The following is a 62197-nucleotide window of genomic DNA, read 5'->3' on the forward strand; positions in this document are numbered from 1 at the left end:
TGGTGGTTAATGTAGTAAAAATGGGGCTTAAAGGCAATCGTTCAAATTTTTCCTCCTTTTACCCATTTTGTTATCATCAGCACTGAATACTGTTAAGATCTTATTGCCAGAGTTTGCTAGAATTCGGATGAGATCAGGGAAACCAGGTCGATTTGAGGGGCGGATTGTAAATACCATTTTATTTAAGCAGCTTTTATTATATATCTACCTTTATGACAATTTAATACTTAAAAATAATTATTTTACAGAGGTTGATAGTGACGACAATAGTAAGGATGTTGTTAAAGATGACACCGAATCCTTAACCAGTGAGAAAAAAGGAACAAAAAGGAAGGCAGATGATGATATGCAAACAGAACCAGCCATTGATGGTGATAACAAAACACAAGGGAAAAAGAAGAAACGAAGAAACAGGGTAAGTATCCATAGATATGACTTTATTTAAAAGCATATATTTGTAACGTTGTTTTCATTTTTTTTTTTTTGTTTGCCTGGGGTTATTTTTTTTTTCAGGGGATCACTTTTTTTTTTACAGTTGATCACTTGAAATTTTCTTGGGTTGACTTTACCCTGAATTTCATTACTACCCAACTCAAATATAACAAAGGCTCGTGTTAACAAATTTTTAAGTCTCTTACTATTTTTTTCCCTTATCAATCTTTGCATCTGATCCATTCCTTTAACTTTAATGAACCATCTATATAATTTCCAATTAGTTCTCTAAGCACAACTGTATATTATAGCACTAGGTGGCAAAAAATAAAAAATGCTAAATAAAGGTGTATTAAGAGGAAGGATTAATTATATCTCAGGGATGCCACTTTTCCGGTTTTAGCCGGAAATCCGGGTTTTTTACCACCAGCCTGTTTTAATCCGGAACCTCCGGTTTTTGTCCGTCGTCACTATTCCAAAAAAAAAAAAATTTTTTTAAAGAAGAGAAAAAAAATCGCGATCGAGATTTGAGCCGGAACTTTTTCACCGGGTGAATAATTTGGGCTGTCACCGCCGGTCGAATATTTGGGCACCTAAATGGTAGTTTATCTACGCCAATCCCCATCACAATTCCTCCTTTTTAAATTTGCCGTGTCAAACATTTCCCTCAAAACCACAAAATCACCATTATGTCTTATGTCATATTTTGACACCTGTGCATTAGTCTCGTGAAATTTAGTGACGGTCCCGTTTTTATGACGTCGGGCCAGACTATATGGCACCAGATGTCACGATTGACACAGACGACAGTGGTGTTCGTTGATGGTTGAAGGGGAAGGGGAGGGACAAATCTCTCTCTCTCTCTCTCTCTCTCTCTCTCTCTCTTCTCTCTCTCTCTCTCTCTCTCTCTCTCTCTCTCCTCCCCCTCTCTCTCTCTCTCTCTCTCTCTCTCTCTCTCTCTCTCTCTCTCTCTCACACTTTTCCTCTTTCCCTTTGCCTTTCTTTCCATTTCTCTTTTCTTCTTTTTTTTTTTTTTGATATAGAATTCCTAAGATCAATTCATAAATTATTCTGGTAGATAAGTCTCTCTCTCTCTCTCTCTCTCTCTCTCTCTCTCTCTCTCTCTCTCTCTCTCTCTCTCTCTCTCTCTCTCTCTCTCTCCTCACTCTCTCTCTTCTCTCTCTCTCCTCTCTCTCTCTCTCTACCACTACTACAACCACCACCACACCATCATCCCTAGCACCACTACTACTACAAATAATACCACATCATCCCTACCACCACTACTACTACAACTACCACTACATCATCATTCCTACCACAGCTACTACAACCACCACCACACAATCATCCATACGACCAGTACTACTATAATCACTACCACATCATCCCTAACACCACTACTACTACAACCACCACCACATCATCATCCCTACTACAACCACCAAATGTAATTATACTTTCAACTTTTGAAATTCTCCGAGTCGTGTCAGAAATTGCTGCGAGACAAATTTTGGATTACATCTCAGTGAATTTGAGTGAAGTTTAAATTTTTAGGTTATGGTTGCATGGGTGGGTCATGAACTTCACAATGAAAAATTTTCTCCTTTTATGTGACCAGTCATTCTCACCCCTGATAGCTATTGATATTGATTTGTCTATATTTTGTTTTCAGCACCTTATTTTATCAATTTGAAAACTGTTAACTCTCCTTTCTTTTGTGTGTTATTTGCTCTCAATTGCAATAATAAGTACTGAAACAATATTCCAAATTTGATATTTTACAAAGCCCTTGACGTTGATTTGTATCTCGTCCGCGCAAATTTTCAGGCTTTTTTAAATATGCCTGGTGGCATCCCTGATATCTTTCTTCAAGACTTTGCTTAATTTTGTTTTAATCTCCCAAGGAAAATTATCTTATAACGTTTGCTTATCTCATTTAACATTCGTTGTTCTCAGGATTTTGTGGTCAAATTTATTGGGACATTTTTTTTCTCATTTCCTAATAAATCAATAAAACAGGTTTGAACTGACTGGTCAAATTTGACTATAACATACAATAGGTTATATTGCAATGGCAAATATCATATTTGATTCATGTGTTTTACCACATTTTATATAACTTTCTTCATTACTGCCATCTCAAAAAGAAAGATTGTATGTTTACTTGTAATATGTAGCCACCTGCATTGTTTGTCCTGTGTTGCATGTCACGTGTCTGATTTATTTATTTTGTTTATTTGACAACCCATCCTCACCACCGTCGACTTTCAGAGGAGAATAACAGAAGCATCCAAGGAGGAATTATCTAAACAAGGCACCAACAAAGATGTCAGGACTATGATGCTTAAGTCTGTTGAGGAAAAATTGCATGCTGATGTCCTCAAAGAAATTTTACCAGATCCTGGTACTGTTATTTTCTGTTTATTGACCTTTTAATGGCCTTTAGGATTATTGATTTCAAATCTGATTGGACAGTGACTTGATTAAAATTATACTATTGAATTATTTTGGGGTCAAATTCTGTTTTAGCATCATCCATTATAGGAATTTCTTTCACTTCACAGTTGCTTTGTTTAATTTTAACAGTGCAGCCCCTCTCATAAAGCATTGGTTAATTTTAACAGAAAGTGAAAGTCTATGACATTAGCATCTGATTCTATCATTCGGGCACAAATCCAGTTATCCAGTTTCATATTTATTTTTATTACTAATAAAATATAACGTAAGTTATAGCAATAGATAAAATAAAATTAAATAAGATAAAATAAAAAACGAGGAGGTATTAAAAGAAATTGGAGTATGACCAACTTTGGTAAACACCATTAGAAAAAAACAGTTAAAATTTCTCGGACATATTTACAGAAAAAACGGAATTGAAAAGATTGTACTTACGGGTAAAGTTGCTGGGAAGAAAAGAAGAGAGAGACAGGGGATAGATTACATTGACAATCTGAACAGATGGATTGGTGGAGGAAGAACAGGAATCGAGCTATTAAGATCTGAGGACAGATAAGGTTGGAGAGACATGATCGCCAATGTCTGCAACAGGCCTGGCACTTGATGATGATGATGATGATAGCAATAGCAGTTGGAGGTAGATTAATGTTGATATCCAACTTAAAATTAGTTTCCGATGAATGACAATGATTGGAAAGCTATGGCTCCATCATTTTGTCCATAGGTAAAGTAATTTACACATATCACCCCACTTACCTCAAGTGTAAATTAGTAGCAAGCAGTAATGAATATTGTAGGAGTGCTAGCACTGAATTGACGCTAAACAGGCATTTGTCCTTTCTGCTTGGGGCGGGTAGGTGGGGGAAATAATAAAAATCTGTGGAAATGTGCTAATTTTATGCTCATATTTTTATTCTTAATCATTATTTTTAATATAATTTTCTTGACATTCATTTGTGTGGCATTATTTTACTTGATTTTTTTTTTTTATAATGATCGTAATCTGAGGATATTTCACTCTTTTTTCTTTTATTTTCAAGCCACAGACTTCTTCATTTGTAACTCAGGTGCTTTGTCACCAAGTGAATATTTCACCTCCATTCTACCAAATTGGAGGGAGCTGGTCAAGAAGAATATTCATGTTGGCAAGAATGGATCCCCTTGTGTCTTGGTGGTGACCAGTTCAGCCATCAGAGCTGTTAATCTTATTAGGTATATCCGTATCCTCACTGTGGTTAAATTCCTTTCTTTTTCTCAGACTTAAAACAGAAGCATTAGAAAAACTAAGAGCAGTCTTTCAGAACCTAACGGAATTGGAGTGAATCTCTGTCGTTATATTAATACTAAAGACTTGATCCAGCTCCCTAATCATTGTAAAAAACTGAACAACATCCATGACTGATACCAGTTCCGTTTTTGTTTTTTTGTTGGGTTTTTTTTTTGGGAGGACTGCTCTATCAGAACACAAAAACGATTTTGGAATAAATTCACCATGAGCGTTATTTTTAATCATTAACTTAATCCGATAAGATTAATGTCACCAGCAAATTACTTTTTTTCACAAACTCAATTTGGAAAGGTACTTATTTAATATAATAGTGAAGTGGTCACACATTAGGAAAAAAGTTGATGTTCCTTTGGATGCTGCAATTTCCACAATAAATGCCACATGAAAATTGCAACAAATATATCCGTCGTTTTCCTTTTTTTAAATATATATATATATATATATATATATATATATATATATATATATATATATATATATTATATATATATATATATATATATATATATATATATATATATATAATTACATTTAAATCGTAATGCATATAGATGTGAGATGGTTATTTCCTTTTAAGAATGAAATGTTCATGGTATATATTATGCATTTTTGGAAATATTTCTTTCATCAGAGATCTGAAAGCCTTCACGGGGGACAAATGCAAAGTTGGAAAGTTATTTTCAAAGCACATGAAGGTAAATTAAGACAGTCTCGTGGGTTTAGAATTGAGTTCCTATATCAGTCTCCTTAATTGTATTGTCCTTTAGAGCAATAAAACTGATTTTTTTTCTTCTGATTTCTGTTTTGTGGAAAAGACAACAAAATGTGTAAAAGTAAATGATGAAGGAAGAAAGAAATAACACTATCAAGGGCTTGCCACCATTGCTGGTCAATCAGTAAAATACTCTCAGTCAGATCTAATGACTGGTTACGCAGGAGGAGCTTGAATTTTTTTTATTTTCAAATGAATGATTGGATAAAAGCAGATTTGAATCATGTCACTGTGTGTCCATTGAGGGTAAAATTGTGAAATATCTGAGATAAAGGGAGTTAGCCTCATTTAGCCTTATTCACGTGGTTCTGGATTTGATTTCTCTAGCAATTTACATTGCCTATATTGCCCTTTCAAGTTCTGATTGATGACAATGAACTGATACAGCCATGCGATCTGTGGCAGATCTGCAACCTCTCTTACCTCTGCTCCCATCGTCCTTTTCCATGTGCCAAACAATGTGCTCATTTCTTATATCCCAATGTGGGATCTCATTGCTGATTTAGCAATAACTATTTTTTAAAAAACAGTTCTTATCTTTTCTTAAGGGAAGATTTGTGCTACAATAACAGTCTTGTCTCTTCTAAGTGAATTGCTTTTTGAATTGTGATAATCCATCCATAAATAAAAAAGTTATGCAGTTTCAAAGATGTTGTTTATTTGGATGACCAGCAAAGCAAAGAGGGGTGAAAATTATGAACATTTTTTCAGCTTTTTAAAAACTAATTTTTGTCATGGCTGCATGTTGCTTAAAAAGTGTTTTTCAAAATTAAAAAAAAACTGGCAATCTCATGGCATATTTTTCAGAGATTGTTGAATATCACTGCCGTCTTTGTCAGTGAAATGTTGTTACGGTTAATGTGTTTTGAATTTGATTCCAGGAACTTGTTTTTTATTTTTAGACCTTTAGTTTAGGGGCACTTTATATTTTTCAATATTTGAATGATAAAGTCATTCATTTTGTAGACATGTCTCTCTAAATCTAAATTATATTTGTTACAGATTGAGGATCAGAAGAAGTTTTTGACAAAGTTCAAATGCCAGCTCGGTGTCGGAACCCCAAACAGACTTCTGGCCTTGATCAAACAAGGTGTGTAGAACTTGACATATATACAGTACCAGCTATAATAATAATAAATGTACATTTATATAGCGCTTATGCCGAAGCTTCGAAGCGCTTCACATTGACCATCAGTAAAAAACATTACACACTACAGATTCGGTATATTTATATACAATACACAAAATCATACACATACACACACACAAACACATCATATACACGTACACACTAAATATACATACATGCATACAACATATATACACACACACACAATTAACTAAATGTATACACGCGTGCACACACACTCACGTACATACACGCACACGCACGTACGCACACACATAATTCCTGGCATAATCTAATTTAAATACTTCCCAAAGAGATAGGTTTTCAGTTTATTTTTGAATTTATCGACGCTGCTTTCAAGGCTGACTGACAGTGGGAGTGAATTCCAAGTGATGGGACCTACTTTACTGAATGATCTGTCACTCCTTTTTCATAGTTATATTTAATCCATATTTTTGTCCTTTACACCTCTCTGTTTACTATTTCCTTTCACACTATTTTACACATCTTCAGACACATTACACTTAATTACTGGCTGAGGAGGGATTTTAACCCAAAACGTTTCTTATGTTTAATATTTTGTTGTTTTGTTTTGTTTTTCATGCTGTAATATGTTTCTAGTACTTTTTTTCTCTAGATGGGACTTTTTGTAATACACATTATAAAATATTCCATCTGTATATAATCAACTTTCTCTGTACTTGACAGTTTAAAAACTATTTTTTAACAATCTTTCAATTTGCAGGTGTTCTTCAGACAGAAAGCCTAGTGGCCATCGTGCTAGACTGGAACTGGCGCAATCCAAAAATGAAGAGGTTGCCAGATGTACCAGAGATACAAAGCGATCTGACACATTTACTCATGGACCATTTAATGGGAGTTGTTAAGGGATCTTCATCCTCTTGCAAACTGGCATTATTGTGACGATTGCGTACTCAGCCTGGGATAGCATGAATGGGAAAGATGTACGAATGAATGGATGAATGTGGTACAGAAAGGGAAAGGAGTCTGTAGAAATGCCGGACAGTATGCAAAGTTGCGTGTGTCCTATTATATTTCATTTGAGGATGCCGTTCTTAATACACAAATCAAAGTGTATGTATATATTTTTATCACATGTCACCAATTTGATTTTTAAAACACTGATTGGCATTATCATGACGTTATGCCTTTGGTAAAGGTATTTTGCTCATAATTTCTTCTGTCCTTCCAGCTGTATTTAAGTCGCAGAGCCTGATTGTTCTGGTGTAAAATATATTTTGATAGATTGGTGTGCTATGCAAAGGGTATTGAGCAAATGTCACACTCCTTTTAATGCTTCAGAAATCAAGATAAATTCCAGCTCCATGGCCAACATTCTTTGAAGGGTTACCTTTTTTACGAGAATGCTCCCACATTGGCGATTTATTTATGTTTTTAATAAATGTAGAGTTGTTTTGAAAAATATATTTTAGCCAGGGTTTAAAAGAAAACTAATACCTAGTAGACTAGATTGCTCAATTTGGTACTTAGAGTCACTCTCATCCTAAGGCGTCAACACCAAAAAATGCTCTCCTACGCCGAAAATAAAACCAATGTTGCACAATAATGACATCATTTGTACTAGATGAAGCTCATGAGAGACCTGTTTGCCAGCTTTTACTTGTACAATCTAAAAGTTTTTTATATTGAATAGACATCAATTTCTCTCTGTCAGGTATTTACCCCATATCGACACCTCGAAATTCTGTCCCAAACCGACCCGTCAGTATCGTATATATAGACACCCTCTTTCGACTGTCCCCGCGGAAAAATTCCAATTTTCATCCCAAATTATGCCCAAAAATGCGACTGATCGGTATGCCTCTTAATGACATCCCCAGTCAAACTGCCTCGTGTGTTCCAATGTATAAACCACTACTACACACTTGTCAGACTGCTACATAATGCTAATAATTAATAAACCAGTCATGACTTTGTTTTGCTGAAAAAAGCTTATTTGATTAGTCAATTGATTATCCTGCTGGCGATGAGGAAAGTAGATTTCTCTTACCTTTGTGAAAAAAGTTTTCAGCTCTTGGAAAACAAAAGGTTTTCTCGGCTGTACACTGAAAGATGGAAACAAAACAAAGGGGATTGTGCATGGACTAAGCCTCATCATCGGAATTAACTCTTGATTCAAGATTTTTAAAACATTTTTGGACACAACTCACATAGGAGTCGTATGACCAAGGTGACAGTAAGGGGCAGAGTGACTTTACACACCATTAAAACTGGATGGAAAACAGTGAAATAGTATAATTGAATGTATCAAGATTTTTTTTTGTATGTTGGTTTTAAATGGCTGTTCATTCCTTTGTGGAAACAATGAAAAAAAAATTAGAATAGTTATCAAAATTGAATAGAGCTTTGAGGATATGAAATCAGATGAAATATCTGCCATGGATATCAGACTCTCGATACTCCCCTTTAATTTCTTTCCCCCTTCTTGCATGAAAAACAGGAGTAGCTTCCCAAAGTTTCGAAAAAGTATCAACAAAGTTTTAACACCCTTTTTGATTACTTCGAGATGTTATTCCTGTGATGCCAGCTTTATTTTTTAACCAAAATAAACTGAAGAAATCTAGATCATTTCTATAATTCTTCAAGTTAATTATTTTTTCCTGTCAAAACATAAACACCTTTTGTCACCGCTTTTTTTTACATATTTGTCACTTAGATTAGTTTAAAAATGGTGCTTCAAAAACAATGTTATAAATAACACATATTACAAGAATGTGTCTTGGGTTTATGAATGTGGATGCCTAAAAGTGTTAGAGACTAGTGTCCCTTTTAAAAAATCGTCTCTAATTTGTTATGCCATTGGTTTTCTTGATTATATGAAACCATAAAAGATAAACGTAGTTTATTTATGACATTGTAATCCCTATTCCTTTGTGTACAACATGCCCCAAAATTATGAGGAGATTAAAGCTTGAAATACCTAAAAAAAACATCCGAGTTTTAGTTGTTGTTTTTTTGGTTTGTTTGTTTTTGTTGATTTGTTGTTGTTCTTGTTTGGGGTAGGAGGGTCTTTTTTTGTTCTGTATTTTATTTTTTTTTTTTTTTGTTTTTTGTTGTGTTTTTTTCTTTTTTTTTTCTATTACTATTACCGGCCAGGTATTCATTTTACTCCAAAGTGTGGTTAGAGAATAGGAATGAGTACCAAGCCTTTTTCTAGAACTAAACCGCGCCACCACGGTGGAACTAGAACATCTGCCGAACAGGTCAGAAACTGAATATCAGGCCACAAAGCTGCAGAAGTGAAGTGAACCTTCCCATTGCCAAGGCAAACGAAAAGCAGCTTTCTCCATTTTGTACTATTTGACGTCACTGTGTTCAATAATCGTCTTTAAATTTCCTTTCGCTTTTCAATTGTATTGTGATGCCTTGACTGCTTTCAACAATACTTCGTCTTTAGATGTCCTCTATTGTTATTGTTATGTATTGTTATTAGAACTGTTTGAAGGAAACCTGTTTCTAATGAGGTTGGTAATGGGTTGAGATTCTTCTTCTTCTTCTAGGTTCCATGCCTGGTCTAGGCTTCGGATACTGCATGAATTGAGTGCATGGGTTGAGATAAACATGTTAAAATACCCCAAAAAATCAAAACAAACTCGTCAGTTATAGCAGCATGTAATGGCGTGTGGTACCTATTTATGTACCTACTTTTTTTTTCTATTTTTTTCACATTCTTAATCTTCAACCCGATTCCTTGATATAACTGTGGTTGGCAGAATTCCCCTTGGGAGGGGGAGTGTGGCCGCTCCCTGTTCGGTGGATTCTTTATCATTACCATCGCTTCTATCCCCCTTTTCATCTGTTATTTCCATGTTGCTTTGTACCCTTGATCTGGGGTGAGACCATAATTTGTCGCTTTTTATTTTTTTATTTTTTTGCTTTGTTTTAATTTTGTTTTTGTTTTCTGAGGTGGGGGGGGGGGGGGGGGGAGAGGTTTTGTTGTTTGTTTTTTTTGTTTTTAAGAGAAGCAGTCAAATTGGTTATCTTTTTATGAGTTATTTTAATCCTTGTAAATAGTCATTCTGTTCAACATTCACCTACGTAATAAGTGGGGTCTTTTGTTTTGCTTTTCCTCCTGTAGTGAGCAGGGAGGTCACTTTCCGTGTACCAATATCGATCATTCGTATTTTTATGGAAATGGAAATCCGTGCTTTCTGCACATTTGATTTGCGGGGGGGGAGCTGCAGCCAAAAATGTTCAGACTTTGACTTCCACTGTTAAAAGTGCAGATGTAACTTGGTCTGTTTTTTGGGGGGTTTGTTTTTTTTTAGTTGCTTTGATGTCTACATATATTTTGTCAAAAAAAATTCTGAATTTTGTCTTTATGTATCATGTTTTTAGTGTATCTAAATGAAGTTTGATTAAAAAAGACATGACTTTGTTATTGTCTGCAAGTTCTTGAAACATACTCCCATGACATATAATTTTTGACTCTAACAAAGCGTTATTTTCAAGATTCATCGGGGTCTCTTGAGCCCCCAACGGGTCTCTGGACAGTTTTCCCTACTTTATGGATTTGGGCGTTGGAAGCACTGCCTGTACAGTATATTATTTTATGTTTTCCAGCTTGCTCTACGCCATTATCTTGGAATGAGGTTACTTGGTTTTGACCTGGATACTGGGTGGGGATCCTAACCTCCCATAGTGGACAGGAAGGTACTTGCTGTGTCTTCTATCACCCTGTCTCTGTTTTCTAACTTGTTTTCTGCCTTTGTCTTGGAATGAGATTACTTGGTTTTGTCCTGACCCAGACCAGAGTCCTTGCCTGGGAGGGAAACAGTCGAATGTATAGTTATAGTTTTGGGAAATGATATTTTTTCCTTGTAAATCATCTCTCCGTTATGTACTGTTTTTTGGGGGTTTTTTAACATATGATTTGTAAACATTTAAGTGTATTCCTTTTAGTGGAGACCTGTGCTGGTATCTGGTTGAGACTTAGGTGATCTCAAACTAAGTACACTGACAGTGTGCTCTTGGAATCTAAATCTGTTCCTTATTTGAACCGATTCCCCATTTTCTTACTTTTTCTTCAAGCCCTTTTAATTGTACATCAAGAATGTCTTTACTATCCAATTTTCTTCCTTTTTACTGGCGCTGATATGACCTAAATGTGTTGCAAGAGCCGTAAAACCCTTAAAACATAAACGCAAACATTGACCGGGATCTAGCTAGTGTCCTTGGCTAGGAGTAAAACTGTCAAGTGTATAATTTTGGAAGGTGATTTGTTTTCCTTGTAAATCATCACCTGTTATATAGGTACTGTTATATTTTTTGTTTTGTTTTGAAGATCATGATTTGTAACCATTATTTGACTGCAGGCTGTCCCTTTTGACGAAGATCCTGTAGCAATGTGACTTTAAAATAAAATTCCCTTTATTCATCCCATAGGGGAAATTTGTATCCAGGATCTATCCCAAGGGAAGACTGGAGTAACCCAGGCGTGAGCCGCACATTGAACTAAGGCGAAGTGACTTGCTCAAGGCCACAAGCTCAGCGCGGGTGATCGAACTCGGTATCTTTCGGGTACGAAGGCACGCTGCCCTGGCCTCCAATAGTGGGCAGAGTGGCACTAACTCTGTCCTCTATCCCCTTATAGCTGTTTTCCAATTTGTGTTCTGTCTTTGTCTTGGAATGAGATTATTTGGTTTTGTCTTGGCCCTGGTCGTAGTACTTGGCTGGGAGGGAAACAAAGGCATAGTTGTTTTTGGCGATATTTTTTTCCTTGTAAATCATCTCTCTGTTATGCATTATTATGCATTATGTATAATGAAAGCTTTTGAGTGTATTCCTCTTTGTTGTATCTTGTGCTTGTGTCCGGATGAGACTTGTAGGTGATCACAAACTAAGTACATTGATGGTATGCTCTTGGAATCTACATCTGATCCCTATTTGTTCCCAGTTCCCCTTTGTCTTACTTTTTCTTAGGTACTTTAATTGTAATTCTAGAATTTGACTATCCCATTTTTTTCCTTTTTATTGGCGCTGATATAACCCTTAAAAACAAACAAACAAAATTGTCCCAAATCATCTCTCTGTTATGCACTGTACTATGTTGGTACATATTATAAATGATTTGTAAACATTTGAGTGTATTCCTCATAGTGGGGACCTGTGCTTGTGTCTGGATGAGAACTTTAGGTGATCTCACACTAAGTACTTTGACAGTGTGCTCATGGAATCTACATTTTTCCTATTTGAGCCAATTCCCATGTCTTCTTTGGTGCTTTAATTATAATTCTATAACTTTTTACTAACCCATTTTCTTTCTTTTTACTTGCGCTAATATGACCTTAATGTGTTTCAAGCACCGTAAAACCCTTTTTTTTTTAAAAAAAGGCCCGAAAATTATTTTTTTTCCCTTTGTTCATGCTTGGTATTGATATAATTGTTTCCCTTTATCGACCTATACATATTTGCAGGGCACTCTTTATATATCCTGGGGGCGGGGAGGTGTGGGTGGGTGGGGGGGGGGGGGGGGTATTTCTGTCCCAATGGAAATCTGGAATAACCCATACGTCAGCCGCAGTCCGTGGAAAAATAATTATCTAACATTATTTTATTTTTCCGTGTCGCGTTGTTGCAAAGTGGGCTAAGATTATATGACTACGTCAAGTAATCTCTTCCTCTTAGTCTCATTTCAATATAATTCGAAGAATTGAACGTTGAATTTACGACAGGGAAGTCAAATCCCCGGACAGTTCGCAGTTAAGAATAAGGCGATAAAAATACAATAGAGCACGGGTATAAAGAACAGCCACAGGCTGAAAAAAGATGTTCTTTATTTAGGGAGATAAGGGGCACTGACGTGTGTTTGTTACTTCTATCAATTCGTTTGAATGTGTCCGTTATGGGTGTGCTAAGAGCTTTATTCGTCAGGCAGGGTCTCCCTACACAAAAAGCAGACGGATGTTAATTCTCTGAAAGATTATCAATGATAAAAAATAATAGAGCATAATATAAACCCAGCACAATACCTTCTTTCTCCAAGCATTTACACAATAATTAAGATTGATCGTCCACTGGGTGTTTTAAAAGACTACCGCTGAGTGATTATACATGCACGCAAATAGACTAATATTATATTAAATTAACACGAAAGTTTCGGGCCCAAAAATACTTCCCCAGTCAACTATTAAATTTTTTTTTTTTTTTGACCCGAAACTTTCATTATTTATTGGTTAACTGTTTCATTCTTTTCTGGACCACAGCACCGGGCAGAATAGTATTTTTAGTTCGACGTTCATGGCGTATTATGTTTAAATCAGCTTAATATTAATACGTAGATTGTTTCATATCTAAACGTTTGCCATTTAATTTATCATTTCGACACCGGGAAAGAATGGTACACCAGTATTGTCTTTGCTTAGATCCAGAAGGTACTCAGTTCGTTTCCCCCATTGTGCTGTGATCTTTAGCAATTCATTTTGCCCTAGATCACTTTAGGGCGCTACACTGCGGCTGACGCTTGGGTTATTCCAGTGGTCCCTTAGAATAGACCTTATTTTTATTTTTATTTTTTTTAAATATGATATTTTTTTCAAAAATTCCTTTCCGGATGAGGGAATTTACTTGATTATCTATCGAAAACTACCAATCATATCATTGTGGAAAGCACCGGATAAGTTAATACATGAAAAATATATGTCGTAATTAGTCGGGACGACATGCCTTTGGTATGACTTTTGACTAGGTATGATGAACTTTCCACGTTCCTGTCTAGTTGTTGAATCCAAATGTTGTTGATTTGAAGCTGTTAAAAAGTGAAAAACAGCGATGAAATTATAAATAAAAGACGAGGGTAAATGTTGTGGAAGATGAGGGTTTAAATATAAACCTTTTTTTTTTTAAATGATTAATATTGAATCAATTAACATTTATACAACGCGCTTTGACGGAGACACCATGCTCAACGCGCCTAGCAATACTTATTTATTCCCCCAGAAGAGGCTGAATTGAACAAAAGACCCGTTTCATACAAGTTGCCTGTTAGTGTTTTTTTTTAATTTTTAATTATTTTTTTTTTAGGTTCTTTCCTCGTTTTGTATTTTCATTTTTTTTTTATTGGGGCGGGGTGGGGTGTACTATGTTTCTTATAATATCCGTCGCTGCCCCTAGCCGGATATTTATTTAGGGACTATGCAGAGAAGTCGGCGTTTATAAAGCGCCTTACCAAAGGACACAATAACCTGGCTATTAACCACGCGAAACACCGCTTGAATTTACAACAAAAAGGCACAAAGTATTGCTGGGGGTCCGATGTTTTCCCTTTCTCAACTCAGTTGAAGATGATATAGACATGATGACGAATGGTTGAAAACGCGTATAACTAAACTGAATGTAACCCACCCTCTAACTCTAAATTCAGTACACTCTCGGGCTGAGACTTATTATTATTATGATTATTATTATCATCATCATCACCATCATCATCATCATCATCATCATCAAATCCGTTTTTTTTAATTATTGATCTTCTCTGCTGCCACTAGCGGATTATTTCATCACAATTATCAGGACCAGGGCACACACATCACACAAGGTCGAAAGAAAAAAGTTATAAAGGATTTACACATATCGCTCGTGTGCCTCCGATTGATATAACTACACATAACTAGCTTATAAAATTTACTGAGTGAGAAAATTGAAACGGCAATATCTCTTCAACTTCTGTTGATCTAATGTATAATTATGTGGACAAAGAGCTTTTGTGCGCCTGAACGTTCTATTATTATTGTAAACATTACTAACATTAACATGAATGAGTGACGATGAATTTGATGAATTGTGATCCCCGCCCCTTTTTTCTTGGACTCGCAAGGCATTGTAGTAAGCCAAGTTGTTTTTGAGAAAACCGAATAAAATCTGATTACACTCGACCCTCCCTTCGTTCTTTTTTTTTAAAAATTGTATAAAAGATTTTTGTTTATTAACAACTGTCAATGTTTGTGATCATTACAAAAAATGGTAGGAATTTGAGGAAATGAATTTAGAGATAAAGAGTCAGCTAAATTTGAGAAAGTCTCAATTGAATAGTGGCCGAGCATGATTGTCTTTGAACGATCAAACAATTTGTTTCTCGACGCTGAATGTATTGATAGAATGAATGTACACTTTGTTGCCAAGCCTCTATCAAGAGAACAACATTTTAGAAATTCGGGTTATTTGTTTGTTTGTATTTATTTTTCTTACGCAAAAAAAAAAAAAAAAAAAAAAAAAAAATCAAGGAATTGTGGTTGCAGGGGGCATCGACGAAGTAGCCAAATAGGCAACTATCACGATTTGACATTCCGATGAATTAGGGCATGCGCAGAAAGGTAAACAGTAAACATTCAATGCTTTGACACCCCCTTGAGACCAAGGAATAATGGCCAATAACCAAGTTAGCTGATGGAACTGAAGTTGTTTTGCTATCATTATATTTCTTTATATGTGTGTCTGATAGATAATAAGGTAGGATATGGACCGACATCAAGTTAAATTGTTTGTCAAATCCAGCTTAAAAGTACGAGTACAATCAGATATTAGTCTCTGGAAAGACAACGTTTTCGGCGTAGACCTGCCGAGGCTAAGAAGGTTTTTAAATGGTGCACGTCTACGGACGGTCTATTAACTTCATACCACTATCTCATCTTGTTTTGTTATCTACCTGGATGTAGGTATCATGCAGGTTCTAACCAGATGTGGGAATGATGACACATTGCCTTCGATAGATTGAATTTGTTTTGATGTTGATTCTGAGAGCAGAACAACTTTATGTTGGTTCTTGATTCTTGGTCTTCCTCCATACTCCACTTAATGGGGTTTTTTTTTTGTCTGAAACTCATTTTGGCGACCGTTATTTCCAACACTCTTCATAAGCTCAAGAGTAATGGCATGGTATCGCATCAGTTTTGAGAAGATATTTCATTTAGATACTACTCAGAATTAGATTAGTACATTAGTGCGTTTTAAGAGTATGAATAAAGGATTACAAAAACAAAAAACGGCCCTAAAAATGAGTTAGCAATCTTGAGTTTAGTATTAAATACAACCACCGTTTATCGCATACGCCTTTATCGCTCTAAAATTGGAAGAAATTTCTTTCGTTCTCTATCGCAGATAGCTAAGAAATATAGAGGAAAATTAGAATGGATCAAACTCGTTTGAATAAGAATATTCTTAATATTATTAATCTCGTGTGATTTGCTTTTTTGTTTCAAATGTGCTCTTTTTTCTGTTCTTCGTCAGTCATATAGTAAGACAGGAGCGACTTTCACTGACATTGACAAACAAACAAACAAACAAACAAAAAAGAAGTTTCCAAGTAGTTAAATCAACAGCACATTTATTCAAACTTGACCAAAACAAAGACAAAAATCAAAGTTAACATGTTGTTATTGTCAAATAAGAAAAATAAGTTATTGAAATGCATATTATAATATATGTATATATATATATATATATATATATATATATATATATATATATATATATATATATATATATATATATATATATATATTTTTTTTTTTTTTTTTTATATATATTTGGAAAAAATTTTAGTGGCCCAGTTCTCCCCACTACAATAGATACAAGGTTGAATCATTTGTAAATTTGTAAATAGTAGGAATCAATGTCTTTTCAATGTCTCTTCAATTTTTCTGTTAGCAAATTAATAGGTTATAGTATCTTAAAAAATATCATAGGAAATGATACACACTGTCCAGAATGTTAGAAAGTTGGATGATTAATGTTACATTGCCAACTCTTTATGAATTCATTTTCAGGTGATATTTCAAAGGCATGTCTAACAGTCAAGGGATACCTCAAATAGTTATAAACCAACCAAGTGTTGATGAACTTGATGAGAGCGGTAACAGGTACATTTTCTTTCTTTCTTCTTTCTTTTTTTTTTTTTTTTTTTATTTTTTTTTTTTAATTTATTTCTTCTATATATTTTGATTTAATATCTAAGATAACAGTTTTATCTTAATAGCTCAATAACGAGTTGGCAACATTGTCTCTATTTCTCACCCTCTCTCAAGCCCCCCCCCCCCCTCCCCCACTCTCTCTCTCTCTCTCTCTCTCTCTCTCTCTCTCTCTCTCTCTCTCTCTCTCTCTCTCTCTCTCTCTCTCTCTCTCGCCCCCCCCCTCCTCCTCTCTCTCTCTCTCCCCTCCTCCTCTGTCTCTTCATTTACAACAATATGTTTCTATATTTTACCTCCCTCACTATCTGTCTGTCATAAATTTCAATGGTGTGTTGAATTTTTTTTTGAAAATTATGAATGTTACATATATTCATATTGAAAAGCTTTTATATATATACATATATGGAAATAATCTTTTTGGTAATGTTAGTACATAATATATTTATGTTGTGTACACGATTGTGTCAAGTTTATGAAAAAAAAAAAAAATAAGATGAATTTAATTCATCTGTAGAAAAAATTGCACTGGCAATTTAAAAAAGCACAGCAACCAAAAGTTTCGCATAAAGAAAGTAAAACTATTCCGTCATTTCTTTATTTTATTGGGGAGGAGGGGGGGGGGGTTGTATTTTTTGTTGTTTTTGTTGGTTTCAAATGTAACTTAGTAAAAAGGAGGGCTAATTTTAATAAGGTTAACTTTTAAAATATATTTTTAGATCAAGATCAGCAGTTGTCGGCCGCAGTAATTCAGCTCCTCAGTCACAGAATAAATTTTCATTGTTAAGAATGGGCCTCAAATCCAAGGACAGTCCTCAACATCAAACAGCTGCAGTAAATCACTCTAACCATTCTGATTGTCAGATTCCAACACTATCTGATGGTGTCATACTCTCAGATCAAGACCAGTCTGTTGTTACAATGTCCACAAATCAACAATGTGCTCCTGAGTCTTCTGATCATACGAACATGTCCTCAATTCCACTTTGCGACAACAATCATTCCCCATCTTCAACGAAAAAGTATTATGAACAAACAAATAAAATGTTTTCTGAAGACCCAAAACCTTGTGATGTTTGGCAGCGCCGTGAACATTTTGTGTCATCTGGACCATCTGATAATGTGGACAGTTCGGCATACAAAAGCACAGAAGGGGACACTTTTCAGTTTCCCAGCACCAACAACAATAATAACAACGATTCCATTCCTAAAGACAAATCAAGTGACTTATCCAATCCTCCGTCCAACCATTCTAGTCATGAGAACCATTGCAATAGGTAAACAATTATAATATTTCTATTGTGTTCTAGAGTTAGTTTTGATCATTGGTTTCTAGAATGAACATAGTGAACAGAGTGAGGGAAATCATGTTTTCTTCAGATACCCTTATGTACAGCCATAACTAGGACCAGGACATTTTTTAGTTTGACAATAGGCTTGTGTTGTAATGAATTGTTTCATCATAATGTAAATAATCTTGTTCATTACGGTTTTTTTTTATTAGAGCAAGATTTTGCTTAATTGACAACAGATTTCATTTTGGATGTAACGAGATACGACTCTCAGTCTTGCTAAGCGAGTATTGGAAATTAGATGTAGCAGGTTTGACTTAAATCAAATAAGTTGGTTTTAAAGGTGGGGCTCAATTTTACTTTCACACAACATCAGATCTCCCTGCCTCACCAAAAGGATAGTAGCAGCAAATGAGGCCAAGGTCAAATTCTTGTCACTACTCTCTTGATTATAACCAAATGTCTGGGTAAAAGAGTTGACAATCATATTTTCATTTCTGCAATTTAAAGTGGGCAACATCTTATTATTCACAATAAGGAGACAAATCTATAAAACTTGCCTTAATACACTTATGATGAAACCTTGATTTGTTTAATGCATGATTGACTTAGAATGATATGAAGCCAGTTGTTGGCTTAATAGTTGAGCTGCTAAGTCTTTACTGGAATCAACCAAGACTTGTCAGCTTAATTTCTTAATTATCACAGTTCTGTGTAGCTTTCTCTTCCAAAAATGAAAAAAGAAAATAAGATTAATTAATTTATTCATTCATTCTAGCAATGAAAATTGAAAATGATATTTTCTACCCTTTTCAATTAATCTACATTGATAGGTCAATTGTGTGAAAATTGGAATATTTTACACAAAATGTTTGCTTAAAAAAATTTTTTTTTTGCTATTTCAACAGCCCTGAACACCATAGCATTGTAAGTCCTTTGCGAAAGTCCCCAGGACGCAAGCTTCCCCGTCAAGCACAATCTGAAGTTCTTCCCTGTGAGGTCTCCCGCAAAATGTCCATTGCCGACATGAACCAGAAAGGTTATGCCAAATTAGAGGAAGAACTTGTCAAGGCACAGCGGGTAAAATATTGTTATTACAAAGGAACAGTTTAAACTTGTTTTCTTACCTGAATTTTCTATTTTTAAGTTTATCAAGTGTTGAATAATGACAGCAAACAATCTCTGTTACTCACTGTTACTGTTAGCAGATATGGTTCATATTCAACCCTATATCGTCCATCCAGCAACATTCTTCTCTTTGTGGAAAATCCATTCCCTTGTGTTTTTATTAAATCTATGATGCTATTTTTGATTGTTGAATAAAATGGAAAACTGGTGTATTTACAGCCTACGTCTTCTATGAGGAGTTAGAATTTCGTTTGGTGCAATCGCCAACACTGGATATTGAGTTATGGTCATACTGAGTCAATGTTCTATTATGTCTACTTATTAAGTTGAGCATTTATAAAGCACAATAACCATTAAAAGTGCTTAACAAGGGATCCCTAGCCAATGGCAACACTATCATGTAGGATGAGACAATTACGCCTGTTAGGCAATATTACAATTTTTTTTGACATGACAGAGACAACGTTGTTAATGGCCAGGGGACTCACTTGACACTTATGTATTGTGAAAAAATGCGATCAAAGAGCCTTTTCCAAGGACTTAATTATGGGCTGCTCAAAACAGGACTCGGACCCTGGATCTTCAGGTCTGGAGACGAGTGACATGCCACTAGACCTGCACAAAGAATATTGTTATTAAAAGTTGAAACCATAAATTGTACAGGTGGAAAGCCTAATTGCAAAATACACATGGGAATTAAGGTACTTTAATGTTGCTATCATTTTTATTTGAGAAATGAAATCTTCCACCTTAAAAATAAGTGAAAAAAATAAATACCAATAAGATTTTGAGTCAGATGATAAACATATGATTTCTAACAGTTGCCTGCATAGGATTTCGAACTGATTGTCATGTCCCACTGCATATTTTATGGCCTTTTGGCCATTTGTTTTTGTTTTTTTTAATATAAACATATTATTCCTAGGCATGGAATGTGGAATTTTTAATTTTCTGTTTCCTTGAACTCAGGCTTTGGCATTGAAAGACGAGGAAGTTGAGGGTCTACGAGGTATCAGAGAGAGACTGATGAAGGAAGTCAGCGATTTTACAGCCTCCTTGTTTGAGGTGAGAATGGGAAAAAAAGTCTGAAGTGTAAAGAAAATCAAACTCCTCGCAAATCAATGACAACTCATTATTGTAAAAATGGCATTTACTTTGAGTGATTCGAATATTTAGTTCTTTAAAACTTAAGGATGTTAATTTATTCATTGAGAAATCTTATGAGGTGGACACCTGTTTCACTCACTTGGATCCAACAAGACCGATATTAACAAGTAAATAGGTATTCCCCAGTTCAGTTAGGGTATGTGTGTCTGTGTGGGGGGGGGGGGGGGGGTATTATTTTTCAAGATTTGATAAGTAAAAGAATTTTACATTCAACTAGACATTGGATATAACAACAACTGACAGCATATTTCTTAACTTTTAAAGAATTGTATGGTGGAAATTTTTATTCATAATGATGCTTTTTGTGTGCACTATTCAAATGTTATGTGCACCATTTAAATGATTTCATTTACTAGTTTGTTTTTCTTTTTCTTTCATTTCTTTTAGGAAGTAAATTCACAATTGAATGAAGCAGCTTTAAACGAGCAGCAAGCAAGAAAGCAGTTACAAGAGGCAAATTGCAAGGTAGTCTGATTTTAATTTGAGTTAGTTTTTATTAGAAATCTTTTTATTTTGATTGTTGGTGCGTTCATTTTAAACAGATGAATAAATTGATGAAAGTCCCTTTGTTCATCGCTAAGGGGAAATCTTTCTGTAAAGTCTTATTCCAAGGGAAAACTGGAATAAGCTAGGCATCAGATGCAGTGCACCTACCAGCACAAAATACACAAGGACGAAGAGACTTGCTCAAGACCACACAGTGCAATGAGGAGTGGAACTCAGTACTTTCTGGGTGTAAAGCAAAGACTATGCCACTGGGCCACTCTGCCAAACAAAAAAAAATGTTTTTAAAAAGTTGAAAAAGATGTACATTTAATATTAAGAGTTGATACAGAGTCCAAAAGCAGTAGGTTTTCAATTTAATTTGTGCCCCTTCAGAATCGATTCAATTGTACTGACATAATCGTGACCTAATTGATAAGATTCATAGGGTATGGTGATCATCCTGTTATAGACCGGGGGGAGAGGGGGTTCATTTTATTCTAACTTTTCATTATAAATTTACTATTTTCACCTCAATTAGTAACAATAATATGACTCATGTCATTGCTGTCTTGGTGAAAACAGTTGGATCCACGATAATAAAAAAATAGACAATGGTGCTAGAAATTATGATTTTTATAGAATTGAAGCCACGCCATTAAATCTATTGTTCTTGTCCCAGGATGAAATTCTAAAAAAAATTATTTTTTTAAAATTAACTTTGGAGAGTATACCTTTGTTGACTTATATTTGTGTCTCAGATGTTAATGTATAGTTGATTCCTTCAGATTGAGATGTTGACAGCTGAAGTGTCGGCCTTGAAAGATCTGGTACTGACTTCAACTCCCAGCAGTCCCAACAAACACCTACACCCTCAGATAGACACGGCTCCCACCAAGAAAGAGAAGGGGGTTAAGCCATTTTGGAAGACACACAGACGATCCACCAGTCACCACCAGTTTACGCAGGAATCCAGGGAAATGGCCGAAGCAAAACAGAGCCACTCACAGTTGAAAGAGGTTGGTCTATTATTTTCTTGTAGTTGTTTTTTGCTTATGTGTGTCTGTTTTTCTTTTTGGTTTTTTTTTTTTTTGTTTTTTTTTTTGTTCTTATCTCTCTTTTTTCGGGGGAGGGGGGGGGGGGGTGTGTTTTGTTGGGTTTTTTTTTTTACATATATTTATTTTTATTTTTGGGATGATGTTGGTGTAAACAAGTATAATCCCAATAAGGTCAAGATATTTTTAAAAAATAAATTATCATACCTGCACCTATATACAAGGAAACTTAAACATGTCTTATTGTCTAGTTGCGCTTTTGGTGATGATGGGTAGATTTTTTGACTCTCCTGAAAATTGTATGTTTTCATTTTACAGGGTTTTGACTTTACATAGCCGACTAACGCTTAAGGAAAAGCCAATTAGAGCAAACTTTCTGAACTTCATAACAGTTTTGGCTTGATTATTGTTTTATTTTTGTTTTTTTCTGTTTTATTTTATCTTAATATTGGGATGTAGTTAATTATTTTAATTTGGAATCATTTTATTGACTGGCCTGTTTTTGATTGTATCATTATCATACTTCTACATGGATGGATGGGAGTGAACTACCCTTGCTGGGAGAAAATACTTCATGCATCTTCTGTTCGCTTAAATTTCATGGAGCTTTTTGTCCTTGGCTGGGACTGGAATGATGCATTTTGTTTTGCCTAAAGCCACTTTAAAATGAAAACAGATGTATGTGTCTTTTTGTTTTATTGTTAGTAGACAATAAAATGGGAATATCAGCGAGATCATCTACTTGTGTGTAGGTGATTTGTCTAAGACTGAAGACATAGAAAGGCTGCACTTGTGATTTACTTTTCTTTTCTCCTTAAATTTTGAATTTCTGTTTTATACGAGTATTTATAAGCTGCCAAGATAAATTTCTGATCTATATTCATTGACTTGCAATTAGTGTTTTTCTACTGGTGCTTATATGACATTAAAGAGTGACTCTTAAAACAAACAAACAAACTATTAACTCTTATGGGTTTTATTTCTTATCAGCTTTTTGTTACTGTTTGTTTGTTTTTTTTTTTGTTTCTCATAAATATATTTTCTAGATGGACACAGTTGTGTTTGATGAGTTTTCAAGATGGCGACTACAACCAACTTTGGATTTCAATTCACAATTTTTGTCTCGTGTACAGCAGGAAGATATTCAACCTTGTCTCAATTTCCGGAACATTGAGGTAATGATAACAATAAGAATAAAACCATAGGGTGACAAAATTTGAGTGATTGAAATTAAAAGAGTAATAGATTGCATGGGATTTGATTTGATAGATTGACTTCCAATAGCTTAAAAAATATTAGATTGTTTAAAGCTTTTTTAAAATTTTTGTTTTCTTTTCTAACAATTAAACATTTCTGTATTTCACCTCTTCTCCTTATTTCATCTATTGTCTTCTCTTGCTGTTAGCTTTTCATCGCTGGTAATGAAGTGACCTTGTTTTATTCTGATTAGACTTTTTACTTTGTTGACATCAAAATTAAGAAAGCACCATTTCTGTATTTTGTTGCAAAAGTAATTGTCAATGAAACCATTATAACATTTTTAATACAATTTCAATAGAACAAAATATGCACCGGTACACCTTTTATACATACTATTTGTAACTATTTGAAAATTTGTTTGAATGTTTCCATGTTTTGTAAAATATCCTTTAAGTGTTCTTTGTTGTGTGGTCACCTGATCTTACCTTAGTATATAGATCAATATGCTTGTCCTCATTATTGATAGTTTTTATTATTGTTATTATGATAATCACCAACATCATCTCCATTATCGTTATCAATATTATTAATTTCGTGTTTATCAACTATTTTATCACACATGACAATGTGCGTTTTGGAATTTACTTCCATTCCAGCTTGCAGAGAGATTGCAGGTATGTGTTCAGGACAACACCTTGTCTATAGAGCCCATTGCTGGAGACTCTTCCTTTCCAAGGTATGTAGATAAAGTAATGTTGACAATGTAAAGTTGTTGTCTTTAATAGCCATGAAGGCTCATTTGATAGGATGCCGGGTTATCACATTTTTTTTCTTCCAGACATATGATAGACTTTGCTACACTGCTAGGGTGGGTAATGCGGTCAGAAAACAAGTGTTGACATGATATAAAAGTTGGGTTTTTTTAAATATTTGGGAAGGGAAAGGGGTGGGTTGGATGGGTTGAGATGGCCAAGTAGGTAAAGCATTGCACTTACACCTTGAGGACCCAGGTACAAGTCAGTTTTTCATTGTTAACCTTGATATAAAACCCCTAATATTCACTTTGTGAGATGTTTTGTACTTCATGCTTTTTATATTTGTCTTTTCTTTAAATATACTCTAAAAATAGATATAGAGGTGGATAAAGATAGTTTCATTACATTTATTTGCACTACTTCAGCATGACACAATATGAGCATGTCTCAAAACGTTTTTTTTTTCAGAATTGAACTTAATGTAAACATTATGCTTTATTTAAGGCAAAAGACATTAATAATGACATAAAGTAAGGTCTCACTTTAACTTTTAAATCACGTTTTGGCACTGTATTCACTCTGACAGAATACCATTTTGAGACAACATTTCACATATGCATGCTTTGGAAATAGGTCGAAATATTTAAACATTTGTGTTATTTATTTTTTCCCCATATCCTCTTCTTTTATCTCTAACAGAAAATGTTCGTTGTCTGACACTCACAAATTGTGTAATTATAAAATCCGTCTGGAAGGAAACGATGCCTGGTACTCCATTTCCCCTATGTGTAGAAACAGGGTAAGCAGTTGTTTTACCATCTCTTTTTTTATTTTTTAAATCCGCCCATGTTATCAAAGTGAAGCAGCTCTCAAAATATGTACTTTAACTCTTCAAATCAAACTGACAGGGGGAAGTGGTCTCTACTTTTCAATATTTTTGTGTTTTAATTTTTTTTTTTTAAATTATGGCTTGAAACATCAAAACCTTTTTACACATTGTGTCGTCACTCTCTGCCAACCTCACTTAATGCCATCTGAATGATAAGCACTAACTAAATTGATTTGTTGATAGAACTATTTGTTTTATCTCTTGACTTTCAATATACAACCAAACACCGTAATCCCAATCATGCTGGTATATCAGGCTTATTCTGGATTTTATTGATGAAGTGTTGATATTTGTTCATATTCCTGATGTTCCTCATTTACAATTACTCTTTTGATTTTTGTCTAACTTTTAACTATTACAGAAAAATCATCGTCGTCATCATCATCATCTTCATTATCATTCATTTGTCTTGCAATGTACTCTATAAATGTGCACCTATCATTCAAATGGAATAAAAGATGTCAATGTCCTCTAAGGTAGTATTGTCTTTAACCAAGATTCCATGTACGTCGTGCATCAATTTCACCATATTGTGGTCTGCAAAACCCATTTCTGCCATCTCCATCTCTTCTGTTGCCCTATATTGTTTGTCCTGCCTATATAACATTGTGTCTTTATTCTGGAATGAGGCCATTTAATTTGTTGAACCTGGAGTCTTTTAGTGAAAGGAAAAGAGATGTATTTATATTTTTCTCAGCCAATTTTTTTTCTTGTTTATTATCAGACTTTTGTAGATTAGTTTTTTTTTTGTTATTTTTTTTTGTTTGTTTGATATTAAGATATATATGACTCATCTCCTCAAACCAATGTAATGTCGGGGTGACCAATTTTTGTTTTTCACTCTTTACGAAATTATATTTAGTATCAATATCCCAAATAAAACGTATCACTTAACCCAAGCTCATGTCTTTGAAATACAAAATCAGTTTTCAGCTGCTAAATTATCCTGATTTTAAACCATTTTGATGGGGTGGGTCACATATTGTTAACATTTGAGGTCCTGTGTGCATGTCATAATGAGACATAATGATGGTTTTGGACTCAAGGATAGATTGCTTTTGGAGCACTTGTGATCTCTGTTGAACTTGTCCCCTTTGTCTTATTTTTTAAAATCTGCTCATTTGTTAGATCAAACTCTTTAAACTGTTCCATCATCTTTCTTTTAACTGGTGCTGAAATGACCTTAAAGTGTCAGAAACACTGTAAAATCCTTAAACAACAAACACATATCTGTAATGTTTGTCCATATTATTGTTATAGATTTTATGACAGCTCAGTAATTGAATATATGTTAGTTAATATGCTATGCTTTATATGTGTCGTTAACCATATATGTGTACAATGTTAGTGTCATTTCTATGATATATAAGGTTTGTCTTATTTTTTGACTCTGTCAACAGATAGCGGCTGTGTGTGATTTCTTTGCCTACATACGCTATATCATACAGGGACTTGTCAAGTCTTCAGGTCAGTTATGTTATAGACATTTATGTTCTACGTGATATGTAAAAAAATATATATGACATTTGAATGTTGTTTACTCATTTACAATCCTTTTAAATCTTTCAAATTATATATATATATATATCTATATATATATATATATATATATATATATATATATAAAATATATATATATATAATATATATATATATATATATATATATATATATATATATATAACTTGGCTGTTTTTGAGATGATATTTCTATTCAAACATTTGCTTGAAAAAAAAAGCAGAAAATGTTAAAGTTTGATATTATAATGACAGATGAAGACTTTATCCGCATGACTTTACTGTCAAAATTCAACTTGAAATTGAACTGATGGAAAAAAATTTAGAAGAAAAAAAAAGACCAAACAATTCACAACTTTATTTTTAAGAGGAAGAAGAAAACAGTAAAAATGTGTTTTATCATTAACAGTTCTGATGCTTTTTTCTAACCCCCCCCCCCCCCCCTCCCTCCCTCTTGACCTTTCTACTAGGAAGTTTCAACCCATGACCTTTTGATAATTTCAAAAATGTTACCACTTTAATTTGATTTGATGATCAATAATATCAATGTCTATAAATGTCCCTCGTCAGAAAAAGACATGTTTGTGGAAATAGTCAAGCTGCGACATCAAATGGCTCAGGCCAGACTAGGACTTATATGATTGTTGTGACTGGTGCTCGTTTTGCCGCTCCTTGCCCTGCTTGTCTCCTTGCAAAGTGAGGAAGAAGTTCTCCTGTGAGGAGAGTTGGCGTACAACAAATCTTGTGCTGTGTCCTACACATGGAATCTCGACAGTCGGTTTTTTTTCCACGGATATATTTTTATTGTTTCTTAATGGAGGTTGTTTGTGTTATGCTGCAATACTCAAAATAATGTTTCTTTTACAAAGTGTTTTTTTACATATTTGGAAATCACAATTTTTTTTAAGTTACATAATGTTAGCATGAAGAATGAATATGTAAAACAAAGGGGGGGGGGGGGGGGGGCAGGTTATTTTAAAAATATTTTTTCTTGTTTTGTTTTATTTTAGTGAAATATTTTATTTTTCATATGTCCTTCCTTTTAGAATCTACAGCATCCATGTTTAAATCTCATAAATTAGGCCTAATGAGTACATGAGGAAGAAACTTGTGTGGGAAGAGAATGGGTTTACAAATTATCGCAAAGAATAGCGTTTGTGCAGAAATAACACACAATCTCAATATTATCAAATGTATATATTTTATTCTACATCAATTTTTGCTGTGTTGTTAATTAACACTGGTCTTATATTCAATTTATAAGTTATAGATATATAATAGGTATAAACCCACTCCATGAGCCTTATGGCTCTGAAGAACCACTTTACTTTTTTAATGCCATTAAGGCTTCAAAAGCTTTCAGGTCTTTAGTATTAAGGAAATGCTTTGATATTATTGGTCAAAGAAACTCTGAACAAGTGTGTATGAAAGGTGCCAGACAAAGCAATAAAGAACAATACAAGAAAATAAACCATCCCAAAGAATCAGTCTGGCACTTTTCACACACACTTGTTCAGATATTATTGGTCAGAATTTTCTTAAGTCGCCGTTAGAGTCAAGTCACCAAGTGTTAGTAAAAGCAGTATTATGAGAAATATTCTAGTTATCATTGAGAAAAATATGATTTAAAAAAAATAAAATTGTTGGAACAAATTTTATCAATTTAATTCAATCCCCTATTGTTGTAATAAAAAAAAAAAAAAAAAGCATGATAATTTATAAAGCACAATATCCACTAAATATTCTCGAAGCGCTTTTCAAGGGATCCCTAGCTATCAGCAAACTACATGTAGGACGAGACATGATGCTTGTTGGTGATATTACAATTTTATTCAACAGAGACAATGCTGATAAAGGCCAGATACTTATTTTACACCTGATTATGGTGAGAGAATGTGAGTAAAAAGTCTTTGCACCACTTGAGCAGGACTCAAACCCTGGACCATCTGGTTCGAAGGCGAGTGTCTTACCACAAGACCACATAGCTGCACAATTCCACTCTTACATAATTCTGTTCTCACAAAGATTGCAAAAAGGTCCTAGTTTAAACTAACAAGTTGGGATGTTAATCTTAATCTATTGTTATATGATGTAAAAAAATGTTTGGCTGAAATGGAAAAAACAAACAAACGTGTTTTTCACTTGTATAGAAGAATTACATACTTATTCTATTAAAGCTTGAGCAGCACACAAAGCCAAGTATAGCAGAATACTGATCCCGATTTAATAATATGTAGAGATTTTGAAAAGGACCACATTGTAAAGTAACCCTTGTTAACATTAAGATGCAGATTGATACAAAGACAATGTTTGAGTCACTGGTGGAATTCCAGATCTTCCACAAAAGTTAAGTACCAAGATATTCCAATTCTGATTTGTTTTTTTGTTTTTGTCTTTTAAGGGCCAATTTGATTGTTTCTACAGATTTGGATTTTCAGGCCCATTCATTTGATTGAAGGAGAAGCTTTCACTTATAGCTCTGTCAGATATGGTGGAAGTTGAAAGTACTTTGCATTAATTAAACTTGTGTGCTACCCAAAAGGGAGCAAACTTTTTATATTGTCCATCTAATGCCAGAGCTTTTGCTCCTCGGGCCTGATGGCTCTGAAGGATTATTTTTATCATATTGGAATTTAAATTATTTTTGTTGATAGTTGATTTGTTTCCACAGTGATCTGCATTACTGCTTTTCTAAGGCATTATAAACAGCATGATTAGCCCATTAAGGATGAGACCAAATTTCTTTCAACTCTTAATTTCATACATTAATCATATGGTTATGAATATTGACCAGACAGATTTCTCGTTGTGACTTCCTATAGTGAGAGGCACTTACTGTGTCTTCTGTCCCCCTATATCTGTTTTCCAACATGCTTTCTGTCTTTGTCTTGGAATGAGATCACTTGGTTTTGTCCTGACCGTGGCTGGGAGGGAAAAGTCAAATGTATAGTTAGAGTTTTGGAAGATTATTTATTTTGTCTTGTAAATCCTCTCTCTGTTTTGCACTGTACTATTTTTTGTTTTACATATATATGATTTGTAAACATTTGAATGTGTTCTTATTAGTGGAGACCTGTGCTTCTGCCAGGATGAGACATTTAGGTGATCTCAAACTAAGTACACCGATAGTGTGCTCTTGGAATCTACATCTGTTCCCTACTTGAACCTCCTTTGTCGTCCTTTTTCTTTAGTACTTTAATTGTGATTCTAGAACTTTTTACTATCTCATTTTCTTCCTTTTTACTGGTGCTGATATGACCTAAATGAGTTGCAAGCGCCCTAAAATTCTTAAAAACAAAAACAAAACACTAACAAAAAAAGGCTAGAAATTTCACATATTTAAAGTGGGTTGGAGATTTTTTATTTTATTTTGAAAATTTTTATTGTTTTAAATTATTAATTAATAACATATTGATTTGGAAATTTTCGATTCAGATAAAATGTTTGCTGCTTTTGGCAGACCTGTCACTGGCACTGATGAAACCCGAATCTTCCGATTTCTTCATGGTCTAATTGGACTTAATTCAGAATTATTCCTGAAGATTTACATTTGTTTATTAATGTAATCACGGGATAGGTTTTTTACAACACGTGAGAGAATTCTTTTTTTTTTTAATTGAGATTTACTACATCTAGTAGAAACTCGTTAACATTGATAAATTGATGTAATTTTTTAAAACAAGCAGGGTAAATATTTTGCATTTTAAGATGACACAGGTTTTTTTTTTTATTTCTAATTTTTAACCTCCAAATTTGAAATTTTTGGAAATAAGATTAGGAATTTTGATTTGTTGATTTTAGTTGATGATTTAATTTATTTTTTATATTATTTTTGTCTCGTTTAATTGTGTATGCTCTTATGGATTTTTCTGTCTAATGGCATAAGACTTATTTTTAGAAACTAGGCTCGCTTCTACCTTTTTCTCTTTTTTATTTAAAATGGTTTTTGAATTATTACTTATCTTTATCTAGTTATAGTTTCGTAGATAACTTTTGCATTTTTGAAATTATATCATTGTGTTATTTAATGCCATGGATACAAAGAATGGCGTGTTTTAAATGTTATTATGAAAAATTAACGAGCATTTGAACAAGCCATATCAGTATTTTCATTAATATAAAGATAATCACCATATTGGACCTTTGACCTATATGACCTGTGATGAAAAATATACTTATGTCATGATTCATTTATCACATTCTTTACAGTCCTTAACTGTCTCTAGATTTTCTATCGTTCACTATCACTTTGATCTTTGTCCATAAATTTTTATTTACAACTGAATATAATTTCATCTGTACAAAGTGTATTATTATCATCTATGTTATCTCCAAACTGTTATCTATGTCAATGGGATTTTGTTTCTTTCTTATTCATCTCAGGTGATACTAAAGATGTTGTGCCAGTAGCTTTGCTCAGATTGATATTCTGCATATGCAAAGTTTATTTTATATCTAATATTATGACTCTAGTTATATATTTGATTAAAATGGAAAAATATACTTTTATTACCCAGCTTCACAGTATTCTTCACAGCCTTGTTGTTATTGTAGTAATGTCATTAACAGAAAATGAAGTTAGTAGAAAAGTGCTAGAAGACAATAGAGAATCAAAAATGTTTCGCAGCTATGGGGGCTTGAACCCACGACTTTACTGATATGACACTCCACCTGGCCGTAAGAGGGGTGCCATGCAGTCGACGCCATCCACCACTCCAAAGAAAAGTGGTTTCAAACGTAGTGTCTATCCTGGGTAATGTCATTATTTACATTTGAATGATTACTTTGTTATTATTATTATTATTATTATTATTATTATTATTATTATTATTATTATTATTATTATTATTATTATTATTATTATTATTATTATTATTATTATTATTATTATTATTATTATTATTATTAATATTATTATTTTGACTTTATTTTCTCTATTTATTTTTTTTATTATTACGAAAATATCATATTTTAATGCTTTGGAGCTTTTAACCGCATAATACTATGCATTTAAGGATTCATTCAATGAAGCAGCATGTATTTTTGTCACTTCCAAAACCATTTTTAAAATAATGAAAGCTCATAAGAATGTTGTATTTCCAAATTATTCAATTATATTTTGAAAACACTGCTTAATTATATATCTATTTGTCTATTTGTATAGTTTCCTATCTCAAATTCTACATAATCCAATTGGTAAGATGTTGATAAATATTGACTTATTATTGACGTGAAAACTCAGCTTCTGTCAAATCATAATTTCTACCATTGTTTGTCACGATGTATTTGAAGACTTGATCAGTCTCAGTAAGAGAGCAAAAACTACATTGGGATTTTGATTAAATCCCAAATCCATTTGCTGCGCCATAGATGGATGCAGTCTTAGACTCACGACCCAACCTGGGCAGGGAGGCACTTACTGTGTCTTCTATCCTCCTTTATCTGTTTTCCAACAGGATTTCTGCCTTTGTCTTGGAATGAGATTACTTGGCTTTATCCTGGCCTTGGCCAGATACCCTGGTTGGGAGGGAAACAGTCAAATGTATAGTTAGAGTTTTGGGAGATGATATTTTTTTAATCTTGTAAATCATCTCTCTGTTATGCATTGTACTATTTTCGTTATACATGGTTTGCAAACATTTGATGCGTTCCTCTTTGTGGGGACCTGTGATTGTGTCAGGATGAGACATTTAGGTGATCTCAAACTAAGGACACTGATAGTGTGCTTTTGGAATCTACATCTGTTCCCTATTTGAACTAATTCACCTTTGTGTTCCTTTTTCTTCGATACTTTAACTGTAATTTTAGGACTTTTTACTGTCACATTTTCTTCTATTTTTTTACTGGCGCTGATATGACCTAAATGTGTTGCAAACGCCGTAAACACCTTAAAAACAAAGCAAACAACAAAATACAACCCAACCTCTATACAAAGACTCAGTCTCAATCACTTGGTAGTGCGCTGTTAGAAAAGACATTTTGCACAACATGTCTTTATTTTATCAGAGATAGTGTTTAAGCCTATTAAATGATGCATTCAATCTTTTTTTCTTCTTCTTTTGTACTGTTCTCCCGATGGAGTCAGACAGCTCTTGTCATCCTTAAACCTTCAACCATATGCAAAATTGTAGATTTTTATTTGTATGTGTAAAAAAAATCCTTAATGCTAACACATCATGATATGTTATGAATGAGGATTTCAGTTTCTATATTCCATTTTAACTGGGTGGGGTTCCTGACCTCCCAAAGTGGGCAGGGAGGTACTAACTGTGTCTTCTATCCCTCTATATCTGTTTTCCAACTTGCTTTCTGTCTTAGTCCTGGAATGAGATTACATACTTGGTTTTGTCCTGGCCCTGGTCGGATACCCTGGCTGAGAAGAAAACAGTTAAATGTATTGTTAGTTTTGGGAGATGATATGTATTTTTTTCCTTGTAAATCATCTCTCTGTTATTTGTAAACATTTGAGTGTATTCCTCTTAGTGGGGACCTGTGCTTGTGCCTGGATGAAACTTTTAGGTGATCTCAAACTAAGTACTTAGATAGTGTGCTCTTGGAATCTACATCTGTTTCCTATTTGAACCAATTCCCCTTTTGTCTTCCCTTTTCTTGGATGCTTTAATTGTGGTTCTAGAACATTTTACTTTCCCATTTTCTTCCTTTTTACTGGCGCTGATATAATCTTAATGTGTTGCAAGCGCCGTAAAACCCTTAAAAACAAACAAAAACATATTCCATTTTAACATTATTATTCCATATTCCAGATGTAAGTTTTGTTAAACACAAATTCAAAACTATCACTTAAAATACCTTGAAATATTACGTTTGACTTTTAATTTATTTGAAAATGTCACTTATTTTATTTTTCTACTCCTTATCACCACTAAAACAGAATGGCTGGAGATCCTATCAGAGAGTGTGGACTGTGTTATCCTGGGCCAGGTAGTTCCTGATTGCTCCACCCCCATATAGCCAATACCCCAGTTACAATGTTTATGCTTTTGTTCTATTTTGAATCAGTGTGCTAGATAGGACTTTAAGATAATGTCAAAATAGGCCTATTGTTCATGGATCCTCTGTTTCCTACTTGCCTTACTTTTCATCTAGTGCTTTTAACTTCAGATCTATAACTTTTGCCTGACCATCTTCCTTTTTACTGGCGTTGAAATGACCTTAAACTAAAAGCGCAGTAAAACCGATAAATTTTTTTTTTAACCTGAAGAGACAGGTGGATACATAAAAATCATGTCTGGGGTTTATTTTTTCTTGTGAATTTGTAACTTGATACTTATCTGTGAATCAGGTAAATCATGATAAAGGACGTTTTTCACTGTTTTGATAATTTGACATTTGCTGTAAAGCCCTTTTTGTTTAGATTATGAAGTCTTTAAATTTTTTGATAAATGATCGATATTTCTTTGGTATGAAATTGTAGCATTTAGTGAATATCAGAAACATCTACAGATATATCATTGAGTTTCCACGAATATCAGAAACATCTACAGATATACTATTGAGTTTCCATGTCTATCAGAAACATCTACAGATATACTATTCAGTTTCCATGAATATCAGAAACATCTACAGATATACTATTCAGTTTCCATGAATATCAGAAACATCTACAGATATACTATTCAGTTTCCATGAATATCAGAAACATCTACAGATATACTATTGAGTTTCCATCATATGAGCTATTTAATCTATTCAATAGCTCAATTGGTAGAGCACTCCCTCCATACTTAAAGGGATCGTGGGCGAAGTCAAGACAGTGATTTGGTAGCTTGCTCTATTAGATCAAGTGGAAAGGACTTAACAATAGACTAGCATCCTATCCAAAGGGTAGCAAGCCATTGCCATTGTGAATTTAACACTATAAAAATGGGATAAAGTCCAACCCCATTGGGCTTGTGGCTCTAACAACTTCTCTGTTTAAGGTGATATGCCTTTGTTATGATTTTCCTGTGTTGCCTCACATATGAGCGTATCCCTTATGGCAAGCATCCTACGATTGTTCTTATTCGTGGTCTTAGACTTAGACTAACAAATTGCTCTTGGAATCTCTTAGTATCCTATTTGAACTTAATTTCTCATATTTAGATAAATGCTTTGATGTCAAAAAGTATGATAATATGGAAATTTTAACCAAATTCACTAAATGCAAAAGGTCAGAGGTTGTAACAAAAATAGAAAAGGGAGAATAAACAAATAGAAGAGAAAGATTCAGAGGTTATATTTTGGTTTATACTTCAGTGCCTGTAATTTTGTATTACTCATTGGTGTCTCATTTGGTCGTTGTAAGAGCATAAAACGTGCAATGAATCGCATCAAACTATTGTTCACTCATGGAATTTAGTTGCAATAAAATTGAATTTATAGACCATGCCAGTTTGATTCTTGCCATAGTAAGAAATAAGAGGAGCCAGACTGTTCTATTTTTTTTTTTGGTTACAAAATCTCTACCATTATGGTTGGTGAATTCCAAGTCAAGTCGGAATCTAGCTTGATAATATGATTATCAATTCTAATCTCATGGTTTCATTTTATTTTTTTTAAACATATTGTTGCCTTTAATATTTCAACATTTAAAAATTAATAGTTTTGTCATTTAACCAGAAAGTATCAATTCAAAATACCTTCGCTCATATTGTTATTAGGGGTAGGTGCTTCTAGCTGGCATCCTCTATAGTAAAAGATATGTGACTTGGGTTAAAATTATGCTTTATTGAGGATAATTTTTTGGATAATTTATAATTTAGATTTTAAATTCGCGTTTTCATTATCTTGTTCAGCCAAACATGATATCAAAATGAAGCAGTCGGTGAGGTGTATATGAAGATAATCCTCTATCTGTAAAAATCTATTTTTGGCCAATGGCCTTTGTAAGATTCAATATCTGTTCAAATTCAAAGATTATTTCAAAGCAAAACATTTGATCTCAACTGCTGAGCAAAGACCTTTTATTATCTCTTTCGTGGTATATAATATGATATAATGGGTTGTTATCTGATGCATGTAATTGCTCATTTATTGTTGTAGAGCATTTTAAAGTCAAGATTGTGATATTTGTTTCTCTACTTGCATGACAAATCAAAGCTTTCCTCATTTATCTCCTTATTGAAATATTTGACTCTCATCAATATATTATGTTAAAGTTCTTTTTAATGTAAAACTCATTTCATTGTTATCTCCTTCGTTGTTATTTTTACCATTATTTACTATGATCACAATGATTGATATTCATAAAAATCAAACATTTCAGTTACAAATTCAAATATGCCTTTGCTTCACGATTTTGGGTTTTATTCAAAGATGTGTTTAAAAACGAATTAATATTTGATATTTATTAAGCTCCAACCCGAGATTTTAACATGACCTAAGCCTTAGTGCTTTGCAGTTCCACATTTTTATTTATTCTGTTGACCAACATATAACATTAATCCATATGGCAACCCGCGCAGCAGTTTGGAATACAGACTATAAGTTGTTTTCTTTTCTCTGTCAAAGACTGGTGTAAAATATTAGGGGTTGGGGTATTATGACTTCCCATGGCGGGTGGGAAGGTCACTCATGCTGAGTGTGTGTGTGTGTGTGTATGTGAGTGTTTAAAGCTGATATAATCAATTTTTTTAAAATGTTAAACTAATTTTTCACGTTTGATGAAGATACTACTTTATATTTTACTTATGTTCATCCTTTTATTTAAGCCTATCGTCAGTGAAGGGTTTGGGGTTTGATTTTTTTTAACCTCCCACGGTGGGTTGAGGAGTCACTTTGTCGTATCTTCTATGCCCCTGTATGTATCTGTTCACCTTTTCAGGATGATTTGGAATCCACTTCTGTTCCCTTTTTTATGTTTTTAACTATAAATCTAGAATTATTTGACTATCCCATTTTCTTCCTTTGTTTTATTGGCGTTGAAATGACCTAAATATGTCTCAAGCGGCTTAAAACTCATTTTTTTAAAACAACAACAAAAAAATGCAAAAAACATAAGTCTATTGTCTTACCATTTGCAAGGGTTTAAATTACCCACGAATATCGGTGGCACCATTTAACTCTAAACTGTGACTCATCGCCTCAAACCGATGCTAAGTCTGAGTGAGCTCGATACTGAAAATTAATCCTATTGGCAATAATGTGAAATTTGGGACAAATTTATTCTTTCATTATTTTGGAGAAAGAATACACTTTTCTAAACTGCAAGAAAATAAAAAATTCATATTTCTTGATCGTTTTGACTTTAAATCCTGTTTTTGGTATCTGCTTCATCCTTACAATAGGACATTGTATTATGCCCGAGGCAGGATGTCTCAAATAAAAACAAATAGATCAGTATGGAGCTGAATCAAAATTGACGTGAAAGTTTGAATGCCTTTTATTACATTGCAGTTTTAGAATAAGATTAACGGCCAATTAAAATTTGTAATATTAAACTTTTATACTTTTATTACAATGTGTACTTAATATTTATTAGTATCTACATGGGTTTGTATTTTTTTTTCTGCAAGTTTTCTTTTGCACGTAAAGATTATCCAACGAGTGTATATAAACGTAAAGGAGATTGTAATTATAATATTAATGATATTAAATATTTTGTGGGGAAATGACTTTTATAAATTTTTTCTGGCGTCAAATCAAAGTTTTAAAAACATTTAATGAGAGTTTGTGACCTTAAAGGTTGTTTACTGTTTATTATTTATGCAAACTTTAAAGAATATATTATTATCCCTATGTATATATTTTGTACATTATGTAAATGTGGAAAATATTTTAAATACAATTCTTTTCCTGTTCTCTTGTTAAAGTTTTATTTTATCCTGTGAATTAAAAAAATATATAATAATTTTAATTCTATTTCAATTTTTTTTAATTTTCGTTTCAATAAGAATAAACTTACGGAAATTTAAAAGTTATGCATTGTGTGCCTTTTTGATCAATTAATTATCGTTTTAGTGTGTTTTTTTTTCCCGATGTTGCCGAGGAGGTCACCTTTGCTGTGTTTTCTATCCCCCTTTATCTAATTCCCTTTTCCATGTTCCTTTCTCACTATGTATTGGAATGAGTTTACTATGTCCTGAGCCTGGCAAGAGTTCTTTGCTGAGGGAGAATACAAGTCAGTGTTACGCTGTGTCTTCTATCCCCTGTATAATATGTTTTTCTGAGTTGCTTTCTGTCTTTGTCTTGGAATGGGATTACTTAGTTTTGTCTTAGCCCTGGCCGGAGTCCCTGACTGGGAGGGAAACAGTCAAATATATAGTTATAGTTTTGGGAGATGATATTTTTTTCCTTGTAAATCATCTCTCTGTTATGTATTGTTAGTTATGTATTCTGTAAACATTTGAGTGTGTCCTCTTAGTGGGATCCCGTTCTGGTGTCTGGATGAGACTTGTAGATGATCTCAAACTAAGTACATTGATGGAATCTCTTGGAATCTACAGCTATTCCTTATTTGAACCAATTCCCCATTGTCTTACTTTTTCTTGGGTGCTTTGATTGTTAATTTAGAATATTTTGACCATTCCATTTTCTTCTTTTTACTGGCGGTGATATGACCTAAATGTGTTGCAAGCGCCATAAAACCCTTTAAAACAAACAGACAAACAACTGTTTGGAAATTATTTTTTTTTCCTTGTAAATCACTGTTATGTACTGATAAAGGTTTTTAAAAATATAAAATTGTGTAAACATTTGAGTGTATTCCTCTTAGTTATCCTGTGTTTGTATCTGGATGGAGCTTGATCTCATAAAGTAGCCTACTTTGATCGTTTGCTTTTGGAATCTTCTGTTCCCTATTTGAACTAGTTCCCATTGTCTTGCTTTTCCTTGTTGCTTTTAATTAGAAATCTATAATTTTGTCACTCTTCCTAATCATTCCTTTTGCTGGTACTGAAATGACCTAAAAGTGTCGCAAGCGCCAAACAAAAACAAACGAAGTCCTGTGGTTGTGTCTAGCTAGACATTCTGAAAGAATGCTTTTCGATTTTCTTTTGATCCTCGTTAGAACTGTTTCCTCTTGTCTGGTATTTTTCTCAGGCGCTTGTTAGAACCGATAAACTTTGATCAAAAATGTTTTGATGCCTTTCCATCTTCCTTTCTCAAGCGTTGAAATGACCTGATGTCACAAGTGCTTTTGCTGGGTGGTGTCTTTTGACCTCCCATGGTGAGCAGAGGTCACGTGCTGTTTCTTCGATCCCCCTATATCTGTTTTCTGAGTTGCTTTCTGTCTTTATCTTAAAATGGATACTTGGTTTTGTCCTGGCCCTGGCCGGAGTCCTTGACTGAGAAGGACACGGTCAAATGTATAGTGTTAGTTTTGGGATGTGATATTTTTTCCTTGTAATTCATCTCTCTGACATGTACTGATAGTTATTTTTTTTGTTGTAAACATTTGAGTGTGTTCCTTTTAGTGAGATCCTCTGATGTTGTCTGGATGAGACTATTAGGTGATCTGAAACTAAGTACACTTATAGATAGTGTGCACATGAAATCTACACCTGCTCCCTATTGGAACCATTTCCCTTTATCTTACTTTTTCTTGTGTGCTTTCAAGTGTAAGTCTTTATTTTTGTTACTACCTATAGCATTTTCTTCCTTTTAACTTGCTTTGAAATCACCTTAATGTGCCGCGAGCGCCGTAAAACCATTTAGAACAAACACACAAGTGCTTGTGAACTCATAAGACTTCCCTTTTTTTTTGGGGGGAGGGGCTCTGGTGTTTTCGTTTGCCTAAGCTGTCAATCCCAGCACATGTCATATGACCTTAAAGTGTCAATTTTTTTTCTTTCTTTTTTTTTTTTTTTGGTCTCAGGCTTGATGTTTTGACAAGTTGGGAATCATTCATTTTAGTATTAAAAAAAAACAAAAAAAAAAAACAGGTAATTAAAAAATGTTTAGTCCAAATTTGACAGCCTACAATCAAGAGCAGGTAGATTTCATTCTGTTGATTGATAATATTATTGTGGTGTGTGCCAGGGATGGTCGAAGCCATTCGAGCACCTGTGCGGATCGCCATTTAGTCATTTAGTTCATGCACATCCGGGCTGGCCAACTCAGGTACTCGTGTTCGGTTCTTCCACTGGCGGGCCTTTGCTTCTGTAATATGCACTTAAAACACCCCACCACAACAAGGCGGTGATCCATTCGGGATGGTGGTTGATGGGTTGCTGTCATCAATGCATGTAAGAAGGATATATTCCCTTCTTCACCCTACGATGATTTCTTCACCGGTCCACAGTCTTGCAACTGAATGGGACCTTTTGTCCTCCCATAGTGGGACAGGGAGTTGTGTCTTCTTTCTCCCTATTATATCTGCTTACCAACTTGCTTTCTGTCTTTGTCTTGGAATGAGATTATTTGTTTTTTTCTTGGCCCTGACAGGAGTCTTTGGCTGGGAAGAAAATAGTCAAATAAATAATTTACAGTTTTGGTAGATGACACCTTGTAAATATCTCTGTTATGCAAGGGCGTGATGTCATCACAGTATACGATGGTGCCAAGATCGAAGATAAAAGAAACTTACATCAATTACTGAATGAATGAAGATAATGTCATTCAGTTCCTTGTTTTTATTTTCAAACTGCTAGTTGAGTGCTTGTTTTCACTAAAATAATCACTCGTATATGTTTAAGGTTACGCATAGTTTTATATGTCAGCATGTTTCATCTGGCGATCAAATGTTGTGAGTACTTTACATAAAAGCATAGCATTAATGAGAAAATGTACTATTGAATAAAAAAAAAAGAAACAGTTCTCTCTCTCTCTCTCTCTCTCTCTCTCTCTCTCTCTCTCTCTCTCTCTCTCTCTCTCTCTCTCTCTCTCTCTCTCTTGTGATCAGAATGTGTAAAAGTCAAAACATGATCAAATTTATGTTGTTTTTTTTTCCTCTGGATACCCTTTATGCTCGCCGGAGAAATATTTCATACGGGCGTCCGCCATTGTTCCGATACTTTAGAGCCAGTGTTACTAAGTTACCATGCGTCATTAGGAAGGAAGTGACGTTACGACTGTTGAAGAGTATTGGATTCAGTTGTAGTCTGATGTCACGCCGCCACTGTTGAAGAGTATAGAGGGTACAATAATCTCTGGGCATCACACCAATCTGTGCTGGGCATCAACAAGTCAGGCTTTTTTTTTTTTCCCGCTATACTGAGATGGCAAAGTTGAACTCTTTTTCAGGGCCAATTAGCTGTTGTAGGACTGTTGATTATAGTATAAAGTGGTGTCCATGGTTCAGTGGAACCATGAAAGTGAGAGGGGTCAGTCACGTCATCAAACATTGTCACTTGCAACGATATTATGACATTGCTTAGGGTATTGCGTTGATCGCCTGATGTAGCGTTTTATTTAAAAGACAGTATGTGTCGGACTTTGACAAAAGACGGTATCTTGACTTTTTTTTTAATATGCTGTTTTTATTCCTAAACATGAAAAATTAAAATCAACCAATAGAGCCCCGCCACTGCTGTTATGTACTGTTATTTGTTATTTTATTTATTTATTTGGTATTTATACATTGATTTGCAAACATTTGAGTGTTTTCCTCTTCGTGGGATCATGTGCTTATATCTGAATGAATACCCGAAACGGCCACATAATCTGTATTCGTAGATAACATTGAAGCTTCCATTCCAGTTCCTATTGTTATTTAAAGTCTGGATAAGATTTTTAGGTAACCTCGAATAAAGTACACTGATAGTGTGCTCTTGGAACCAAAAACTGTTCGTTATTTGAACCATTCCCCTTTGTCTTGCTTTTTCTTGTGTTTTTAATTGCAATTCTGGAATTTTTAGACTACCATCCCATTTTCAGCCCTTTTACTGGCGTGGAAATTATCTGAATATGTCGCAAGCGTGTAAAGCATCTAAAAAGTCAAAAACAACAACAACAACAACAACAACAAAAACAACAACAACAAAACAAACAGCCTTTGCTATCTGTTCTGACCTCACTTATCATTTGCCTGTCTTTCCCATGAGTTGATATCCCAAATATGAGAGAGAGAGAGAGAGAGAGAGAGAGAGAGAGAGAGAGAAAGAGAGAGAGAGAGAGAGAGAGAGAGAGAGAGAGAGAGAGAGAGAGAGAGAGAGAGAGAGTAAAGTGATGAGTGATATATATATATATATATATATATATATATATATATATATATATATATATATATATATATATATATATACCGATATGTTTTGGTTTTTTTAAAAAGGGTTTTACGGCGCTTGCAACAAATGTTATATCAGCGCCAGTAAAAAGGAAGAAGATGGGATAGTAAAAAGTTCTAGAATTGCAATTAAAGCACCCAAGAAAAAGTAAGACATAGGGGAACTGGGAACAAATAGGGACCAGATGTAGATTCCAAGAGCATACCACCAATGTACTTAGTTTGAGATCACCTATAAGTCTCATCCGGACACAAGCACAAAATATAACAAATAGGAATACCCTCAAATGCCTGCATTATAGATTCAAAAAAAAAAATATAATAATACATAACAGAGAGATGATTTACAAGGGGAAAAAATATCATCTCCCAAAACAATAACTAAGCATTTGACTGTTTCCCTCCCAGCTAGGACTCCGGTCGGGCCAGGATAAAACCAAGTAATCTCATTCCAAGACAAAGACAGAAACATGTTGGAAAACAGATAAACCTATAAGGGGGTAGAAGACACAGTATGTACCCCCCCCCCCTGCCCACTATGGGAGGTCAGAAAACCCCACCCAGATATATATATATATATATATATATATATATATATATATATATATATATATATATATATATATATATATATTAGAGAGAGAGAGAGAGAGAGAGAGAGAAGAGAGAGAGAGAGAGAGAGAGAGAGAGGGAGAGAGAGAGAGAGAGAGAGAGAGAGAGAGAGAGAGAGAGAGAGAGAGAGAGAGAGAGAGAGATGTATTTGAGCCAAGGTCAAAAGGTGCCAATTTTTTTTCTCAAAATAAAAGTGACATAATAGTCCATTCATGTTTCTATATGTGTAGCAAAAACCCTGTACTTCATGAATCAAAGGCCCTTTAGATAACTTTAAGGTCTAACGCAGCATAATATCGTCAACAATACCTCTTGGTTGCTGGTGTCACCTGTGACCGGTGACACCAAAATGAGACAAAAACTCAATAACCAAATGATTTTTGTTGAGTATCAAACTTTATTTAGTAAGTTATAGACAAAAAGACACAATCAACAAAATCATAGTACAATAATATTACCAACTATTGGAGAAAATGTTGCTTTTTGGTGTCATCGGTCACAAGCAACATAGAATGCAAATATATTATTTATAAAATGTTTGTACATTAACAACAACAACAATATTGCATATGCTTATTACCAGCAATGTTCAGAAACTTTTGGAATAAAATGTTTGTAAATAATGTGACCAAAGCATATCTTTTTTAGCGACATTGTGTCACTTGTGACATTAGACCGATGACACCATTACTTATGTCACAAGCAATACCAAATTGCAATTTCGACAATATATCATTAATTTCAGTCAAACCAGTGTAATAACCGCAGTTAAATGTGGAATTTAATAATATTTCAGAAACCAAAGACCTCAAAAATAAAAATATACATGGAAATTAGAGCATCTGAATGTGACTTGTGACATAACACCGGTGACACCATTACTTATGTCACAAGCAACACCAAATCACACTTTCTTCCATAATATATCATTATTTTCAGTCAAAAAAGCACAATAACCTACTCTAAAATGAAATTCAATATTATTTTAAGAAACTAAATACTTCTAAATTGGATATATACTTAGAAATTAGTAATACCATTGTTGCTATTACTTTGGTCAAAATCGGCACTAGAACGCAATTTTGCCTCAATAAATCAAGAATAGCAACTGAACACATGTAATATAGCCTGTTAAAATGTAATTCAATGACATTTCAAGCTTTGAAGAACATGAAAACAGAAATACATTAGAAACTTCAAACTTAAGTGTCACCTGTGACATTTTAAGCAATGACACCAATGGTCACAAAAAGTACCAGAAGTCACATAAACACTAGATAAATATCAGCCATGGTAATGAATTCATGTAACCATACCGTAACATCCGCCCTACTGCTCAAATCTGCTAGTTTGTAGTAATTTAGTGTGTTAATAGTAAATCAAATCAAATTTCATGACAACCCTTCTATTTATCTGGATTCGTCAAAAGCTTGAGTTTTGTCTTTTTCTTGATTGATACAACCCTGAAACATAAAAAAATAGAATTACAAGGAAACAATTAATTGTGTCAAAATCACAGTCTTATGTGAGATGTCATAATATCATATTTGTAAATAGAATAACAGCTGAAAACATAATTTTTTGGTGGCACTTTGTAATATCCAATATAAAGTGTTGCTTGTGACAATGTAAAATAGCGATGACACCAAAGTTCAACTTACCTTTTCTCCCTGGAGCCACGCTGGAAAGGCAAATGAAAGTGCTGCACTTCAAAGACTGGTAAGAAGGGTGGATCAAAATTGCGAATCGCCATTTAACGAAACAAACTTCCACGTGTTCACGCATGTCGTGTTGCTTGTGACAAATGACACCAAAACCAATAAACCTCAATATCGGTAAAACGGTATACATTTACTCCAAGATTTGAGTTCAGATAGTAAATCTATGCTTTTTTCTCAAAATAAAACATTTTATAAACATTAAACATGAGCTTTAAAGTTTCGTGTCGAGTCTTAGTATTGTGCTGTGTTTGATGACACCAAAGGTCACAAGCAACACCAACTTTTTAAGAACTCTATATGAAACTTATTCTGATATGTAATATACTGCAATTGCGTTTAAAAGTAAATTTTGACTTTATACTATCAGTCAAATTTCAATCACGTGAGCTAAAACATCACATTTAATTTCTACATGATTTCTAAAAAGGTGATGCGTTGACCTCGTTTTAAGCACATGCCAAACGGCATTCAAATTTCACTTTCAAGTTGTTTATTTCATATTCTGTTGAACAGAGTATGTTGAGCTATCTCATTTTATCTCTTCTTCATATTATCAATTGATTACAAGCATTAACCCAATGAAAAAAGCCCATAATTAAGTAAAAATCAAATTTTCTTAACACTGGTATCAGGCGGGCACCTTTTGACCTTGGCTCATTTACATTGTTGCGATGTTCTATCAGTTCAGCATTTCTTCACACAGAAGCAACGGTGTGGTAGAAGCAAGGAATTTACCCAATGGAAACCGTACGGTGCTCTTATTGGCTAACCAACCAGCGGCCTCGATGAGAAAAATATCCGCCATTTTGATGTTGGCTGGGAATCGCGTTACTATAGTAAACAAGCGCTGATCGGCCGTTCATGAAAACAAGTTGCTGCTCGCTCGTTTAACTCAAAATTATTCAAAACGATCTCTCTAAAATGATATAAATGTGACTTCTTAAGGTTTTCTTCACGGTCAAAACCACACAACATTCTATTAATTATTACGTCCGAGGCAAAAAGGAATATTGACAGGTCGACCGAGAGTTGAACTCGTGAGACGACAAACATCAATGCGAAGTGTAGCGAGAGTCAAGCTATTGTTTGTCTTGTCCTATTCTATATAGAGAAAAGGATAAATAGTATAGCCTCGTGTGTGAGTGGTTGCGTGTCATAGTCTTGTTTTTAAATTGTTTCTGTTGTTTATGTGTGTAGTGATGACTCTCTCACACTCAATTTCAATGCCGAAAGAGGAATTCCCGCACACAAGAAAGGGGAATTGGGGTGGTATTTGGCATACATATTGTATAGTATCTAGTTCTAAATAGATAACTGATTAGAATTATATTATGATATATAAACACAATGCCAAATACAATTCCGAAGTTTCCTTATTTCAAATGAAGTAAAGCTCCAAAACCTAATGGTAGTGATTGTAGTACTGAGTGTTAGTGAGGTGATGTGGTGTTGGTGGTGGTTGTAGTTGTAGTAGTAATAGTGATGATGATGTGGTGGTGGTGATGATTGTAGTTGTAGTAGTAGTGGTAGTGATGATGATGTGGTGGTGGTTGTAGTAGTAGTGGTAATGGTAATGATATGGTGGTGGTGGTGGTTGTAGTAGTAGTGGTAGTGATGATGATGTGGTGGTGGTTGTAGTAGTAGTGGTAATGGTAATGATATGGTGGTGATGGTGGTTGTAGTAGTAGTGGTCGTGATGATGATGTGGTGGTGGTGTTTGTAGTAGTAGTGGTAATGATGCGGCTATGTGGTCTAGTAGTATGACACTCGCTTCCGGATCGGAAGGTCCTGGGTTCGAGCCTCGCGCTCGGCGCATAGTTGAGTCCTTGGAAAAGGCTCTTTACTCACATTCTCTCACCGTACTCAGGTGTAAAATGAGTACCTGGCCGTTAACAGAGTTGTCTTTGTCCGAAAAATTGTAATATCGCCTAACAGGCGTCATGTCCCGTCCTACATGTTAAATGTTGACCAGGGACCCCTTGTAAAGCGCTTTGAGCACATTTAGTAGATATTGCACTATATAAAGGTCAATTTAAAAAAAAAAAATTCAATGATGATGATATGGTGGTGGTGGTTGCAGTAGTAGTAGTGGTAGTGATGATAATGTGGTGGTAGTTGTAGTTGTAGTAGTAGTGATAGTGATGATGATGTGGTGGTGGTTGTAGTAGTAGTGGTAGTGATGATGATGCGGTTGTGGTGGTTGTAGTAGTAGTTGTAATGGTGATGATATGGTGGTAGTGGTGGTTGCAGTAGTAGTGGTAATGGTAATGATATGGTGGTAGTGGTGGTTGTAGTAGTAGTGGTAATGGTAATGATATGGTGGTGGTTGTAGTAGTAGTGGTCGTGATGACGATGTGGTTGTGGTGGTTGTAGTAGTAGTGGTAGTGATGCTATTGTGGTGGTGGTTGTAGTAGTTGAGGTAGTGATGTGGTGGTGGTTGTAGTAGTAGTGATGGTTGTGGTAGTAGTGGTAATGATGATGATATGGTGGTGGTGGTTGCAGTAGTAGTGGTAGTGATGACGATGTGGTTGTGGTGATTGTAGTAGTGGTAGTGATGATGATGTGCTGGTGGTGATGTAGTAGTAGTGGTAGTGATAATGATGTGGGGCTGGTGGTTGTAGTAGTAGTGTTAGTGATGATATTGTGGTGGTGGTTGTAGTAGTAGATGATGTGGTGGTTGGAAAACACATTACAGGTTATTATAATACATGATTACACACATTCTCTAACTTCATTTTTTGACAGCTTCGTTGTGCCATAAATATACGCAACAGTTCTGAAACATTTTATTGTGGTCTTTGATATTGTTTGTTGTTTTTCTTGTGTTGTTATGTTGACATAGATACCGAATGAATGGTAATTACTACATTCTCAGCCAACAACAAAATGGCGCTGAATGCTTTCATTGGTGGACACTTTTTAGGCTTCGTACGTATTCTCATTCGTTTAATTCTATGGGTAGAAGTTAATGAACATTAAATTTAAATACGTTCTTACACGAATATTAAATACCTACACTGCTAAAACTGTTTTCTAAACAACTGTTTCAATTCAATTTGTTGGTAGTCAACGTAAATAATCGTTCACGTCTTTTCTGTTTAGTTTCAATGTTCAAAGTTTTATGGTAAATAATTAATCCTATAATAATTCATATTGAAGTTATGGATGAGCTAAGAAAACGTCTACTCTTGCTTCCTAAAACATTTATTATTTATTAATATTATTTCCAATATTGAGATATCGTCACTATCTTCTCCACGTCCTCTTACTCTTAGTCTTTGTCTTAGCCTTAACCCCCCACCGCCCCCCTGCTCTTCCTCGTTGAATATTCCTTACAAAAAATATCTAACCATTATTAATTATCAAGATCATCATTATCATTATCATCACCGTCACTACCGCCATATGCAGAATTGTTTGCCTCATCATCACCATCGTAGTTTTTATTCTGATCGCTTATTATGCATATTTCCTCTTTTAAGGGTTCCTCTCCAAGTTCGACAGCTGCTGACCCATCCCTTGCCAACCCACAGGGTAAAAAGCCTGCTGGTGGAAAACAGGCCAACAATCAGCAGCAAAAGGCATCCAGCTGTAAGTGAAAATTGTTAGCTAGATTGGCTATTGACTTTGATGGATTTGGAGATATTTCATTGAACATTTTTTATTTACATTATTTATTTTTAGACATTAGGATCTGAAATTACTGTAATAAAAGAAAAAGTGATATCCGTTATATATTGGTTAGCATTCTCACTTCAAAGACAGGCCTGCTACTGCTGTTGTCTCAAATTATAGTTTTCTCCGCTATTTTTCTGGCTGTAACTGCAGGATTAACCATTCCTACCAAGGAAATTTCGTAGTTTTGTGTGTGGCTGTGAGAACCTGACAGCATTCAGAGATATTTTTTGAGATCCATGTCAGTTGATGCTGTTGAACTCATGGTCAGATAATTTTACAGGGGTGTAATATGTGCATTGAAGTGGCAATTCGGACTCTGTCGGAAAAATAAAAATGTAATATTGCCTACCAGACATCATGTCTCGTTCTACATGTTAAGTGTTGTGGTTGGTCAGGGACCCTTTGTAAAGCGCATCAAGCACGTTTAATGGATAATACACTAGGTAGAAGCTCAAGTGTTTTGTTTGATTATTTTACCCTCTGGATGGGGACACTGGTCTTATGCAAAATATTTGCAATGCGTCCCACATAGATGCAGTCAACAGGCGTCATGTCTCATTCTACATGTTATGTGCTGCTGTTGGTTAGGGACTCTTTGAAAAGTGCTTTGAGCATGTTTAATGGAAAATGCGCTTTATAAAAGCTCAATTTTTTTTATTTCTTTTTGGGGGGGGGGGGGGGTTTCCCACTTGATGAGAACATGGGTCTCATGCAAATTATTTGCTATGCGTCACACATACTTCCACTTGGTGGACAAAATTCTGATCATAGCAAATATTTGAACTTTATATGTAGGCGGACTTCAATTGTCTAGTTTTGGTTGTCACAATATTTACTACGGCATCTTTGATAACTTAGCATGTAATGCTAGTAGTTTCAAAATAACTTAAATGTATATTAAATGTATAAATATATATACAACCCACTCCGGATAAACGCAACACCTTGGGCTCAGCAAAAATGTTGCGATTATTCAAAGTTGAATTTCCTGTCTCCTATTCCAACATTTACTCAGTCTTCATGTTTTTATTCCAAGCTGTGGTATCTTTGGTTGATTTCAGGTAAAATGATGGGACACTGTTTCCACCAAAATTTGTTGTAAGATTTTATAGCAATTTTGATTTGAGCGCTAATCAGTCTCTAACCAGATATGGTAAACTCGAACCAGTTGTTAAAAAGACTGTTCTTAGTCCTCCACAGAGCAATTTGATTGAAACAAAAGCATTATGGCAGTTCTAGATAGATGTTGACAAGTGAAAGCAGCTTTGATGCAAGCCGACATCTTATTCAGATTGGATTAACTTTCACTCTTTTGTTCTCAACATTTGTAAGAGTCAAAGAGATTAACTGTGATGAGAAACAATAAGCTCTTACCAAATCCATTGGTCACAACGCACAGTTGTCAATCCTAAATCAAAGGATATTGCTCATTATCTCCTTACATCTGTCACTGTGTACCTGTTGTCTGGACTATGTCTAGCCCCCTCGCCTCCTATCTAATGGTCTCAGATGACTGCACAAACCCAAACTGCAAAGAATGGTGGCACACAACTGTAGCATTAAATACTGCTCACTCTTGATTCGTTTACCTTTCACACATGATGAATTTTAATCATGAGATTTTGTTTGATTGATTTCTTGAATTTGCCTCTTTTTGAAGTTGAGAATTTGTTGCAATTAACCAAAGTTTGTCACAATTAACCAGTGACATTTATATAGAATTAATTCAGTTTCTTGGGAAATGTTGCATTTAGCCGATATATATATATATATATATATATATATATATATATATATATATATATATATATATATATATATATATATATATATATATATATTTTTTTTTGACCTAGCACTGGTACAATATCTGTCATTGCCTAAAGCCAAGTATTCATTTGAGTCAAATGGGAGCTTTACCAAAGGGTGCAATGTTGGGGCCAGAATTTTGGCTTCTCATCTGGTCATTGACCATATCCAACATTGCTTGCTTTTATCACTACCATTCAAGACTCTATTCTGCTGAGCCACAAACACCATTTCAATTTCATTTCCGTCAACAGTCAGCCCAAAGCAAAGACAAGCCATCCTAAAACGCTACCAATCATGTGACAGATCTCCTCAAGGAAGAGATGGAATTCCTGTGGATGTTTGCATGGCAATGCCTGAGTTTGCAACCAACAAGCTGATTGGCATTCTTATACATGATTTTGTAAATGCTGATACTGGTTGCTTACATCAAGAGGAGTTCTTGCAGTTTTGCTTGTTTTTAAGTAACAAAACGACTTCACGAGAAAAAAAGAGAAGTATGAGAGTTAAATTATGGACACTTGTAATATAATGAAAATAATTTTATATTGAAGTCAAGTGTCCTTGGTTTATACTTTAAATTTTTCATATTTATTTATACAGTTCACCTCAGCTACAACAGTGTCAGCGGGACTAGAGGTCAATGTTTGTTAAAACCGAGATTTTGTTGAATCAGAGGCATTGATATATAAGAAATACAATATTGTAAGTTGGTAAATAATAATAGATAACCCCCCTTGCCACGATGCTCTGCAAGCACGATGGTGTTGGCCAATGGCTCTTCTTGACTGGGTTAATGGATTAAGATTAATGGGTCATCTCCCCAGTCATCACCCCATCCCCCCACCTTTCCTCACCCCCATCCTCCGATATCTCTGCTGAGCTGTCTTTACAAATTGTTGGAGCGTGTTCTATTAAACCAATGGGGGCCGGTCCTAGACGCTGCCCTGCCACCCAAGCAGGCGGGCTTCAGGGAAGGGAGGTGCACCACGGAGCAGGTCAGTGCCCTTACAGAGCATATTAAGCATGGTTTGAGAGAAAACAGCAAACAGATGCTGTCTTTATAGACCTATCAGCGGCGTACGATATGGTCTGGTGCAAAGGGTTGATGCTCAAACTAGCAAAAATCATAAGGTGCAAAAAGACCCTGAAGCTGTTCTCTTCGATCTTAGAGGAAAGGCAATTCCACGTCGCGCTGGGAGACGCCACGAGCAAGTAAGGAAATTGAAGAATGGGGTCCCTCAGGGGTTGGTACTTGTGCCAATGTTGTTTAAAGTTTACATTAGCGATATGCCAAACACTTCCACCCTGAGGCTGGGATACGTGGACGACTGGGCACTTGTTACTCAGAGTAAAGTGTAGACCTGTCTCGAGAGCGTACTCAGCGAGGCCGTCACCAGACTCAAGTCCTACTTCGACAAGTGGTACCTGAAGACGAACACTTCAAAAACCGTGGCCACTGCATTCCACCTATGCAGTGCTTGGCACACCCGCAAACTGAATGTCCTAGTTGGGGACCAGCCACTCCCATATGAGCCGCATCCAAAATATTTAGGGGTGACGTTGGATTGCAGCCTTACCTATCGGGTGCATCTCGAAGGGGTTGCACGGAAGATAGAGAAGCGGAACAGTCTTCTGAGGAAGCTGGTGGGATTGACTTGGGGCGCTAGCCAAGCGCTCCTGAGAACGTCCGCCCTGGCACTATGCTATTCCACCGCGGAGTATTGCACTCCAATGTGGGGTAGAAGCAGAAATGTTGAGAAGGTGGATGTAAAACTTTGCAAGTCGATGCACATAGTGTCAGGAACGCTAGCAATAACTCCTAGAGAATGGGGCCCGATAATGGCAGCGATCCAGCCCCCTGATGTCCAGAGGGAGACAATTACGGGAAACTGGCTGAGTAAGATGAAAGAGAGAGGGAATGGGGATACCTGAAGCGCATAATGGACTGCGCCCCCGTTTTGAGCCGAAATAAGTCCCGACAACCATTGTACTTAGGATCCCTGACTACTGACAGAGCTGCACATACGAGATGGAAGTCGGTTTGGACGAATTCAATCCCCCGTGGGGGCAGGGACGTAAACTCCTCTAAGCTTGGTGAGAAGTTGCCAGGCTTTGATACCAGTAAGAGGAGACACTAGGTGACTACGAATCTGCTTCGGTTGAGAAGCTGCCTCACGGCCAGTGCGCTTCATCGGTAGGGTCTGTCTACCTGTCCAACATGTACCTGCTGTGGGCAAGAACCTGAGGCGGCAGAGCATTTAGTCAAACGGTGTGTTGTGACGATGCTTCCCGGCGGGTTTGCGACAGTGCACGAATGCGGACCAGACTTTGCTGATTGGGTCGATCGTCATAACATAGTAGTGTGAAAACCATAAGAGGCTGCTGCCATACAAAAAGAAACAAAATCATCCCATTGCAATGTGACCATTAGTGTTGCTGGCAGGCACTATGACTGTGAGTCATACCCCCGTGACCATTAACTCTCACACGCACAATGCCTACCCCTATGCCCTGATTATAGAGTTTTATTATTGTATGAAAGCAGTCTATCAGACATGTGTACTAAAGTTCACTGAGTTTGGAAAGCAATGCAAGTTTGTTTTGTTTTTTTATGCCAGTCTATACTTGGCAGGTTCTTTGCTGTTTCGATCACTTTATTGTAGCCGAGGTGTGTTGTTATGAAATTTGTTGAGTGTGAGATGTGTCAAGTAGAAGAAAAAAAAACAAACAAAAAAAACAGAAAATAAAACCCCATGGAATTTTAAGTTTCTATTGAATCCCAGGTTTCATTGGATCTGAGGTTACTGTATCAGAGATGCACTCTAGTAAGCAATACACCAAGTTGAAATCATCCAAGTTTTACACCATCTATTTTCCAGTTTTACTCCTTTTTTATTAAGGCGGAGGGTGATTATTTCAAAAATTATGAATTCATTTTTAAAATGTTTTTATCACATTCCGTTAAATGCTCTTTCAACTGAATAATGACTACCAATTTTTTTTTTAATTTAAAGAAGAATCTCAAAATTTAGTGTTGGAGGTAAACCTGTGGTATTCAGATGAACTCATAAATCTGTATGAAACAAGAATGCTTTATTTACTCCACAGTGCTATTTGAATCTTTCAACGTCTATGGTGGTGATTCATTTACACATGATGAGATATTTCGCCTGTATAAAGTATTGTTAGGACACACCATCAGTGATGACCTCATTTTGGCTCTGACATTCAAAGCTTTGCAACACCCAAGTTTAAAAAAGCAAGGAGAAATTACCAAAGATGAATTTGTGAAGGTAATCTTAATTTTTTTTAGTAAGGAATTATATTTTTTTTTTCAGATTTAGTTGTCTGTCTTTGTGGGTTCATTTAATTTTGTCAGTAAAACGGGCACAATAGGTTGACTGCTTATGTAGTAAAAGTATTCCTGAGACCCATGGGACTAGAACTTATAGCTTATCCTGCTTTCTGTAACATTTAAGAATAACAATTGCTTCTTACCTACTGGATAGGATGCCAATCTCTGCAAAGTACTGTCCACTAGATTAACTGACTGAGCTACCCAATCACGGCCGGTTTGACAGAGGAGTCCGAAAAAAAAAACAAAAACAAACCTCAACTTAACTAAGGTCTCTACCTCTCTGCTTGGTCTTCTTTTTTTCCTTCTTTTGTAGTTTATCATATCTCTTCAAGTATCCATGAGAGTGAAAAAAGAAATCACCACTGGGAAAGATAACTTCACATATCAGAGTTTTTTAAACAACAGATGGTTATTTTTCTTAATTTATGTTATGTAATGTACTTAAGGAATCACATTAATTATTAAATATTCACATTTTTTATGCTGTGACTGTGAAAAACAGAATAACTTGTTTTAATTTTGTATTGAAAATGTTTCTTCTTTTTATGATTTTTTTTCTCTCCCTTTTTGTATGTTCCAGCTTGTTCCTGATTCTGAAATCGAAGCCAAATTAACAGTTCACTTCTATATGCCTCCATCTTGATGAAATCCTTTATAACTTTCATAGAAAATGATTCCGTAACTTTCTTTTCAATCAAAATTCAAAGGTTAAGGTTTATTTATTTTCGTTAAGACACATTTACCTACCTCTTTATCAGCAAGACTGTATTTGTTTTAAATCATGATTCCATTACTATCTGATTATAATTCTGCCATGAACCGACAAAATGTTGTATAATGGTAAAACTATATTTTATAGGACAACTGAACAATTATTTATTATTTCTAAAAGTAAACGTAAATATAGTTGAACCTCAGTACTCAATATGATGATGAGACCAGCCTAAAATCCCTGTTTAAAAAGCCAACTTTCAAGGGAAACAACCCAAATGGCCTAAATCTCCCTTTTAAAATATTTGTAGTGTCCCTTGGATTGAAAGGGGAGGTTGACATATTTCTTGCCATCTTTAGTTTTTCCTTTTAATATTTGATTTGAGGGCTTCTTTTTGGGGGTGGGGGGGGGGGGGGGGTTGGTGGGGTGGTTGTGGGGGGGGGGGGTTGTGGGGGTGTTTTTTAATAACTGAATTAGTGGCTCGGGTGGAAACCAGTTGGTTTCAGGCTAACCACGTTATAACCACTGATTAGGCTCGTAAAATGCCCTAATAGAGCCAGTAAGTTTTACTGAAGGCAAAGATGGAGAAAAAAATGGGGATTTCAAAAGCCCTATTATATCCAGGTCTCTGATATACATGGATTCCTTTGTAGGCACATGATGTATTTTTTAAGTTTTAACATTTGTTTTCATTATATACATCTTTTAAAAATGTTATAAACTATCTTTTTGAACTCTGTATAGTGGGTGATTCTGTTGACAAAGATGTAAATATCACAATTGACCTGATTTTGTTTAAACATAGCATTGTCAATGTACACCAGAACTGCAGACTTACATATCTTCCTCAAGATAGCAATGATAGTGATGCAAAAGGACTTTACTTAAATGACTGAAACTGCACTCTGTAACGGGCAAGAAAATCAAGGGATGTTACTCATTGGTGACCACTATGGTTGTCTATTGTTACTGACTTCTCTCCCCCCTCGTGTCACAAAGTGAAAAGATGATACATGCTTTTGCTGAGAAACCCCACCACAAAAATAAACAAATTAAAACTAATCTGCCATACTCTCTCAAAATGCCTTTTCTCTATTATATCTAGAAACATTCACGTCAAATATCGACCGATTAAAATGAATAAATAAAAATAATAAAACAAAACAAACAACAACAACAACAACAAAAAAACAACTTTTTGTTAGAGTAGAGCAGCAATAACAAGCATTTAATTGAAGAGTACAAGTGTCCAGGGACTGAAACTGAAACAAAACCATCAAAAAATTGTAAAATCATCGTACAAACATCATGTCTTGTCCAACATGCTAAGAGTCGCGTTTGGCTAGGGACCCCTTGTATAGTGGTTTGAGCAATTTTAGTAGTACAAAACGGGGGGAGGGGGGGGGGAATTTGTTGCATATTTTTTTGCTTCTTTTCTGGGGTTTTTTTCCTCTTTAATCTGAATCTGAGCAGAATGTAAAATGTTTAGGACATACCAAAAAAAAAAAATAAATAAATAAATAAATAAATAAAATAAAAATAAAAAAGGTTACTTGCCTGATATTTCGATGTATTAATAATAACCTGCACTGTAATCACTTTGTTTTGTGGTGGTACAAAGATTTAGGGCTTTTGGATATCCAAGAATTATTAACAATGAGAAAGATCTTTAAAAATTAACTTTATTATATACAGTACAGTTTCGTTTTGGATTTGCGAATACACCCCCTCTCCCCCCAGCCAGTTTAATAGGTTTATGCCATATCCTAGATATTGATAATTCGAAAAAAATATTTTGAGAAACGTGTTCTGTATTCATTGTTCGGGTGATTGTTTAATATATGAATACTATATAATGAATATATATATATATATATATATATATATATGTATATATATATATATATATATATATATATATATATATATATATATATATATATATATATATATATATATATAATATATACATATATATATTTTTGTTTTTTTTTTGTTTTTGTTTCCATGACTTATATGTTATAAAATCTTCCTATCTGTGGAATTCAATGTTGTGAAAATTGTATTGTAAATAATTACGTTTTACAGGAATGTAATAAAAATTAAACTCGTTTTAAGACTCCTTTCTAATTTGCAACATTTATTGTTGTTGTTTTTGTCTTATCATAAATCAATAAAATATCTTAAATTTGATTTGTTGAAAAGATTTATATCAAATTTCATCATAAGCAACAAATGGGAATATTCTGGTGCAAACATTTTCTAATCAATATAACTAAATATTTTTACTCGTTGCATTATGTACTGCGCTTTACTATGACTATGAAAGAATTATTCCATAGGCAAGCTACTCAAAGCATAATAAGAATAAAAATTAATATGTATTTTTATATAGCTCATTAAATGGTTTCATCATGGCAGTGGTGCCTCATAATGCTCCATTTATTCTTCCTGGAAGTTTATGAAACCAATGTCCATCTCATCCTGTACAAATCAACTGCTATTTGTCATTCTTGTACTTATACCTTAAAAAATAGTATAATATTGCTAATTCATTCTACAAGATATCAAAGTTGGTTGCATCCCATTATTTTCTGGTGCAAAATAATCTCATGCTATTTCATAAGTGTGTATTTGTAACGTTTATTAAATATGTTCATTATTTTAAACAGAATTAGCACCCTTTTCATATTTGTTTTTACATCATCTTTTTCTTTTCTTTTTGGAGTACGAGCTTCAAAATTACCATTTTAATCTGAACATCAAATATAGCACTATTAAAGTATGCATTACGTGGAGTAACAATGAAATATTATTTACTAGAGAGTATGATTATTTCCATCCTTAAGTTGGATCATTTTGCCTAGTTATCTCAGATCTGTACTCATGTGAATCGTGATGACAAAAACTCAATGGAAATGCATCACCACATTCCTTAAAGGTGTTGGAATTGGTAGAGAGAAAATGTTTCCCATGTGCAGTCGACATGACCTCCAAATCACATGAGAACAAAAACGCTGTAAGGACCAAGGCTGACATATATTGTCATTGTACGCTTCCATCATCTTCTTGTAAATTGAATTCCCAGATAGGTGTTTTGTTTCCAATTCATCTCTCTGTGTTTGGGAAGCTTTGGTCTTCATGTTGTCAATTGATTCTTTGAATTCTCTGAAAGACTGATGTAGAGCAGTTAGAGACATAAATTTCAAAGTGTACGTAAATAATTTGAGATCATTGTCATTTAGAGTATTTTCATCTGATTTTGAAGTCCAAACAGTAAAAGGAAGAACGTTCACAGCAAATTTTATTGGAGTGTCAAGATCTTTATTTTGCCATTGTCCTTTCTCATCACTGTTCAGGCCATAGTGAAGAAGAAGACGTAAGAATGGATAGCTGGGGTAGTTGACTGTGCGTGTGGAGAAAAATGCGTGTAGTGATGTTCCGGTATGATAGAAGTCAGAACTCGCGTCACCATCCAATGCAATATCACTGAATTTACCAACATGGCTTAGATCAGCCCCATGTCTCAACAAAATTTCCAAACAGTTGTAACTGTATTTTTCAATGTGTTGTCTGTCTTGAGCATTTTCATGTTGACTTTTTCCCCTTAAAGTTGCTACAGAGTTTATCAAACAATTTACAGCAGAGGAATAAGGTTTTCTGCCAAAGGCAGTAGAATATTCTTTATCACGAACATACCTCTCAACCACAATTTCATCAAGATTAGGATCTGCTCCAGCTTTGAGTAGTAAAAGGAGAACACTAGTCAGAATTGGAATGACGTCATCAATGCAGATTCCAACAATAACAGATTTATTCAACAAACTGTACAATGGAAATGTCCTTGATGGACGTGAGCTGTTAACATCTTGTTTGTGAAATATAAGTACAGATGTCACCTCGACCATGGCTTCAAGTTGTTTTCGTGATGTACATTGGCTGTATGAAAACAACACATGGTACAAGTTCATTCCTTGGAAAGCAGATTTCACATCTAATTTAGAAGATTTATCCCTCAGAACAACATCGACACACTCAGCAGATGCCATACGTATTGCATATTCTAAGGCTTCCTTTTTGTCATCGTGTTTCTCCAACATTAACCTCAAAGCTGGTGGAGAATCAGCTTGGCAAGCTAAAGACAAGTAGACCGATGTGCTCTTTAATGAAGCTCTTGATTTCCTACGTTGTCCTGATGAATTTTGAAACTGCCAGAAATCTAACAAAAGTTGTACACATGAGAAATGCCCAAATAAAGATGCAAGATCAATAGGAGTTAGGTTCTTGAACTTGTCCTCTTCTTTAAAGTTGTGCATATTATGTTCCATCTTTGGTTTAATGGCAGCATTGAATATTTTCCAGTCAAGTATAATAGAGCGATTCTGGAAACGAAGTTCTTGAATAATTGTTGTAATAATAGCACGATGCCCCAAACAAGATAAAAGGTGGAGATAAGGCCAAGTAGATGGTTCATGAGGTGGTTTGAAAAGACCACGACTGAAAAACAAAACGATAGCCATTAGGTTGTTGTTGAGAATGCAATGGTGAAGAAGGTTCAGTGCATTTTTGTCTTTCCAGTCTTGGGTACTCTTTGGTGAACATTTATCAAGTCTTTGCTTAAGGTGTGTGGATTCAATGTGGCATTGGATGCCTTCAAGAAGTAATTTAACTGCAGAAATACTTTCAGCTGTTCCTTCCGTCATGTTCTGGGTTAGTTCTCTGTGGAAATAAAACCAATTCAAAGATATACTTTTTAAACAATGAAATTAGTTCTAATTGTTGCCCATTAAAATCTATGACCTATTCTCCCAGTATTTATGGTAGCAAATTATCAGTATGGATAGTCAAAGTTTTGCTCGACCCGACCTCAAGATGGTTTACCCCTCTAATTGGGACAGATTTGTCTGAACCTGACATTTATTGTTACGATTTCATTGCAACTTTTCCTGCTTTTGTGTCTCAAAATATCACATAAATAAACAATGTAAACATCAGGAACACCGAATCGAAAATTATCACTACACGGACATCCACACCAATGCACGAATAGTTTGTGCACTCAACACGTATATATTAAGGGTGAGCTGTTATGATGTCTGTGTCAATGTTTACTGTATTGTCTTTCATCCTCTGAGGCCTGAAATGTGTGTCATACATTTACTATCAAGTTCAAATGGGGTGGGCCAGTGCATTGACATAAGTCTGCCTACATCATCGTTGCTTGACTCTTCAGGTGTGAAACTTGCCTCACAAATAAAGAGGGGGGGGGGGGGGAGCAAATATTTGTCCAAACAATCAATGGTGCCATTATTTTGTTAAAGTTGACATAAATTTGAATTGTCTCTAGTTATCACCAAATGTGTGAACGGAAAATAAATTAAGAGTGCACAGATAGGCATGACCAAACAAGAACATTCAGACACGAGGAAACAGCAAGAAACTGAAAAAAGAACGTTTTAAAACAAATGAAAGAAGGAACTTTTTTCATCTAGAATTGTAAATAACTGGAATAAACTACAAGAAACCACAGTATCAGCAAAAAATTTGAATAAATTCAAAGCAGAGTTGGAGATAAGCAACACCCTAGGAAACAAGTTCAATTATAAAAATTGGTCCAATCATTAATAGATGAGGAGGAGCGAAGGAGACTACACCAAGTCTAAAAGCTCTATACAGAGGTATCCAGGTATCCAGGTATGACACCACTGTGGTTTTCATTGGCTTGATTGGATGAACATTGTGCAAACTGCATTTGCCCTTGTCATACAAAAATAATGACAATACAACCAACAGCCTATTAAATGTGATGCGTAATGTTGAGGCATATGAGTAGTAGCGACTTGTTTTTGCACAAATAAGAAGAGCCAAAAAAGTCCCTCCAAACACCCCCCCCCCCCCAAATCAAAAGAAAAACAAAAGAAAAACAGGAGTAATGGTTCTAATAAGATCAAAATAAAATAAACGAACCAGTCTAACCGTTGTTTATTAGACCAGCCCCTTTGAAACCTTCACTTTTTAACTAGCCCATTCCATAGCTAAACATCTAGAGAGATTACATTGACGTGAAGTGACAGATTATGTACTCCAAAGTTTGTAGGACTAAAATCTCCACCTTTCTGGCATATCGGGACGATATTGAAGGTGACGGCGATTAGAGTTAGAAAAATAGAATTAGAGGTATCCCACACTAACTAGATATCTAATAAATACTATCTAGCGAGATAATAAAATAGACAATAATGTATTGTATTGACAATATGTTGAGTATTTTTTTTATTCGCAAGATGACTTTTCCTTACAAAGGGAAAACGGAATAAAAGATTATTACTATGACAATCGTTCTAGAGCCACATTGTTGATCAAAATAGCCAAGTGAACTCTAAATGACATACTGAACTGTTAATAATGCTTTCAAAACAAATTCTATCTATCTAGATAGATAGAAGTCTGATAGCTCCAACTTCAAATCCAACAACTCAACTCAGACTCAGACTCTCACTCAACTCCAACAACTCGTCTGCACTGACAGACTGGTCTGCTGTGACCTTTTCCCACCAACAATAGATTTAATTGTCTTATTGTGTCTTTGAAAAATACCAGATCACGAAAGAACCACAATGTTAAGAATACATCTCGGGATCATAAGTATCTATAGTTCCGACTCAAACTAATAATATTAATATGGAGTTAAAAGTAAGGCAAAAGTAGAAGTTAGTTCACTGCCATTTGTTTACAGTAGAAACACCTTGACCTTCACCAACAATTATGATTCCCTAATCCAAAAGAGCTCCCTGCACCACTCTTGGGAAAAAAAACAGGCAGTCTAGATTCTTCTCAGCACAATTAAATGCAACCTATTCAAGCACAGACTAAATTGAGACAGCTGTAATTAAAAAGTATACAAGTTGATATCTCTATAAGCGCACGCAAATAAATTTGTTTTAAATTATATAATAATACATGTAGGACCTGAGTCAGAGCGCCCGGTTAGCTCAGTCGGTAGAGCATCAGACTTTTAATCTGAGGGTCAAGGGTTCGAGTCCCTTATTGGGCGACCAATTTTTTTTTTGTTTTCTTCTTTTTATTGTTATTGTTATTATTATTCTTTTTTATTTTATTGTTTTATGTCAAAAAAAAATAAAAAAAATATTAATTAGGCTAAGGCCAAGGTGTGTGTGCCCTCGGTAAGGCGCGATACAACTGCTATTTTTATTTTTATTATTATTATTATTATTATCATTATTATTATTATTATTATTATTATTATTATTATTATTATTATTATTATTATTATTATTATTATATTATTATTATTGTTGTTGTTGTTATTATTAGTAGTAGTAGACCGGTCTATTGGTATTATTATAATATGTACGTTTATATAGAAGTTATGCCGAAGCATTAAATCTCAATCAATAGATAATCACAAAAAGAAAATAGATGAGGTGATGAAAGAAATAAATAGTATGAGTGACAGTATGAAAATGTTCAAAGCTGTGAATACAATCAAACGACAGAAAACGCATAATAGACTTATTTATAATCAAAGACAAATGCAATAAGACCTTATAATGATAAAGAAATTAATAACACAATAAGCGTGTATTACACAAAGAAATACAAGGGTATTCAAGATGTCGTGGAACCATTCGAGCCTACCAATCCAGAGCTTGAAACGCCTATAGATAGAACGAAGATGACGTCACAGAGGCCTTTGTTATTGCTTTTTTGCCATCCGCGTTTATGAGTAATTCTCACTAAACTGTATTAACCAGACTATAAACGTTAAAGGATACATATAGATTTGTGTGTTGGACCGTTATACTTCCGGATGGCAATGTTATGATCTTCATCGCCAAGCGCATACTATCTATAGATAGTATGGGCTTGGCTAAGGAGTTCATAACATTGCCATCCGGAAGTATAACGGACCAACACACAAAACTGTGTGTAACCATGAGCGTTTTTCGTCAGGTTGATACAGTTTAGTGATAATTACTCATAAACGCGGATGGCAAAAAAACAATAACAAAGACCTGAATGACGTCAACTTCGAACTATCTATACCGCCCCATCCAAGAAATAAGTGAAGCCATACAAAAGCTCAATAACAACAGATCGCCAGTTCTAGATTGTATTAGAGCAGAAGAACTAGAATGTCTTGACGACGAAGACATGCAAATATTATCTGATATTTATAATAAGATATTTATGACAAAACAAGATCTCAATCTTGGAAGTGAAAAACTCATTCTGCTAAACAAACCAAATAAAGAGAAAGGCCCTTTAGAAAATTTTCGACAAATCGTTTTATTATCCAGGCTAAGGAAAGATTTAAGCACGATCACGGTCAACAGAATTAGAGAAAAGATAGAGGAATATATTTTATCATCACAAAGCGGGTCTAGAGGAGATAGAAGTACTGCGGACATAGTTAATGCCCATCGATGGCTGAAAGTCAGAACGGAAACAATATTATAAGGAAGAATTTACCATTCTTGAAATAGATATGAGTTCAGCTTTCGACACCATATTCACCATATTATGTAGAATCAAGTTGTTATCAAATCCTTGACTCGTTCTTGGACAAAGTCACGTGAAGTTCATAAGATACCTATTATCAAATACTAC

At 34.8% G+C, this 62197-nt stretch overlaps 4 protein-coding genes, 1 long non-coding RNA gene and 1 other non-coding gene across 9 annotated transcripts in view; 5 read left to right on the plus strand and 1 right to left on the minus strand.

Moving 5' to 3' along the window:
• LOC144968293 (uncharacterized protein C3orf26 homolog) overlaps nucleotides 1–9053 on the plus strand; it is a 14647-nt gene extending 5594 nt beyond the window's left edge. Inside the window, exons 2-7 of the mRNA XM_078906508.1 lie at nucleotides 249–415; nucleotides 2707–2839; nucleotides 3933–4104; nucleotides 4812–4875; nucleotides 5955–6042; nucleotides 6827–9053. Of these exons, the coding sequence (XP_078762634.1) occupies nucleotides 249–415; nucleotides 2707–2839; nucleotides 3933–4104; nucleotides 4812–4875; nucleotides 5955–6042; nucleotides 6827–7005 (803 nt within the window). The 3' untranslated portion in view covers nucleotides 7006–9053. The remainder of the gene's footprint in view (nucleotides 1–248; nucleotides 416–2706; nucleotides 2840–3932; nucleotides 4105–4811; nucleotides 4876–5954; nucleotides 6043–6826) is intronic.
• Nucleotides 9054–15428: 6375 nt separating this feature from the next.
• LOC144968294 (guanine nucleotide exchange factor for Rab-3A-like) lies at nucleotides 15429–27991 on the plus strand. The gene is made up of 12 exons (XM_078906509.1): nucleotides 15429–15570; nucleotides 16887–16979; nucleotides 17744–18301; nucleotides 19225–19396; nucleotides 20414–20509; nucleotides 20999–21076; nucleotides 21883–22113; nucleotides 23196–23324; nucleotides 24006–24085; nucleotides 24804–24903; nucleotides 26394–26460; nucleotides 27081–27991. The coding sequence occupies exons 2-12, from the start codon at nucleotides 16903–16905 to the stop codon at nucleotides 27149–27151; spliced, it is 1659 nt and encodes a 552-aa protein (XP_078762635.1). The 5' UTR covers nucleotides 15429–15570; nucleotides 16887–16902; the 3' UTR covers nucleotides 27152–27991.
• A 3057-nt stretch (nucleotides 27992–31048) lies between these two features.
• On the plus strand, nucleotides 31049–33628 carry LOC144968295 (uncharacterized). The gene is made up of 2 exons (XR_013644562.1): nucleotides 31049–31263; nucleotides 33403–33628. It is a non-coding gene; the product is annotated as an uncharacterized LOC144968295 (long non-coding RNA).
• Nucleotides 33629–47041: 13413 nt separating this feature from the next.
• Nucleotides 47042–54729, plus strand: LOC144968296 (calcineurin subunit B-like). The gene is made up of 5 exons (XM_078906510.1): nucleotides 47042–47130; nucleotides 47489–47597; nucleotides 49748–49990; nucleotides 52605–52789; nucleotides 53435–54729. The coding sequence occupies exons 1-5, from the start codon at nucleotides 47128–47130 to the stop codon at nucleotides 53495–53497; spliced, it is 603 nt and encodes a 200-aa protein (XP_078762636.1). The 5' UTR covers nucleotides 47042–47127; the 3' UTR covers nucleotides 53498–54729.
• A 1545-nt stretch (nucleotides 54730–56274) lies between these two features.
• LOC144968297 (uncharacterized) lies at nucleotides 56275–60309 on the minus strand. Of its 4 annotated transcripts, XM_078906515.1 has the most exons (3): nucleotides 60164–60281; nucleotides 59623–59682; nucleotides 56275–58285 (listed from the first exon to the last, which is right to left on the minus strand). In XM_078906515.1, exon 3 carries the CDS (start codon nucleotides 58267–58269, stop codon nucleotides 56476–56478), a length of 1794 nt encoding a protein of 597 aa, XP_078762641.1. In that variant the 5' UTR covers nucleotides 58270–58285; nucleotides 59623–59682; nucleotides 60164–60281; the 3' UTR covers nucleotides 56275–56475. The 4 variants fall into 4 exon arrangements, with proteins under 4 accessions (XP_078762641.1, XP_078762640.1, XP_078762637.1 ...); XM_078906514.1 differs by lacking the exon at nucleotides 59623–59682 and having other exon boundaries at nucleotides 60164–60309; XM_078906511.1 differs by having other exon boundaries at nucleotides 58777–60309.
• A 238-nt stretch (nucleotides 60310–60547) lies between these two features.
• Nucleotides 60548–60620, plus strand: Trnak-uuu (transfer RNA lysine (anticodon UUU)). Its single transcript has one exon. It is a non-coding gene; the product is annotated as a tRNA-Lys (tRNA).
• Nucleotides 60621–62197: the final 1577 nt, after the last annotated feature.

Source organism: Berghia stephanieae, chromosome 3 (genome assembly GCF_034508935.2).
Source record: "Berghia stephanieae isolate SIO BIC M18660-M18661 chromosome 3, UCSD_Bste_1.3, whole genome shotgun sequence".
NCBI classification, from domain to species: domain Eukaryota; kingdom Metazoa; phylum Mollusca; class Gastropoda; order Nudibranchia; family Aeolidiidae; genus Berghia; species Berghia stephanieae.

What these genes read in the sequence shown, in the direction of transcription:
- LOC144968294 (XM_078906509.1), top strand. Translation starts at nt 16,903, where the DNA reads ATGTCTAACAGTCAAGGGATACCTCAAATAGTTATAAACCAACCAAGT. An exon ending in TCAATTTCCGGAACATTGAG is followed by an intron (nt 23,325 to 24,005) that starts GTAATGATAACA and finishes CTTCCATTCCAG; the next exon opens with CTTGCAGAGAGATTGCAGGT. An exon ending in GGGACTTGTCAAGTCTTCAG is followed by an intron (nt 26,461 to 27,080) that starts GTCAGTTATGTT and finishes GTCCCTCGTCAG; the next exon opens with AAAAAGACATGTTTGTGGAA.
- LOC144968296 (XM_078906510.1), top strand. An exon ending in TTCACGAGAAAAAAAGAGAA is followed by an intron (nt 49,991 to 52,604) that starts GTATGAGAGTTA and finishes TTTACTCCACAG; the next exon opens with TGCTATTTGAATCTTTCAAC. An exon ending in CCAAAGATGAATTTGTGAAG is followed by an intron (nt 52,790 to 53,434) that starts GTAATCTTAATT and finishes TGTATGTTCCAG; the next exon opens with CTTGTTCCTGATTCTGAAAT.
- LOC144968297 (XM_078906511.1), bottom strand. Translation starts at nt 58,874, where the DNA reads ATGGCACCATTGATTGTTTGGACAAATATTTGCTCCCCCCCCCCCCCC. An exon ending in AAGAGTCAAGCAACGATGAT is followed by an intron (nt 58,286 to 58,776) that starts GTAGGCAGACTT and finishes TTATTTCCACAG; the next exon opens with AGAACTAACCCAGAACATGA.